The sequence below is a fragment of the Rutidosis leptorrhynchoides genome, chromosome 8 (genome assembly GCF_046630445.1).
Source record: "Rutidosis leptorrhynchoides isolate AG116_Rl617_1_P2 chromosome 8, CSIRO_AGI_Rlap_v1, whole genome shotgun sequence".
NCBI lineage: Eukaryota > Viridiplantae > Streptophyta > Magnoliopsida > Asterales > Asteraceae > Rutidosis > Rutidosis leptorrhynchoides.
The window spans coordinates 163,568,987-163,641,075 of NC_092340.1; positions in this window are offsets into that span (position 1 = coordinate 163,568,987).

Consider the following 72,089-nt stretch of genomic DNA (forward strand, 5'->3'; position numbering starts at 1 on the left):
AAGGATTAACTTTATTTGCGAACAAGTTTAGAATTAACTAAACTATGTTCTAGTGATTACAAGTTTATAACGTTGAATAAGACAACTTTTTATGTATGAATCGAATGATGTTATGAACATCATTACTACCTAAAGTTCCTTGGATAAACCTACTGGAAATGAGAAAAATGGATCTAGCTTCAAAGGATCCTTGGATGGCTTGAAAGTTCTTGAAGCAGAATCATGACACGAAAACAATTTCAAGTAAGATTTCCACTCGAAATAAGATTGTTATAGTTATAGAAATTGAATTAAAGTTTGAATATGATTATTACCTTGTATTAGAAAGATAACCTACTATAAGTAACAAAGGTTTCTTGATCTAGGATGATTACTTGGAATGGATTTAGAAAACTTGGAAGTAAACTTGCAATCTTGGAAGTATTCTTGATTTTATGAAACTAGAACTTTTAGAATTTATGAAGAACACTTAGAACTTGAAGATAGAACTTGAGAGAGATTAATTAGATGAAGAAAATTGAAGAATTAAAGTGTTTGTAGGTGTTTTTGGTCGTTGGTGTATGGATTAGATATAAAGGATATGTAATTTTGTTTTCATGTAAATATGTCATGAATGATTACTCATATTTTTGTAATTTTATGAGATATTTCATGCTATTTGCCAAATGATGGTTCCCACATGTGTTAGGTGACTTACATGGGCTGCTAAGAGCTGATCATTGGAGTGTATATACCAATAGTACATACATCTAAAAGCTGTGTATTGTACGAGTACGAATACGGGTGCATACGAGTAGAATTGTTGATGAAACTGAACGAGGATGTAATTGTAAGCTTTTTTGTTAAGTAGAAGTATTTTGATAAGTGTCTTGAAGTCTATCAAAAGTGTATGAATACATATTAAAACACTACATGTATATACATTTTAACTGAGTCGTTAAGTCATCGTTAGTCGTTACATGTAAATGTTGTTTTGAAACCTTTAGGTTAACGAACTTGTTGAATGTTGTTAACCCATTGTTTATTATAACAAATGAGATGTTAAATTGTTATATTATCATGATATTATGATATATAATATATCTTAGTATGATATATATACAGTTAAATGTCGTTACAACGATAATCGTTACATATATGTCTCGTTTCGAAATCATTAAGTTAGTAGTCTTATTTTTACATATGTATTTCATTGTTAATACACTTAATAATATATTTAATTATCATTTAACATAATTAACCAAGTGTATCAATATCTTAATATGATTCATATGTACCTAGTAAGACGTTGTTATAACGATAATCGTTATATATATCGTTTTCGAGTTTCTTAAATTAATAGTCTCATTTTTATGTATATAACTCATTGTTAAAATACCTAATGAGATACATACTTATAATAAAATCATGTTAACTATATATATAACCATATATATGTCATCGTATAGTTTTTACAAGTTTTAATGTTCGTGAATCACCGGTCAACTTGGGTGGTCAATTGTCTATATGAAACCTATTTTAATTAATCAAGTCTTAACAAGTTTGATTTCTTAACATGTTGGAAACACTTAATCATGTAAATAACAATTTCATTTAATATATATATATATATATATATATATATATATATATATATATATATATATATAAACATGGAAAAGTTCGGGTCACTACAGTACCTACCCGTTAAATAAATTTCGTCCCGAAATTTTAAGCAGTTGGAGGTGTTGACGTATCTTCTGGAAATAAATGCGGGTATTTCTTCTTCATCTAATCTTCACACTCCCAGGTGAACTCGGGTCCTCTACGAGCATTCCATCGAACCTTAACAATTGGTATCTTGTTTTGTTTAAGTCTCTTAACCTCACGATCCATTATTTCAACGGGTTCTTCAATGAATTGAAGTTTTTCATTGATTTGGATTTCGTCCAACGGAATAGTGAGATCTTCTTTAGCAAAACATTTCTTCAAATTTGAGACGTGGAAAGTGTTATGTATAGCCGCGAGTTGTTGAGGTAGCTCCAGTTGGTAAGCTACTGGTCCGACACTATCTATAATCTTGAATGGTCCAATGTACCTTGGATTTAGTTTCCCCCGTTTACCAAATCGAACAACGCCTTTCCAAGGTGAAACCTTAAGCATGACCATTTCTCCAATTTCAAACTCTATATCTTTTCTTTTACTGTCCGCGTAGCTCTTTTGTCGACTCTGGGCGGTTTTTAATCTTTGTTGAATTTGGATGATTTTCTCGGTAGTTTCTAGTATTATCTCCGGACCCGTAATCTGTCTATCCCCCACTTCACTCCAACAAATCGGAGACCTGCACTTTCTACCATAAAGTACTTCAAACGGCGCCATCTCAATGCTTGAATGGTAGCTGTTGTTGTAGGAAAATTCTGCTAACGATAGATGTCGATCCCAACTGTTTCCGAAATCAATAACACAAGCTCGTAGCATGTCTTCAAGCGTTTGTATCGTCCTTTCGCTATGCCCATCAGTTTGTAGATGATAGGCAGTTGTCATGTCTAGACGAGTTCCCAATGCTTGCTGTAATGTCTGCCAGAATCTTGAAATAAATCTGCCATCCCTATCAGAGATAATAGAGATTGGTATTCCATGTCTGGAGATGACTTCCTTCAAATACAGTCATGCTAACTTCTCCATCTTGTCATCTTTTCTTATTGGCAAGAAGTGTGCTGACTTGGTGAGACGATCAACTATTACCCAAATAGTATCATAACCACTTGCAGTCCTTGGCAATTTAGTAATGAAATCCATGGTAATGTTTTTCCATTTCCATTCCGGGATTTCAGGTTGTTGTAGTAGACCTGATGGTTTCTGATGTTTAGCTTTGACCTTAGAACACGTCAAACATTCTCCTACATATTTAGCAATATCGGCTTTCATACCTGGCTACTAAAAATGTTTCTTAAGATCCTTGTACATCTTCCCCGTCCAGGATGTATTGAGTATCTGGTTTTATGAGCTTCTCTAAGTACCATTTCTCTCATATCTCCAAATTTTGGTACCCAAATTCTTTCAGCCCTATACCGGGTTCCGTCTTCCCGAATATTAAGATGCTTCTCCGATCCTTTGGGTATTTCATCCTTTAAATTTCCCTCTTTTAAAACTCCTTGTTGCGCCTCCTTTATTTGAGTAGTAAGGTTAGTGTGAATCATTATATTCATAGATTTTACTCGAATGGGTTCTCTGTCCTTTCTGCTCAAGGCGTCGGCTACCACATTTGCCTTCCCCGGGTGGTAACGAATCTCAAAGTCGTAATCATTCAATAATTCAATCCACCTACGCTGCCTCATATTCAGTTGTTTCTGATTAAATATGTGTTGAAGACTTTTGTGGTCGGTATATATAATACTTTTGACCCCATATAAGTAGTGCCTCCAAGTCTTTAATGCAAAAACAACCGCGCCTAATTCCAAATCATGCGTCGTATAATTTTGCTCGTGAATCTTCAATTGTCTAGACGCATAAGCAATCACCTTCATCCGTTGCATTAATACACAACCGAGACCTTGCTTTGATGCGTCACAATAAATCACAAAATCATCATTCCCTTCAAGCAATGACAATATAGGTACCGTAGTTAGCTTTTTCTTCAATAATTGAAACGCCTTCTCTTGTTCATCCTTCCATTCAAATTTCTTCCCTTTATGCGTTAATGCAGTCAAGGGTTTTGCTATTTTGGAGAAATCTTGGATGAATCTTCTGTAGTAACCAGCCAATCCTAAAAATTGACGTATATGCTTCGGAGTTTTTGGGGTTTCCCATTTTTCAACTATTTCGATCTTTGCCGGGTCCACCTGGATACCTTCTTTGTTCACTATGTGACCGAGGAATTGAACTTCTTCCAACCAAAATGCACACTTTGAAAACTTAGCGTACAGTTTTTCTTTCCTCAATACTTCTAGCACTTTTCTTAAATGTTCTTCATGCTCTTGATCATTCTTTGAGTAAATAAGTATGTCATCGATGAAAACAATGACAAACTTGTCAAGATATAGCCCACACACTCGATTCATAAGGTCCATGAACACAGCTGGTGCGTTAGTCAATCCAAACGGCATAACCATAAACTCGTAATGACCATAACGCGTCCTAAAAGCAGTTTTTGGAATATCATCCTCCTTTACTCGCATTTGATGATATCCAGAACGTAAATCGATCTTCGAATAAACCGACGAGCCTTGTAGTTGATCAAATAAGTCGTCAATTCTCGGCAGTGGATAACGGTTTTTGATGGTAAGTTTGTTCAACTCTCTGTAGTCAATACATAACCTAAATGTACCATCCTTCTTCTTGACAAACAAAACAGGAGCTCCCCGTGGTGATGTGCTTGGTCGAATGAAACCACGTTCTAATAGTTCTTGCAGTTGGCTTTGCAGTTCTTTCATCTCACTGGGTGCGAGTCTATAAGGAGCACGAGCAATTGGTGCAGCTCCTGGTACAAGATCTATTTGAAATTCAACAGATCGATGTGGAGGTAGTCCCGGTAATTCTTTCGGAAATACATCGGAAAATTCTTTTGCGACGGGAACATCATTGATGCTCTTTTCTTCAGTTTGTACTTTCTCGACGTGTGCTAGAACAGCATAGCAACCTTTTCTTATTAGTTTTTGTGCCTTCAAATTACTAATAAGATGTAGCTTCATGTTGCCCTTTTCTCCGTACACCATTAAGGGTTCTCATTCTTCTCGTACAATGCGAATTGCATTTTTATAACATACGATCTCTGCTTTCACCTTCTTCAGCCAGTCCATGCCAACTATTACATCAAAACTCCCTAACTCTACTGGTATCAAATCAATCTTAAATATTTCGCTACCCAGTTTAATTTCTCGATTCCGGCATATATTATCTGCTGAAATTAATTTACCGTTTGCTAATTCGAGTAAAAATTTACTATCCAACGGCGTCAATGGACAACTTAATTTAGCACAAAAATCTCTACTCATATAGCTTCTATCCGCACCCGAATCAAATAAAACGTAAACAGATTTATTGTCAATAAGAAACGTACCCGTAACAAGCTCCGGGTCTTCCTGTGCCTCTGCCGCATTAATATTGAAAACTTTTCCGCGGCCTTGTCCATTCGTGTTCTCCTGGTTCGGGCAATTTCTAATAATGTGGCCCGGTTTTCCACATTTATTACAAACTACATTAGCATAACTTGCTCCGACACTACTTGCTCCACCATTACTCGTTCCGACACCATTTGTTCCTTTCGTTCTGTTAACCCCTAGTCCGTAGGCCTCACACTTCGCCGCGCTATGACCATTTCTTTTACACTTGTTGCAAAATTTGGTGCAGAACCCCGAGTGATACTTTTCACACCTTTGGCATAGCTGCTTCTGATTGTTGTTGTTGCGGTTGTTATTGTTGTTGGGATGATTGTTGTTGTTGTTGTTGTTGTTGTTGTTGTTGTTGTTGTTGTTGTTGTTGTTGTTGTTGTTGTTGTTGTTGTTGTTGTTGTTGTTGTTGTTGTTGTTGTTGTTGTTGTTGTTGTTGTTGTTGTTGTTGTTGTTGTTGTTGTTGTTGTTGTTGTTGTTGTTGTTGTTGCTGTTGTTGTTGTTGTTGTTGTTGTTGTTGTTGTTGTTGTTGTTGTTGTTGTTGTTGTTGGGCCGTTTGTTGTACTTGTGATTGATGTTGCGATTGTTGGGATAATTGTTGCGATTATTATTGTAATTGCTGTTGTTGTTATATTGGTGATTCTTATCACCGTTTTCCTCCCACTTTCTTTTGACTTGCTTCACATTGGCCTCTTCAGCCGTCTGTTCTTTAATTCTTTCCTCAATCTAGTTCACTAGTTTGTGAGCCATTCTACATGCCTGTTGTATGGAGGCGGGCTCGTGTGAACTTATATCTTCTTGGATTCTTTCCGGTAATCCTTTCACAAACGCGTCGATCTTCTCTTCCTCATCTTCGAATGCTCCCGGACACAATAGGCACAATTATGTGAATCGTCTTTCGTATGTGGTAATATCAAATCCTTGGGTTCGTAACCCTCTAAGTTCTGTCTTGAGCTTATTGACCTCGGTTCTGGGACGGTACTTCTCGTTCATCAAGTGATTGAATGCTGACCACGGTAGTGCGTAAGCATCATCTTGTCCCACTTGCTCTAGATAGGTATTCCACCATGTTAACGCAGAACCTGTGAAGGTATGCATAGCGTACTTCACTTTGTCCTCTTCAGTACACTTACTTATGACAAACACCGATTCCACCTTCTCGGTCCACCGTTTCAATCCGATCGGTCCTTCAGTTCCATCAAATTCCAAAGGTTTGCAGGCAGTGAATTCTTTGTAGGTGCATCCTACACGATTTCCTGTACTGCTAGATCCAAGGTTATTGTTGGTATGTAGCGTAGCCTGTACTGCGGCTATGTTTGAAGCTAGAAAAGTACATAATTCCTCTTCATTCATATTCACGGTGTGTCGAGTAGTCGGTGCCATTTCCTTCAAAATAGTCAAATGGAACAAGTTAATCATACAGAATATTAAGAGTAGTTAATAGTATTTCGTAGCATAATATGAACTCATTTATAAAAGCTTTTTCTTCATATTAGCGTTTTATAAGTTTAAATTCGGGTAGTACCTACCCGTTAAGTTCATACTTAGTAGCTAATATACAATTCAACTACTACAATTCTATATGAAAAACTGATTATAATAATATTTCGCGTTCAAACTTTTATACAATATTTTACAAACTTACAATACCGCTTATTTTACATAAAGCATGAAATATAGCACACAATAACTTTGATACAAGATAGTTGTGAAGATAATTCTAGCTAGTACACAAGTCGTTCAGCAAAGGCAATAAAGACACGTAATTCATACGTCCAGAAACAAGTCATGCATTCTGGTTTTACTAGGACTACTTCCCATCCTTGGTCTTGTGGAACATAACCGTTATGGCCATTGATAAGACAGCGTGTTGTAACATCGTCAAAGGGACGAGGGTTACGTAATGACCAACAGTCTCGTAATAACCTAAAAAAATCATTTCTTACCCCAATTACCGACTCCGTCACTTGTGGGAACGTTTTGTTTAATAGTTGTAGCCCGATGTTCTTTTTCTCACTTTGGTGAGAAGCGAACATTACTAACCCGTAAGCATAGCATGCTTCTTTATGTTGCATGTTAGCCGCTTTTTCTAAATCATAAAGTCCTATATTCGGATACATTGAGTCAAAATAATTTCTTAACCCGTTGCATAAAATAGCATTTGGGTTCCCCGCAATATATGCGTCAAAGTAAACACATCGTAACTTATGGGTTTCCCAATGTGATATCTGTAGTGACCCGAACTTTTCTATATTTATATATATATTAAATAAAATTGTTATTTACATGATTAAGTGTTTCCAACATGTTAAGCAATCAAACTTGTTAAGACTTGATTAATTGAAATAGGTTTCATATAGACAATTGACCACCCAAGTTGACCGGTGATTCACGAACGTTAAAACTTGTAAAAACTATACGATAACATATATATGGTTATATATATAGTTAACATGATTTTATTATAAGTATGTATCTCATTAGGTATTTTAACAATGAGTTATATACATAAAAATGAGACTATTAATTTAAGAAACTCGAAAACGATATATATAACGATTATCGTTATAACAATGTCTTACTAGGTACATATGAATCATATTAAGATATGGATACACTTGGTTAATTATGTTAAATGATAAGTAAATATTTTATTAAGTGTATTAACAATGAAATACATATGTAAAAATAAGACTACTAACTTAATGATTTCGAAACGAGACATATATGTAACGATTATCGTTGTAACGACATTTAACTGTATATATATCATACTAAGATATATTATATATCATAATATCATGATAATATAACAATTTAACATCTCATTTGTTATAATAAACAATGGGTTAACAACATTCAACAAGATCGTTAACCTAAAGGTTTCAAAACAACATTTACATGTAACGACTAACGATGACTTAACGACTCAGTTAAAATGTATATACATGAGGTGTTTTAATATGTATTCATACACTTTTCAAAGATACATGTAGTGTTTTAATATCTATTCATACACTTTTCAAAGACTTCAAGACACTTATCAAAATACTTCTACTTAACAAAAACGCTTACAATTACATCCTCGTTCTGTTTCATCAACAATTCTACTCGTATGCACCCGTATTCGTACTCGTACAATACACAGCTTTTAGATGTATGTACTATTGGTATATACACTCCAATGATCAGCTCTTAGCAGACCATGTGAGTCACCTAACACATGTGGGAACCATCATTTGGCAACTAGCATGAAATATCTCATAAAATTACAAAAATATGAGTAATCATTATGACTTATTTACATGAAAACAAAATTACATATCCTTTATATCTAATCCATACACCAACGACCAAAAACGCCTACAAACACTTTCATTCTTCAATTTTCTTCATCTAATTGATCTCTCTCAAGTTCTATCTTCAAGTTCTAAGTATTCTTCATAAATTCCAAAAGTTCTAGTTTCATAAAATCAAGAATACTTCCAAGATTGCAAGTTTACTTCCAAGTTTTCTAAATCCATTCCAAGTAATCATCCAAGATCAAGAAACCTTTGTTACTTATAGTAGGTTATCTTTATAATACAAGGTAATAATCATATTCAAACTTTAATTCAATTTCTATAGCTATAATAATCTTATTTCGAGTGGAAATCTTACTTGAAATTGTTTTCGTGTCATGATTCTGCTTCAAGAACTTTCAAGCCATCCAAGGATCCTTTGAAGCTAGATCTTTTTTTCTCATTTCCAGTAGGTTTATCCAAGGAACTTGAGGTAGTAATGATGTTCATAACATCATTCATACATATAAAGCTATCTTATTCGAAGGTTTAAACTTGTAATCACTAGAACATAGTTTAGTTAATTCTAAACTTGTTCGCAAATAAAAGTTAATCCTTCTAACTTGACTTTTAAAATCAACTAAACACATGTTCTATTTCTATATGATATGCTAACTTAATGATTTAAAACCTGGAAACACGAAAAACACCGTAAAACCGGATTTACGCCGTCGTAGTAACACCGCGGGCTGTTTTGGGTTAGTTAATTAAAAACTATGATAAACTTTGATTTAAAAGTTGTTATTCTGGGAAAATAATTTTTATTATGAACATGAAACTATATCCAAAAATTATGGTTAAACTCAAAGTGGAAGTATGTTTTCTAAAATGGTCATCTAGACGTCGTTCTTTCGACTGAAATGACTACCATTACAAAAACGACTTTTAACTTATTTTTCTGACTATAAACCTATACTTTTCTGTTTAGATTCATAAATTAGAGTTCAATATGAAACCATAGCAATTTGATTCACTCAAAACGGATTTAAAATGAAGAAGTTATGGGTAAAACAAGATTGGATAATTTTTCTCATTTTAGCTACGTGAAAATTGGTAACAAATCTATTCCAACCATAACTTAATTAACTTGTATTGTATATTATGTAATCTTGAGATACCATAGACACATATACAATGTTTTGACCTATCATGTCGACACATCTATATATATTTCGGAACAACCATAGACACTCTATATGTGAATGTTGGAGTTAGCTATACAGGGTTGAGGTTGATTCCAAAATATATATAGTTTGAGTTGTGATCAATACTGAGATACGTATACACTGGGTCGTGGATTGATTCAAGATAATATTTATCGATTTATTTCTGTACATATAACTGTGGACAACTAGTTGTAGGTTACTAACGAGCACAGCTGACTTAATAAACTTAAAACCATCAAAATATATTAAAAGTGTTGTAAATATATTTTGAACATACTTTGATATATATGTATATATTGTTATAGGTTCGTGAATCAACTAGTGGCCAAGTCTTACTTCCCGACGAAGTAAAAATCTGTGAAAGTGAGTTATAGTCCCACTTATAAAATCTAATATTTTTGGGATAAGAATACATGCAGGTTTTATAAATGATTTACAAAATAGACACAAGTACGTGAAACTACATTCTATGGTTGAATTATCGAAATCGAATATGCCTCTTTTTATTAAGTCTGGTAATCTAAGAATTAGGGAACATACACCCTAATTGACGCGAATCCTAAAGATAGATCTATTGGGCCTAACAAACCCCATCCAAAGTACCGGATGCTTTAGTACTTCGAAATTTATATCATATCCGAAGGGTGTCCCAGAATGATGGGGATATTCTTATATATGAATCTTGTTAATGTCGATTACCAGGTGTTCACCATATGAATGATTTTTATCTCTATGTATGGGATGTGTATTGAAATATGAAATCTTGTGGTCTATTGTTACGATTTGATATATATAGGTTAAACCTATAACTCACCAACATTTTTGTTGACGTTTAAAGCATGTTTATTCTCAGGTGAATACTAAGAGCTTCCGCTGTTGCATACTAAAATAAGGACAAGATTTGTAGTCCATGTTTGTATGATATTGTGTAAAAACTGCATTCAAGAAACTGATTTCGATGTAACATATTTGTATTGTAAACCATTATGTAATGGTCGTGTGTAAACAGGATATTTTAGATTTTCATTATTTGATAATCTACGTAAAGCTTTTTAAACCTTTATTTATAAAATAAAGGTTATGGTTTGTTTTAAAAATGAATGCAGTCTTTGAAAAACGTCTCATATAGAGGTCAAAACCTCGAAACGAAATCAATTAATATGGAACGTTTTTAATCAATAAGAACGGGACATTTCAGTTGGTATCCGAGCGTTGGTCTTAGAGAACCAGAAAATTTGCATTAGTGTGTCTTATTGAGTTTGTTAGGATGCATTAGTGAGTCTGGACTTCGACCGTGTTTTCTTTAAAAATGATTGCTTAATATTTTTGTTGGAAACTATATATTATTAACATGTATATATTATGTGATATATTAATCTCTTAACATGTTTGATATTGTGTGATAGATGTCTACCTCTAGCACAAATCCCATTGACTCACCTAATAATAACGAAGAGTCAAATATATATTGGACTAATTCACAAGTTCCCGAAGAAGAACCGGAAGAAGAATCAGAACCGGAAGAAGAATCAGAACCGGAAGAAGAATCAGAACCGGAAGAGGAGGAACCGGAGGAGGAAATAGAACCAGTGGGGGAAATAATAAAACGGTTAAGTAAAAGAAAATCCTCAACCAACCGACCAAGGTTAATTATGGTCAATGGTGTTTCCGCCAAGGAAGCAAAATATTGGGAGGATTACCAATTCTCCGATGAATCGAATTCCGACGAGAATTCCGATGATGTTATAGAAATTACCCCAACTGAATTTAAAAAGGCAAAAGAAAATAATAAGGGAAAGGGCATAAAAATAGAGAAATCTAATTCCAACCCCGATGAACTTTATATGTATCGTCAACCCCCGAAGCCCTTAAGTTGTAACAATGACCCGGGAACCTCTAAACCACCAGGTTTTTCTAAACCGTTGTGGAAAACGACAGCTCGTATAAGGGGAACATCATATATCCCTAGAAACTTGGCAAAACGAACTAAAACCGAAGAAGAAGAAACGAGCGAGTTGGAATAAGATAGTTGTATTCGTGTGGTGTAATATATGTAATATAGTGTGCTTATGCTTTATGATATATGTAAAAATTGCTTGTATTAATAAGTATTTTTTTTATGAATCTAACTCTTGTCTAATTTACAGTATAAAAACACAAAATGGATAGACAACCCAATATTTTAAGAGACCTACCCGGAGACATGATTGATGAAATCTTGTCTAGAGTCGGTCAGAATTCTTCGGCACAACTATTTACGGCGAAATCAGTTTGTAAGACATTCGAAGAACGTTCCAAGAATGTCTTGGTTTATAAGAGACTTTCGTTTGAAAGATGGGGGATATCACATTGGGAAACCCATAAGTTACGATGTGTTTACTTTGACGCATATATTGCGGGGAACCCAAATGCTATTTTACGCAACGGGTTAAGAAATTATTTTGACTCAATGTATCCAAATATAGGACTTCATGATTTAGAAAAAGCGGCTAACATACAACATAAAGAAGCATGCTATGCTTACGGGTTAGTAATGTTCGCTTCTCACCAAAGTGAGAAAAAGAACATCGGGCTACAACTATTAAACAAAACGTTCCCACAAGTGACGGAGTCGGTAATTGGGGTAAGAAATGAGGTTTTTAGGTTATTACGAGACTGTTGGTCATTACGTAACCCTCGTCCCTTTGACGACGTTACAACACGCTGTCTTATCAATGGCCATAACGGTTATGTTCCACAAGACCAAGGATGGGAAGTAGTCCTAGTAAAACCAGAATGCATGACTTGTTTCTGGACGTATGAATTACGTGTCTTTATTGCCTTTGCTGAACGACTTGTGTACTAGCTAGAATTATCTTCACAACTATTTTGTATCAAAGTTATTGTGTGCTATATTTCATGCTTTATGTAAAATAAGCGGTATTGTAAGTTTGTAAAATAATGTATAAAAGTTTGAACGCGAAATATTATTATAATCAGTTTTTCATATAGAATTGTAGTAGTTGAATTGTATATTAGCTACTAAGTTTGAACTTAACGGGTAGGTACTACCCGAATTTAAACTTATAAAACGCTAATATGAAGAAAAAGCTTTTATAAATGAGTTCATATTATGCTATGAAATACTATTAACTACTCTTAATATTCTGTATGATTAATTTGTTCCATTTGACTATTTTGAAGGAAATGGCACCGACTACTCGACACACCATGAACATGAATGAAGAGGAATTCCGTACTTTTCTAGCTTCAAACATAGCCGCAGTATAGGCTGCGCTACATACCAACAATAACCTTGGATCTAGCAGTACAGGAAATCGTGTAGGATGCACCTACAAAGAATTCACTGCCTGCAAACCTTTGGAATTTGATGGAACCGAAGGACCGATCGGATTGAAACGGTGGACTGAGAAGGTCGAATCGGTGTTTGCCATAAGTGTACTGAAGAGGACAAAGTGAAGTACGCTACGCATACTTTCACAGGTTCTGCGTTAACATGGTGGAATACCTATCTAGAGCAAGTGGGACAAGATGATGCGTAAGCACTACCGTGGTCAACATTCAAGCACTTGATGAACGAGAAGTACCGTCCCAGAACCGAGGTCAATAAGCTCAAGACAGAACTTAGAGGGTTACGAACCCAAGGATTTGATATTACCATGTACGAAAGATGATTCACAGAATTGTGCCTATTGTGTTCGGGAGCGTTCGAAGATGAGGAAGAGAAGATCGACGCGTTTGTGAAAGGATTACCGGAAAGAATCCAAGAAGATATAAGTTCACACGAGCCCTCCTCCATACAACAGGCATGTAGAATGGCTCACAAACTAGTGAACCAGATTGAGGAAAGTATTAAAGAACAGATGGCTGAAGAGGCCAATGTGAAGCAAGTCAAAAGAAAGTGGGAGGAAAACGGTGATAAGAAACACCAATACAACAACAACAGCAATTACAATAATAATCGCAACAATTATCCCAACAATCGCAACATCAATCGCAACTACAACAAATGACCCAACAACAACAACAACAACAACAACAACAACAACAACAACAACAGCAGCAACTACAACAATCATCCCAACAACAATAACAACCGCAACAACAACAACAATCAGAAGCAGCTATGCCAAAGGTGTGAAAAGTATCACTCGGGGTTCTGTACCAAATTTTGCAACAAGTGTAAAAGAAATGGTCATAGCGCGGCGAAGTGTGAGGTCTACGGACCAGGAGTTAACAGAACTAAAGGAACAAATGGTGTCAGAACGAGTAATGGCGGAGCAAGTAGTGTCGGAGCAAGTTATGCCAATGTAGTTTGTTATAAATGTGGAAAACCGGGCCACATTATTAGAAATTGCCCGAACCAGGAGAACACGAATGGACAAGGCCGCGGAAGAGTTTTCAATATTAATGCGGTAGAGGCACAGGAAGACCCGGAGCTTGTTACGGGTACGTTTCTTATTGGCAATAAATCTGCTTACGTTTTATTTGATTCGGGTGCAGATAGAAGCTATATGAGTAGAGATTTTTGTGCTAAATTAAGTTGTCCATTGACGCCGTTGGATAGTAAATTTTTACTCGAATTAGCAAACGGTAAATTAATTTCAGAAGATAATATATGCCGGAATCGAGAAATTAAACTGGGTAGCGAAATATTTAAGATTGATTTGATACTAGTAGAGTTAGGGAGTTTTGATGTAATAGTTGGCATGGACTGGCTGAAGAAGGTGAAAGCAGAGATCGTATGTTATAAAAATGCAATTCGCATTGTACGAGAAGAAGGAGAACCCTTAATGGTGTACGGAGAAAAGGGCAACATGAAGCTACATCTTATTAGTAATTTGAAGGCACAAAAACTAATAAGAAAAGGTTGCTATGCTGTTCTAGCACACGTCGAGAAAGTACAAACTGAAGAAAAGAGCATCAATGATGTTCTCGTCGCAAAAGAATTTCCCGATGTATTTCCGAAAGAATTACCGGGACTACCTCCACATCGATCTGTTGAATTTCAAATAGATCTTGTACCAGGAGCTGCACCAATAGCCCGTGCTCCTTATAGACTCGCACCCAACGAGATGAAAGAACTGCAAAGCCAACTGCAAGAACTATTAGAACGTGGTTTCATTCGACCAAGCACATAACCATGGGGAGCTCCTGTTTTGTTTGTCAAGAAGAAGGATGGTACATTTAGGTTGTGTATTGACTACAGAGAGTTGAACAAACTTACCATCAAAAACCGTTATCCACTGCCGAGAATTGACGACTTATTTGATCAACTATAAGGCTCGTCGGTTTATTCGAAGATCAATTTACGTTTTGGATATCATCAAATGCGAGTAAAGGAGGATGATATTCCAAAAACTGCTTTTAGGACGCGTTATGGTCATTACGAGTTTATGATTATGCCGTTTGGATTGACTAACGCACCAGCTGTGTTCATGGACCTTATGAACCGAGTGTGTGGGCCATATCTTGACAAGTTTGACATTGTTTTCATCGATGACATACTTATTTACTCAAAGAATGATCAAGAGCATGAAGAACATTTGAGAAAAGTGCTAGAAGTATTGAGGAAAGAAAAATTGTACGCTAAGTTTTCAAAGTGTGCATTTTGGTTGGAAGAAGTTCAATTCCTCGGTCACATAGTGAACAAAGAAGGTATCCAGGTGGACCCGACAAAGATCGAAACCGTTGAAAAGTGGGAAACCCCAAAAACTCCAAAGCATATACGTCAATTTTTAGGATTGGCTGGTTACTACAGAAGATTCATCCAAGATTTCTCCAAAATAGCAAAACCCTTGACTGCATTAACGCATAAAGGGAAGAAATTTGAATGGAAGGATGAACAAGAGAAGGCGTTTCAATTATTGAAGAAAAAGCTAACTACGGCACCTATATTGTCATTGCCTGAAGGGAATGATGATTTTGTGATTTATTGTGACGCATCAAAGCAAGGTCTCGGTTGTGTATTAATGCAACGGATGAAGGTGATTGCTTATGCGTCTAGACAATTGAAGATTCACGAGCAAAATTATACGATTCATGATTTGGAATTAGGCGCGGTTGTTTTTGCATTAAAGACTTGGAGGCACTACTTATATGGGGTCAAAAGTATTATATATACTGACCACAAAAGTCTTCAACACATATTTAATCAGAAACAACTGAATATGAGGCAGCGTAGGTGGATTGAATTGTTGAATGATTACGACTTTGAGATTCGTTACCACCCGGGAAAGGCAAATGTGGTAGCCGACGCCTTGAGCAGAAAGGACAGAGAACCCATTCGAGTAAAATCTATGAATATAATGATTCACACTAACCTTACTACTCAAATAAAGGAGGCGCAACAAGGAGTTTTAAAAGAGGGAAATTTAAAGAATGAAATACCCAAAGGATCGGAGAAGCATCTTAATATTCGGGAAGACGGAACCCGGTATAGGGCTGAAAGAATTTGGGTACCAAAATTTGGAGATATGAGAGAAATGGTACTTAGAGAAGCTCATAAAACCAGATACTCAATACATCCTGGAACGGGGAAGATGTACAAGGATCTTAAGAAACATTTTTGGTGGCCAGGTATAAAAGCCGATATTGCTAAATATGTAGGAGAATGTTTGACGTGTTCTAAGGTCAAAGCTGAAGATCAGAAGCCATCAGGTCTACTACAACAACCTGAAATCCCGGAATGGAAATGGGAAAACATTACCATGGATTTCATTACTAAATTGCCAAGGACTGCAAGTGGTTATGATACTATTTGGGTAATAGTTGATCGTCTCACCAAGTCAGCACACTTCCTGCCAATAAGAGAAGATGACAAGATGGAGAACTTAGCATGACTGTATTTGAAGGAAGTCGTCTCCAGACATGGAATACCAATCTCTATTATCTCTGATAGGGATGGCAGATTTATTTCAAGATTCTGGCAGACATTACAGCAAGCATTGGGAACTCGTCTAGACATGAGTACTGCCTATCATCTACAAACTGATGGGCAGAGCGAAAGGACGATACAAACGCTTGAAGACATGCTACGAGCTTGTGTTATTGATTTCGGAAACAGTTGGGATCGACATCTACCGTTAGCATAATTTTCCTACAACAACAGCTACCATTCAAGCATTGAGATGGCGCCGTTTGACGCACTTTATGGTAGAAAGTGCAGGTCTCCGATTTGTTGGAGTGAAGTGGGGGATAGACAGATTACGGGTCCGGAGATAATACAAGAAACTACCGAGAAAATCATCCAAATTCAACAAAGATTGAAAACCGCCCAGAGTCGACAAAAGAGCTACGCGAACAGTAAAAGAAAAGATATAGAGTTTGAAATTGGAGAAATGGTCATGCTTAAGGTTTCACCTTGGAAAGGCGTTGTTCGATTTGGTAAACGGGGGAAACTAAATCCAAGGTACATTGGACCATTCAAGATTATAGATCGTGTCGGACCAGTAGCTTACCAACTGAAGCTACCTCAACAACTCACGGCTGTACATAACACTTTCCACGTCTCAAATTTGAAGAAATGTTTTGCTAAAGAAGATCTCACTATTCCGTTGGACGAAATCCAAATCAATGAAAAACTTCAATTCATTGAAGAACCCGTCGAAATAATGGATCGTGAGGTTAAGAGACTTAAACAAAACAAGATACCGATTGTTAAGGTTCGATGGAATGCTCGTAGAGGACCCGAGTTCACCTGGGAGCATGAAGATCAGATGAAGAAGAAATACCCGCATTTATTTCCAGAAGATACGTCAACACCTCCAACTGCTTAAAATTTCGGGACGAAATTTATTTAACGGGTAGGTACTGTAGTGACCCGAACTTTTCCATGTTTATATATATATTAAATGAAATTGTTATTTACATGATTAAGTGTTTCCAACATGTTAAGCAATCAAACTTGTTATGACTTGATTAATTGAAATAGGTTTCATATAGACAATTGACCACCCAAGTTGACCGGTGATTCACGAACGTTAAAACTTGTAAAAACTATACGATAACATATATATGGTTATATATATAGTTAACATGATTTTATTATAAGTATGTATCTCATTAGGTATTTTAACAATGAGTTATATACATAAAAATGAGACTATTAATTTAAGAAACTCGAAAACGATATATATAACGATTATCGTTATAACAATGTCTTACTAGGTACATATGAATCATATTAAGATATGGATACACTTGGTTAATTATGTTAAATGATAAGTAAATATATTATTAAGTGTATTAACAATGAAATACATATGTAAAAATAAGACTACTAACTTAATGATTTCGAAACGAGACATATATGTAACGATTATCGTTGTAACGACATTTAACTGTATATATATCATACTAAGATATATTATATATCATAATATCATGATAATATAACAATTTAACATCTCATTTGTTATAATAAACAATGGGTTAACAACATTCAACAAGATCGTTAACCTAAAGGTTTCAAAACAACATTTACATGTAACGACTAACGATGACTTAACGACTCAGTTAAAATGTATATACATGTAGTGTTTTAATATGTATTCATACACTTTTGAAAGACTTCAAGACACTTATCAAAATACTTCTACTTAACAAAAATGCTTACAATTACATCCTCGTTCAGTTTCATCAACAATTCTACTCGTATGCACCCGTATTCGTACTCGTACAATACACAGCTTTTAGATGTATGTACTATTGGTATATACACTCCAATGATCAGCTCTTAGCAGCCCATGTGAGTCATCTAACACATGTGGAAACCATCATTTGGCAACTAGCATGAAATATCTCATAAAATTACAAAAATATGAGTAATCATTCATGACTTATTTACATGAAAACAAAATTACATATCCTTTATATCTATTCCATACACCAACGACCAAAAACACCTACAAACACTTTCATTCTTCAATTTTATTCATCTAATTGATCTCTCTCAAGTTCTATCTTCAAGTTCTAAGTGTTCTTCATAAATTCCAAAAGTTCTAGTTTCATAAAATCAAGAATACTTCCAAGATTGCAAGTTTACTTCCAAGTTTTCTAAATCCATTCCAAGTAATCATCCAAGATCAAGAAACCTTTGTTACTTATAGTAGGTTATCTTTCTAATACAAGGTAATAATCATATTCAAACTTTAATTCAATTTCTATAGCTATAACAATCTTATTTCGAGTGGAAATCTTACTTGAAATTGTTTTCGTGTCATGATTCTGCTTCAAGAACTTTCAAGCCATCCAAGGATCCTTTGAAGCTAGATCTATTTTTCTCATTTCCAGTAGGTTTATTCAAGGAACTTGAGGTAGTAATGATGATCATAACATCATTCGATTCATACATATAAAGCTATCTTATTCGAAGGTTTAAACTTGTAATCACTAGAACATAGTTTAGTTAATTCTAAACTTGTTCGCAAATAAAAGTTAATCCTTCTAACTTGACTTTTAAAATCAACTAAACACATGTTCTATATCTATATGATATGCTAACTTAAAGATTTAAAACCTGGAAACACGAAAAACACCGTAAAACCAGATTTACGCCGTCGTAGTAACACCGCGGGCTGTTTTTGGGTTAGTTAATTAAAAACTTTGATAAACTTTGATTTAAAAGTTGTTATTCTGGGAAAATTATTTTTATTATGAACATGAAACTATATCCAAAAATTATGGTTAAACTCAAAGTGGAAGTATGTTTTCTAAAATGGTCATCTAGACGTCGTTCTTTCGACTGAAATGACTACTATTATAAAAATGACTTGTAACTTATTTTTCTGACTATAAACCTATAATTTTTCTGTTTAGATTCATAAAATAGAGTTCAATATGAAACCATAGCAATTTGATTCACTCAAAACGGATTTAAAATGAAGAAGTTATGGGTAAAACAAGATTGGATAAATTTTCTCATTTTAGCTACGTGAAAATTGGTAACAAATCTATTCCAACCATAACTTAATCAACTTGTATTGTATATTATGTAATCTTGAGATACCATAGACACGTATACAATGTTTCGACCTATCATGTCGACACATCTATATATATTTCGGAACAACCTTAGACACTCTATATGTGAATGTTGGAGTTAGCTATACAAGGTTGAGGTTGATTCCAAAATATAATTAGTTTGAGTTGTGATCAATACTGAGATACGTATACACTGGGTCATGGATTGATTCAAGATAATATTTATCGATTTATTTATGTACATCTAACTGTGGATAACTAGTTGTAGGTTACTAACGAGCACAGCTGACTTAATAAACTTAAAACATCAAAATATATTAAAAGTGTTGTAAATATATTTTGAACATACTTTGATATATATGTATATATTGTTATAGGTTCGTGAATCAACCAGTGGCCAAGTCTTACTTCCCGACGAAGTAAAAATATGTGAAAGTGAGTTATAGTCCCACTTATAAAATCTAATATTTTTGGGATGAGAATACATGCAGGTTTTATAAATGATTTACAAAATAGACACAAGTACGTGAAACTACATTCTATGGTTGAATTATCGAAATCGAATATGCCCCTTTTTATTAAGTCTGGTAATCTAAGAATTAGGGAACAGACACCCTAATTGACGCGAATCTTAAAGATAGATCTATTGGGCCTAACAAACCCCATCCAAAGTACCGGATGCTTTAGTACTTCGAAATTTATATCATATCCGAAGGGTGTCCCGGAATGATGGGGATATTCTTATATATGCATCTTGTTAATGTCGATTACCAGGTGTTCACCATATGAATGATTTTTATCTCTATGTATGGGATGTGTATTGAAATATGAAATCTTGTGGTCTATTGTTACGATTTGATATATATAGGTTAAACCTATAACTCACCAACATTTTTGTTGACGTTTAAAGCATGTTTATTCTCAGGTGAATACTAAGAGCTTCCGCTGTTGCATACTAAAATAAGGACAAGATTTGGAGTCCATGTTTGTATGATATTGTGTAAAAACTGCATTCAAGAAACTGATTTCGATGTAACATATTTGTATTGTAAACCATTATGTAATGGTCGTGTGTAAACATGATATTTTAGATTATCATTATTTGATAATCTACGTAAAGCTTTTTAAACCTTTATTTATGAAATAAAGGTTATGGTTTGTTTTAAAAATGAATGCAGTTTTTGAAAAACGTCTCATATAGAGGTCAAAACCTCGCAACGAAATCAATTAATATGGAACGTTTTTAATCAATAAGAACGGGACATTTCAATATCCCCCATCTTTCAAACGAAAGTCTCTTATAAACCAAGACATTCTTGGAACGTTCTTCGAATATCTTACAAACTGATTTCGCCGTAAAAAGTTGTGCCGAAGAATTCTGACCGACTCTAGATAAGATTTCATCAATCATGTCTCCGGGTAGGTCTCTTAAAATATTGGGTTGTCTATCCATTTTGTGTTTTTATACTGTAAAATAGACAAGAGTTAGATTCATAAAAAAAATACTTATTACTACAAGCAATTTTTACATATATCATAAAGCATAAGCACACTATATTACATATATTACACCACACGAATATAACTATCTTATTCCGACTCGCTCGTTTCTTCTTCTTCGGTTTTGGTTCGTTTTGCCAAGTTTCTAGGGATATATGATGTTCCCCTAATACGAGCTGTCGTTTTCCACAACGGTTTAGAAAAACCTGGTGGTTTAGAGGTTCCCGGGTCATTGTTACAACTTAAGGGCTTCGGGGGTTGACGATACATATAAAGTTCATCGGGGTTGGAATTAGATTTCTCTATTTTTATACCCTTTCCCTTATTATTTTCTTTTGCCTTTTTAAATTCAGTTGGGGTAATTTCTATAACATCATCGGAATTTTCGTCGGAATCCGATTCATAGGAGAATTGGTAATCCTCCCAATATTTTGCTTCCTTGGCGGAAACACCATTGACCATAATTAACCTTGGTCGGTTGGTTGAGGATTTTCTTTTACTTAACCGTTTTATTATTTCCCCCACCGGTTCTATTTCCTCCTCCGGTTCCTCCTCTTCCGGTTCTGATTCTTCTTCCGGTTCTGATTCTTCTTCCGGTTCTTCTTCGGGAACTTGTGAATCAGTCCAATATATATTCGACTCTTCGTTATTATTAGGTGAGTCAATGGGATTTGTGCTAGAGGTAGACATCTATCACACAATATCAAACATGTTAAGAGATTAATATATCACATAATATATACATGTTAATAATATATAGTTTCCAACAAAAATGTTAAGCAATCATTTTTAAAGAAAACACGGTCGAAGTCCAGACTCACTAATGCATCCTAACAAACTCGATAAGACACACTAATGCAAATTTTCTGGTTCTCTAAGACCAACGCTCTGATACCAACTGAAATGTCCCGTTCTTATTGATTAAAAACGTTCCATATTAATTGATTTCGTTGCAAGGTTTTGACCTCTATATGAGACGTTTTTCAAAGACTGCATTCATTTTTAAAACAAACCATAACCTTTATTTCATAAATAAAGGTTTAAAAAGCTTTACGTAGATTATCAAATAATGATAATCTAAAATATCCTGTTTACACACGACCATTACATAATGGTTTACAATACAAATATGTTACATCGAAATCAGTTTCTTGAATGCAGTTTTTACACAATATCATACAAACATGGACGCCAAATCTTGTCCTTATTTTAGTATGCAACAGCGGAAGCTCTTAGTATTCACCTGAGAATAAACATGCTTTAAACGTCAACAAAAATGTTGGTGAGTTATAGGTTTAACCTATATATATCAAATCGTAACAATAGACCACAAGATTTCATATTTCAATACACATCCCATACATAGAGATAAAAATCATTCATATGGTGAACACCTGGTAACCGACATTAACAAGATGCATATATAAGAATATCCCCATCATTCCGGGACACCCTTCGGATATGATATAAATTTTGAAGTACTAAAGCATCCGGTACTTTGGATGAGGTTTGTTAGGCCCAATAGATCTATCTTTAGGATTCGCGTAAATTAGGGTGTATGTTCTCTAATTCTTAGATTACCAGACTTAATAAAAAGGGGCATATTCGATTTCGATAATTCAACCATAGAATGTAGTTTCACGTACTTGTGTCTATTTTGTAAATCATTTATAAAACCTGCATGTATTCTCATCCCAAAAATATTAGATTTTAAAAGTGGGACTATAACTCACTTTCACAGATTTTTACTTCGTCGGGAAGTAAGACTTGGCCACTGGTTGATTCACGAACCTATAACAATATATACATATATATCAAAGTATGTTAAAAATATATTTACAACACTTTTAATATATTTTGATGTTTTAAGTTTATTAAGTCAGCTGTCCTCGTTAGTAACCTACAACTAGTTGTCCACAGTTAGATGTACAGAAATAAATCGATAAATATTATCTTGAATCAATCCACGACCCAGTGTATACGTATCTCAGTATTGATCACAACTCAAACTATATATATTTTGGAATCAACCTCAACCCTGTATAGCTAACTCCAACATTCACATATAGAGTGTCTATGGTTGTTCCGAAATATATATAGATGTGTCGACATGATAGGTCGAAACATTGTATACGTGTCTATGGTATCTCAAGATTACATAATATACAATACAAGTTGATTAAGTTATGGTTGGAATAGATTTGTTACCAATTTTCACGTAGCTAAAATGAGAAAAATTATCCAATCTTGTTTTACCTATAACTTCTTCATTTTAAATCCGTTTTGAGTGAATCAAATTGCTATGGTTTCATATTGAACTCTATTTTATGAATATAAACTGAAAAACATAGGTTTATAGTCAGAAAAATAAGTTACAAGTCATTTTTGTAAAGGTAGTCATTTCAGTCGAAAGAACGACGTCAAGATGACCATTTTAGAAAACATACTTCCACTTTGAGTTTAACCATAATTTTTGGATATAGTTTCATGTTCATAATAAAAATCATTTTCCCATAATAACAACTTTTAAATCAAATTTTATCATAGTTTTTAATTAACTAACCCAAAACAGCCCGCGGTGTTACTTCGACGGCGTAAATCCGGTTTTACGGTGTTTTCCGTGTTTTTGGGTTTTAAATCATTAAGTTAGCATATCATATAGATATAGAACATGTGTTTAGTTGATTTTAAAGTTCTAGTTAGAAGGATTAACTTTATTTGCGAACAAGTTTAGAATTAACTAAACTATGTTCTAGTGATTACAAGTTTATAACGTTGAATAAGACAGCTTTTTATGTATGAATCGAATGATGTTATGAACATCATTACTACCTCAAGTTCCTTGGATAAACCTACTAGAAATGAGAAAAATGGATCTAGCTTCAAAGGATCCTTGGATGGCTTGAAAGTTCTTGAAGCAGAATCATGACACGAAAATAATTTCAAGTAAGATTTCCGCTCGAAATAAGATTGTTATAGTTATAGAAATTGAATTAAAGTTTGAATATGATTATTAACTTGTATTAGAAAGATAACCTACTGTAAGTAACAAAGGTTTCTTGATCTTGGATGATTACTTGGAATGGATTTAGAAAACTTGGAAGTAAACTTGCAATCTTGGAAGTATTCTTGATTTTATGAAACTAGAACTTTTGGAATTTATGAAGAACACTTAGAACTTGAAGATAGAACTTGAGAGAGATCAATTAGATGAAGAAAATTGAAGAATGAAAGTGTTTGTAGGTGTTTTTGTTCGTTGGTGTATGGATTAGATATAAAGGATATGTAATTTTGTTTTCATGTAAATAAGTCATGAATGATTACTCATATTTTTGTAATTTTATGAGATATTTCATGCTAGTTGCCAAATGATGGTTCCCACATGTGTTAGGTGACTCACATGGGCTGCTAAGAGCTAATCATTGGAGTGTATATACCAATAGTACATACATCTAAAAGCTGTGTATTTTACGAATACGAATACGGGTGCATACGAGTAGAATTGTTGATGAAACTGAACGAGGATGTAATTGTAAGCATTTTTGTTAAGTAGAAGTATTTTGATAAGTGTCTTGAAGTCTATCAAAAGTGTATGAATACATATTAAAACACTACATGTATATACATTTTAACTGAGTCGTTAAGTCATCGTTAGTCGTTACATGTAAATGTTGTTTTGAAACCTTTAGGTTAACGATCTTGTTGAATGTTGTTAACCCATTGTTTATTATAACAAATGAGATGTTAAATTATTATATTATCATGATATTATGATATATAATATATCTTAGTATGATATATATACAGTTAAATGTCGGTACAACGATAATCGTTACATATATGTCTCGTTTCGAAATCATTAAGTTAGTAGTCTTATTTTTACATATGTATTTCATTGTTAATACACTTAATAATATATTTACTTATCATTTAACATAATTAACCAAGTGTATCAATATCTTAATATGATTCATATGTACCTAGTAAGACGTTGTTATAACGATAATCGTTATATATATTGTTTTCGAGTTTCTTAAATTAATAGTCTCATTTTTTATGTATATAACTCATTGTTAAAATACCTAATGAGATACATACTTATAATAAAATCATGTTAACTATATATATAACCATATATATGTCATCGTATAGTTTTTACAAGTTTTAACGTTCGTGAATCACCGGTCAACTTGGGTGGTCAATTGTCTATATGAAACCTATTTCAATTAATCAAGTCTTAACAAGTTTGATTTCTTAACATATTGGAAACACTTAATCATGTAAATAACAATTTCATTTAATATATATATAAATATGGAAAAGTTCGGGTCACTACAAATTGGACCTATTACACAAGTCCATCAAACCCACCTATATGTGAAGTGGGCTCTATAAACGAGAACCAGTTCACCCGACCCACACCCATCCTACACATACATATGCACATAGGATATTAGCACTCACCTTATCGTCTTGATGAATGCAACCGAACAACTCCGCAACACGTCAATGGAAAGTACCTATTCCATTATCACAATACAAACAACACAATTAGGGTGGACTTACAAACCAACCCAATTGACACTTAGTGCAATTTCGACCCAAATGCACTCCCAAGCACAAACCGTGCCCAAACTAACCAATAATCACTAACACAAGTGAAAATGGTCCTAATACATCAATTGGACCTGAACACAAGTGTTAAACACTTGTCTTACCCAAATTGACACATAACCCTAATTTTGACCCATTTCAAAATTGTTCAACCAAATACCCCCAAAAGGGTTCCAACACTTCCATAATCACTAAATCTAGTGATTAAACCCAAAATCAAAGCCTAAACATGGCCAAAACGTCAACCAACAACCCGCCAAGTGACCACAATAACTAGTCACCATAAACCCACTTCATCATCTAAAAGGGTTTCACAACTAATCAAGCTCAAATCTTAACTTGAATATCAAATCTAACAAATAAAATTCGGAGTTTGAACTTACCAATACTACCACAACTTAGCCGTGAACGAGGTGAACAACTTTAAAACCCGAGCTTTGGAGAGAATACAACTCTTCTTCTCCAAATCAAGCTCTCTCTCTCTCTCTCTCTAAATTTAAAGACCCTTCCTAATCTATAAGAACGAATACAATAACATATGATTACATTGCGAGGTATTTGACCTCTATATGATACATTTTACAAACACTGCATTCGTTTTAAAAGATAAACTTTCATTACATCGAAAATTGACAGGCATGCATACCATTTCATAATATCCCACCTATAAATGACCTAATTTGTCATTTTCTTAATAATAATCTCTATTGTTCTCAATGACTTGAATGCAACGTCTTTTGAAATATGCCATGAATGACTCCAAGAAATATCTTTAAAATGAGCAAATGTACAGCGGAAGATTTCTTTAATACCTGAGAATAAACATGCTTTAAAGTGTTAACCAAAGGTTGGTGAGTTTATTAGTTTATCATAATCGATCATTTTCATCATTTTAATAGACCACAAGATTTTCATTTTCATTTCTCATAAATATACGTTTCATGCATAGAGACAAAAATCATTCATATGGATTGAACACCTGGTAACCGACATTAACAAGATGCATATAAGAATATCCCCTATCATTCTGGGACATCCATCGGACATGATAAAACAACATCGAAGTACTAAAGCATCCGGTACTTTGGATGGGGTTTGTTAGGCCCAATATATCTATCTTTAGGATTCGCGTCAATTAGTAGATCGGTTTACTAATTCTTAGGCTACTAAGCAAAAAGGGGCATATTCGGCTTCGATCATTCAACCATATAATGTAGTTTCAATTACTTGTTGTGACGACCCGTCCTAATCCACCTGGACAAAGTCATCAACATTTGGTCCCATTGCGATGATCGACTCCAAGTAATGTCCTTAACATGAGCAAATGCACAGCGGAAGACTTAATTCGTACCTGAGAATAACATGTTTTAAAACGTCAACATAAAGTTGGTGAGATATATAGGTTTGATGCTAGCAGCGTTATAACTATAGACCACAAGATTTCATATATATAATCGTTTTAATGAAAATATTCTAAGTTGTTGAGCACTTGATAACCATACTTAACATTTAATCAACGTCGCATATTCCCTTTATTATGAAATCTTACTACACCGTACCAAGTGTAGTCACCGAAACGAAGTACTGTGCAACCGTTGAATACTGGTCGTCCAGTCCGGTTGGGGTTGTCAGGCCCGATAGATCTATCAACAGGATTCGCGTTTACAATACCGCTTGTAAATAGTAGTTACCAAGTTATAGGGAGATATGCAGTGGTACAACTCAACGTAGAATGTAATTTTAGTCACTTGTGTCCATAACGTAAATCATAAAATGCATGTATTCTGATCCCAAAATATTTAAAGTTTAAAAAGGGACTATATACTCACCATACTGTATTTTGTAGTAAAAATACATATAACATCATTTAACATGTGCAAGGTTGGACTTCGATTCACGAACCTATATCATTTGTATATTTATTAATACATATAATTGTAATCAAACGAGCCGTTATATATTATTATTATTGATATGATTTTTATATCAATACTTAGATATCTTACTATTTAACTAAATAACTCCATTTTATATAAAAAAAATATTAATATAACTAAGTTATATATATTAAACATCTTTTTATATGAAAATCATTTGTTTGTGAAGTTAATAATTTTGGTGTTACTAATATTAATAATAATAATGATACTTAGTTGAATTATAATAACTATAATAACAACAATTATAATAATTTTAACGATTCCTCTTAATTAAAATTTTAATCATTTTATTACTACTAATGACATTATTGATAATACTCACGTTTATAATAATAATTCTAATATTTATAATGATACTAAGTTTAATATTAATCAATATAAAATTTAATTTCATTAGGTTAATAATAATAATAACAATAATCCTAAATAATAATACTTACTAATGATAATAATATTAGTAAAAATGTTAATATTAATTATAATTACTATAATTGTAATAATCATAATAAGTGATAAATAACAATGATATAAATTTTAAGGTTAATAATAATAACAATAATAATAATAAAAATTTTGATAGAAAGACTACCTCAAAAGAAGCCTTCAAAAAAAAATAATAATGTCACGAACGGGACTCGAACCCGAGACCACTCGCTAACCCGACACACCATCTAACCAACTGAGCTAGCACACTTTTCTGTTAGTATTCGGATTCCAATTAAATATAACTCGTATTATCTGGTGTTCCCTTTTTCTTCTTCTCCCTCATTTTATAAATTGATCAGAACCTATTTAATCTTAATATTAAATATAAAATTTGTTTTAGAATTTAAATATAACACTAAAATGAATTGAGTTGAATTCGGAAAAGAAAAAAAATATAAATAAACAAACACAGCAGAAGCTGTACGACGAAGAACAAAAAAATAAAAAAAATAAACTCAAGATCAACTTCGATTCTTTTGAATGTTTTAGGCTATACTTATAACACGAAAAAGTTTTCAAATCGTTGCTAGAAACTGTCTGAATCATCAATTGAACCAGAAACATAAACTAGGATTCGAATTTCTTGATGAACACTTGAGTTGACTTTTTGAAAACTTTAGTTTGACTCGAGAATTAGAATTCGTTAGGAAGAATTGGAAATTAAGGCTTTGCAGACAGTTTCATTAGACAATTCCTAATATAATTGCAATATAAGATTTTGAAAATTTGTCCGAAATCAATTTATTTGGAAATGAAAGTAAGAGCAGAGGTCCTGTTTTTATTTTCTTTTAAATATATTTCGTTTAGTTCAATTGAAATCAGAAGAAGATATATATAAACGATTTCCTGTTCTTTAATTGTGATAGAAAACGATTTGTTAACAAACCCCGACACAAACAAGAATTTAAAATGGATCCGTGATTAATTTTTGACTCTTTTATGCAAAAGCACGTACAATTATATAAAAAAAAAATACTGAATTATGTATATATAACAGTATATGTATACGTATAACACAGTTGTTGTGCAAATCTGTACATACAGAATTATACTTATCAGTATTTATATTTATATATGGTATGTATATCATAATTGTATATATCTTATATTTATATATTTATTTTATAGATTGTAATCAGTTTTATTATTAATAATTATAATTATCATATTAATACTCTCACTATTATGTATAATAGTAATACAAATAATAATATCAGTAATAATAATAATATTACTAATAAAAATGATAATATTTATTATAAAATATATAACACTATTATTATTTATAACAATAATACTAATTATACTAATATTAAAATAATAATAACTTTTATTATTTTCATAATAATAATAATAGTAATAATAATAATAATAATAATAATAATAATAATAATAATAATAATAATAATAATAATAATAATAATAATAATAATAATAAGATTGATATAACTACTTATGTTTATTAACCCCATGTATATAGATATATATATGTATATATATATATATATATATATATATATATATATATATATATATATATATATATATATGTATATATATATATATATATATTGAATTGATAATATTAAAAATTCTGAAATTAGTAATAATGATAAAAGTAATATAATAACTATATTTTAACTTGTAATAATATTATATATTACTAATTATGTAACACTTATTATTATATGATAACATATTTAATATTTGTATATATATTATAGATATATTAGAACATATATGTAATATAAACTGTGTACAGGATTCATATATATATTTATATATTTATTTTTATATGCTTATTTATATCTAGATACAAATAGTCGTTCGTGAATCGTCGGAAATAGTCGAAGGGTAATTGCATATACGAATCAGTTCAAAATTTTTGAGACTCAACATTACAGACTTTGATTATCGTGTCAAAAATAATGAATCGTGTCGAGAATTTGGTTTAAAATTAGTCGAAATTTTCTGACTCGTGACACTTATGTCTATTTCGTCAAACATTTATAAAAGCGCATGTATTCTCAGTCCCAAAAATATATATTGCAAAAGCATTTAAAAAGGGAGTAATGAAATTCACCATACTGTATTTCGTAGTAAAATACATATAACGTCATTGAACAAGTGCAAGGTTGGCCTCGGATTCACGAACCTAAATTTATTATATATATATATATATATATATATATATATATATATATATATATATATAGGTTGGTCAATATTTGTCTAACAAATTAGGTCAAGTCATAGTGTACCACAATCCTAATGCTCAAGACTAATATGCAAAGGTCAACAAAAGTCAATTTGACTCAAAATGATTTCCAAAATCTATACATGATTATCATATAACATAAATATCGTCGTTTTATATATTTTTATTATTTTTAACAGGTTCTATGAAAGTAAATAATAAAAGTCATTTGTTAATAAAAAATTTATATTTAAAATTTATATATGATAAAAATATACTTTTATATATCTTAAGTAATAAAATTTATAAAGTTCATTTAATATAACGAAAGGTATTATTAATGTAAATATATTACGTGTAATAAAATATCTTTGTATTACATATTTATTTGATAGAATAATATCGTTAATAACAATAATAATTAGAAGTTGTATTATTTTGTAATAATAGTTATTATTATTCTGCTAATAAAATATCTATATTTATATTTACTAAAAAAGATATTAAAATGATAATTTTTTTTATTAATTATAGTACCAAGCTGATAATAATAATGATATTTTATAATAACAATGATATTTCTATTAAAAATGATAATTTTAGTAAAAATGATAGTTTTAATATTAATAATACTTTTAATAATAATACAATGATAAAAATAATAAGAACGATAATTTTATCTAATTCAATATCTTACAATATTTTAATTTCATCATGATACTCATACTCATTATTTCCAAATTGATTTCTTTAATATCTTTTAGTCGTCTTTTATATCGCATTCATAATAATGATAATAATATTAGTCATAATAGTTAGATGATACTAATATCAATTTTTAATGACAATAATTCTAATAATAATAATTATTATAATAACATTAATGATAATACTAATAACTATTTTAATGATAATAATAATAAAAATAATAATAATAATGATAATATTAATAATAATAATAATAATAATAACAATAAAAATTCTTTTAATAATTATACTTATATTAAAAATGATAATAATAATAATAATAATAATAATAATAATAATAATAATAATAATAATAATAATAATAATAATAATAATAATAATAATGATAATAATAATAATAATTAGATAAAAATTAGAACGACAATAATAACAACGAAAATAATAATCATTTTTAATAATAATACAAAAATTCAATTGACTATAACTTCTAATCCGTTCATCGAAACCATTCGATATCTAAATGAAAAGTTCTTAATTTTTCACTAGCTTTCCAACGACATGCATATCTTATACCTTATCTCAACCGCATATGTAACTAATTCAGGATTCAACATAACCTATCTAATGGCAATATCAAAAGTACAAGCATGCATAATCCTAAATACTCGAGCACTAGTCAGGGATACACTATTAGTATGTAAAAATTAAATTATGAGTACTCACGTATCAATATTGAGATTCAATATTGCAGGAAAAGTACATAGACGCAACGGAGATGATAAACACTAGATTGACCTCGCGAGCATACCCATGAACCATACCCATCACCTCCATAGCTATAACCCATAATTTCCTTAGCCCTATCCCACTCGAAAACTCATTTTGAAATCACGCGAGCAGAACCTCGTCGCAGTATTTTATGTATAATACATAATAATATCACTTCTACTAATACTAATAATAATAATAAGATTAATATTAATAATCTTAATATTAATAATAATAATAATAAATATATAATATACAGAGAGTAGAGATTTAGAGATGTATGGATTCGGGTACTAGGCGATCGAGCTTTTATGTATGTTTTGGCCAACCACACCCCATGCGATCGCATGGGGTTTGTTATTTATATGAACAACAAGCTAACAATATCAACAATGTAAGTTCACCAACAATGATATGAACAACGCCGGGCTAGCTACATTACAACAATACGACGATATATATATATATAACAATAAAGCGTAAAACGCCCAAGGTTAACCCCATAACCCAATACCAAAAGAAGATTGGCCAAACTACACGAGCCTTAGTAAATCCGCATTCACACGAGACTAATATCTTCAATACCACAACAACATCGAGGTTGGTCGAACTACACGAGCCTTAGCAAATCCGCATCCACACGAGACTACTACCTCAATAAGATGACCGAAACTACATGCGTCATCGTGAATCTGCATCCACACGTGATTCACTTCCCATATCAAAACCCACGATCCTGGGATTATGAAATCCACATCAACGGGGTTATCCAAATCACAACTTAATACCAACCCTTCGCCATTGGGGTTATATAATCCACATCACAAGCACATGTGATAACGTACACACAAAGTGTGCACCTCGCCAAAGGTGATCAACCAAAACGCACAACCGTGCCAATTGGACCTATTACACAAGTCCATCAAACCCACCTATATGTGAAGTGGGCTCTATAACCGAGAACCACTTCACCCGACCCGCACCTATCCTACACATACATATGCATATAGGATATTAACAATCACTTTATCGTATTGATGAATGAAACCGAACAATTTCGCAACACGTCAATGGAAAGTACCTATTCTATTATCACAATACAAACAACACAATTAGGGTGGACTTAGAAACCAACCCAATTGACACTTAGTGCAATTTCGACCCAAATGCACTCCCAAGCACAAACCGTGCCCAAACTAACCAATAATCACTAACACAAGTGAAAATGGTCCTAATACACCAATTGGACCCGAACACAAGTGTTAAACACTTGTCTTACCCAAATTGACACATAACCCTAATTTTAACCCATTTCAAAATTGATCAACCAAATACCCCCAAAAGGGTTCCAACACTTCCATAATCACTAAACCTAGTGATTAAACCCAATATCAAAGCCTAAACATGGACAAAACGTCAAGCAACACAAAACCCGCCAAGTGACCACAATAACTAGTCACCATAAACCCACTTCATCATCTAAAAGGGTTTAACAACTAATCAAGCTCAAACCCTAACTTGAATATCAAATCTAACAAATGAAAGTCAGAGTTTGAACTTACCAATACTATCACAACGTAGCTGTGAACGAGGTGAACAACTTTAAAACTCGAGCTTTGGTGAGAATCCAACTCTTCTTCTCCAAATCAAGCTCTCTCTCTCTCTCTCTCTCTAAACCCTTTCTCTCTCTCTAGATGCAAGTGTGTGAGTGAAAAGAGGTGAAATGAGGATAAGATAGCCAATGGATCAGTTTTGTGGCTCATAAACCGACCCTCAAGTGAAAAGACCAACATACCCCTTTTAAAATCTCAATATTACACAGCTAGCCCATCAGACCATTTGGACGGCGTCCCAAATCTTGGACGGCGTCCCACTCTTCTTTACTGGACGGCGTCCCCCAAATTGGATGGCGTTTCATATAACTGAACAAGACTGAAATTGAAATAGGGTCTTACAACAGTTGAATATTATTATGGTTTTTAGGTGTTGGATTCAATATCAATGAGATTTTTACAGGCATGGAATGAAAAATGTATGAAACAAAAATGTGGCAAACTGCTTTGCCTTCTTAGAGATTAGAGTTGTTACTTTGGAGACGTGTTTCAAATCTTTTCCATGCCTTAGAACATACATGATTGGTTGATAGCTACTGCTTCCTGTACGGACAAAGAAAACTGACATACTTTACATTGAATATACTACGTTAGCGAAAGATTAGTCGAGGTACATTCTTCTTTTTGTTTGTATATTGATAATGATGATGGACATGAAGCGGTTTTTGTGATGGCCCCGTCAAAACACTTAACGGCTCCTTCACTTGGTCCCACAGCTTGATCGAACTTAAATGAATTTAACAAATGACATTGCATTCTTTTATTTCAAAAGTTTCCCAAAAAGGAAAGCATACCAAAATATGTAGTTTAAAAGTAACCCAACATATTAATAATCCAAAGTTGACACAAAACATTGTCAACAACCCACAAGTATTAATTAATCAAAAACCGAATGCAAGCCAAAGTTTCATAAATTGTTTCATTAAAATCTGCCCAAATGCATGCAGACTCTTCTAAACACAGTGGAAGCATCACATAAACTCAAGTACCTGTGAAAACATGCGAGTAAACTGTCAACAGAAAGGTTGAGTGAATTATAGGTTTAAATAATTAAATAAACTTTAGACCACAAGATTTAAAAAAAAATGTTAGAAAACATTAAACATTATTCCATTATCAATGAGCCACCTGGTAACCACTTAACCCTTTATTTACCCTTGCCAAACACAATAAAAATATACACTGGACAGTGTATCTACAACAAAATACGAAGTACTAAACATTCCGATTAAAAATTGCTAGCGCGACTAGCTCGAAATGGGGTTGTCAAACTCGATAGATCTATCCGTAGGATTCGCGTTCACCGGTAGAAACCAATGATTACAGTTACCAGACTAGGGAATATTTTTGTCCAACTCACAATGAATAATTTAAATTTAATTGTCACTTGTGTCTAAACGTGAAATAAAATGCATGTAATCACATCCCAAAAATATACTTTGAAAAGTATGTAAAAATGGGACTATAACTCACCTTAATAGTAACGAAGTAACCAACACAAATAAGCGAACAGCAATGAAGTACAGTGATCAGGAATGATCACAACGCCGACCTATAAATAAAGCAGGTCGATATAAATAACTAACTTAGGTCAAGTCTTAGTATGATAGCTATTGTACATGTTGCAAGTAGACATAGAACAATACTCAATATGCATTGGTTTGATTGGAACAGCTTACGGACACACACTTTCTATTTTTAGAAAGTTTCTATTTTTTGCAGGTTTCCATTTTTGGAAAGTTTCTATTTTTGGAAAGTTTCCAAATTTAGAAAGTTGCTATTTTAGGAAAGTTATAAGTTAGGAAAGTTTCCTTAATTAGAAAGTCAACAAAAGTCAACTGAAAGTTAAAGTCAACCGAAAGTCAACTCAAAAGTCAACCTTGGTCAAACGTAGTCAACGTTAATTTTAAAAGTGTAAGTTATAATGTTTATTAAAGTTAAATATGTCTAATTGTGTCATAACATAAGTTTAATTAAATTAAAATGAATTATTAAAGTTAATATAAGTTTAAATGATATATTTAATATAACATAAGTATTTAATTAATTAATTAAATATTAGTCATAATATAAGTATTATTAATTAATAATAAATTTTAAATCATATCATAAGTATTATTAATTAATAATGAATTATTAATCATATCATAAGTTTCTAATTATAATTATTAAATCACAAGTATTTAATAATTAAATTATAAATAAATAATAACTAAGCCTTATAATAATTAGATAATTAATTAATCCTTATTATAAGTCTTATAATAGTAATCTCATAATATAAGTTTAATACTTATCATAAGTATTTTCCATTAATAATAAAAGTATTATTAATCATATGTTTAATTAAAATGTTTATTAAAAGATAAGTATTAATTAAATGATATAATAAATATATATCATAAGTCTTAAATAATAATAATTAATTTTTTTATCATAAGTAATTAAATGATAATGAAGTCCATTATTTATATCATAAGTTTAATTATTAGTCATAAGTTTTAAATCAAAAGTTCATCGGGTCGTATCCTGATCCCCGGGTGTCGGTTTTCGGCGAACCTTACATATATCTCCGCCTAAGCAAACCACCCGACACTTTGGTACACTCAAGAACACCCCAAAAACAGTCCAAAAGTCGTGATGTACAGCCATTACACTACTTGGAACTTCAATTCACTTAAAATCATGTTTTAGACATAACGGGTGATTCGTGGCTCGGATCGAGATGACCCGAACATGAAAGTTCATCCCACCATCAGTCCTAACACACTAACACACCCTAAAGTCACCAAATATGGTCACAAAGTCGGACCAAACCTGGTTCATCCCAATATCACAATTCAATCTTAACAAAATACCACTTTGATCATATCTAGGGCTCCGGGAATCGAAACGACATGAATCCGGAGTCTAAAATTAATGTCTTGATGAGAGGAACTCATCTAGATACTTTATTTTAACTTTTATAACAGTCACGATATCAGGAATACACAAAATAGCTGCTGTCCCAATTTTATCAAACCGAAAACATGTGTTTATGAGTAATTCTATGCATACAAACACCATTACAACAACAAGTAATCATCATACTATTAATATATAATCAAAATACAGAAAAATAATGAAAAATCAAAAGTTCTAGGGTTAGGGTTTATACCCTAATCAAGAATCAATGGATGTTATCGCGTAGAGGATGACGAGTAGAACACGATTATGCAAACCAAATGATGATCCAAGCAATAAAAATTGATGATGATGATGTTGGTATGTGTGGTTGGTGATGGCAAGAGGGAGAGGGAGAGAGGAGAGCACCAAAAATAATTTAGGTTTTGATATTTTGCAAAATAATACACAAAATGAGAAACAAGGGAGTGTTACTCCCTCCCTTGGTGGCTTCAGCCGATTTGGATGGGGTGGGCCCCACTTGTGGGACATCTTGCTAATGTGATTAAATCCTAGTGGCCCGAAAGCCCGAACGAATCCCGAAACGCGAAAACACTCTTACGCGATTAAAATTTTGGAGAGATAACAAACGCGCGACGAAAAATAAATATAAATACTCTTTATAATAATATGACTTTAAAATATCATATTTAAAAATAATTAGGATTTAAATATCCCAAAAACTCGAGCGTTGGTTTGAAAACCGAAAAGATTCGCCGGATAGAAATCCGCGACACGTAGAAACGTATAATTCAAAATATGAATACAAATATTCACATAACACATAATAATTAATATATATTATTACAAAAATAATAATATAGGTCATATAAATGACGTAGCACGAATAACAGTTAACGATCATTAAATAATTAACGGTAAAAGATAACGGAAAAAGTAGGGTCGTGACAGTACCTTCCCGTTACGGAAATTTCGTCCCGAAATTTAAGCAGGTGTAGGGGTTGACTCATCATCTTGGAACAAATGCGGGTACTTCTGCTTCATTTGATATTTACGCTCCCAAGTGAACTCGGGACCGCGTCTGGCATTCCATCTAACCCGGACAATAGGAATTCGGCTCTGCTTAAGAGTCTTAACTTCTCGATCCATAATTTCAATATGTTCCTCAATAAAGTGAAGTTGTTTATCAACATGAAGTTCTTCCAAAGGAATAGTTTTGTCGGCCTCGGCCAAACACTTCTTTAAATTCGATACATGAAAAACATCGTGAACAGCACTGAGTTCTTGTGGCAACTTCAAACGATAAGCCGCCGGTCCAACTCTCTCAATGATCTCAAACGGTCCAACAAAACGAAGACTTAACTTTCCCCTTTTACCAAAACAGATCACACCCTTCCAAGGTGAAACCTTTAACATGACACGATCACCAACTTGAAATTCTACATCTTTCCTTCCCCTATCGGCATAACTCTTTTGCCGACTTCTAGCGGTTCTCAATCTTTCCTTAATCTGTACAATCTTCTCGGTACTCTCGTGAATAATTTCTGGACATGTGAGTTGAGCATCCCCAACCTCATTCCAACATACAGGAGACCTACACTTCCTACCGTATAGAGCTTCAAACGGTGCGGCTTGAATACTTGCGTGATAACTGTTGTTATAAGAAAACTCGGCTAGCGGCAAATATTTATCCCACCCATTACCAAAATCGATAACACACGCTCGTAACATATCTTCCAACGTCTGAATGGTCCTTTCGCTCTGATCATCCGTTTGAGGATGATAAGCGGTGCTCATATCTAACCTAGTTCCCAAGGCTTCCTGTACAGATCGCCAAAACCTCGATACAAATCGACTGTCTCGGTCTGAGATAATGGATACAGGAACACCATGCCTATAAACAATCTCCTTCAAGTACAAACATGTAAGCTTCTCCATTGAATCTGTTTCCCTAATCGGCAAAAAGTGAGCTGACTTAGTGAGTCGATCTACAATAACCCAAATAGTGTCATAGCCACCCACAACTCTCGGTAACTTAGTAATAAAATCCATCGTAATTCCTTCCCACTTCCACTCGGGAATCTTTGGTTGCACCAACAGTCCAGACAGTTTTTGATGTTCAGCTTTAACCTTAGCACAGGTCAAACACTTAGCCACATACGTAGCCACATCACCTTTCAAATTAGGATACCAATACAGCTCTTTAAGATCATGATACATCTTTCCTGAACCAGGATGAATAGAGTACCTAGACTTATGAGCCTCATCCAAAACCAGTTGTCACAGTTCACCAAACTTCGGAACCCAAAGACGTCTTGTAAAGTATCTAGTACCATCTGCTCGAATCTCAAATTTCTTAGCCATACCTCTTACGTTCTCTTTCACAAAATTCTCTTCCTTTAAGGCTTCTTGTTATGCCTCAAGAATCTGCCTTGCGAGGTTTGTTCTAATTGTCATATTCAAGGCCCTAAACCTGTGAGGTTCAGCCCTTTCTTTATGACTCAACGCATCCGCCACAACATTGGCCTTACCCGGATGATATAAAAGTTCACAATCGTAATCATTCAACGTCTCAATCCATCTTCATTGTCTCATGTTCAACTGTTTCTGATCGAGGATATGTTGAAGACTTTTGTGATCTGTGTACACAGTACTCTTGACCCCATACAAATAATGTCTCCAAATCTTAAGCGCAAAAACAACGGCCCCCAACTCTAAATCATGAGTTGTATAGTTCTGTTCGTGAATCTTCAACTGACGTGACGCGTACGCAATAACTTTCTTTCGTTGCATCAAAACACAACTAAAGCCTTGACGCGAAGCATCACAATAGACAACAAAATCATCATTACCCTCAGGTAGTGACAATATCGGAGTGGTAGTCAACTTCTTCTTTAAAATCTGAAAAGCAGTCTCTTGTTCATCCTTCCACTAGTACTTCTTCCCTTTATGCGTTAAAGCAATCAGAGGTTTTGCAATACGAGAGAAATCTTGAATGAACCTTCTATAGTAACCTGCTAATCATAGGAACTGACGAATCTGAGTAGGAGTTTTCGGAGTTTCCCACCTTTCAATCGCCTCAATCTTAGCAGGATCAACTTGTATCCCTTGTTTACTAACAATATTTTCAAGGAATTGAACTTCTCGTAACCAGAATGCACACTTAGAGAACTTAGCGTACAACTCTTCTTTTCTCAACAGATCAAGCACTAACCTCAAATGTTTCTCGTGCTCTTCATCACTCTTCTAATAAATAAGGATGTCATCGATGAACACAATAACGAACTTGTCCAGATAGGGTCTACACACACGGTTCATGAGGTCCATGAACACAGCAGGTGCATTTGTCAATCTGAACGGCATAACAAGAAACTCAAAGTGACCGTAACGGGTGCGAAAAGCAGTTTTTGAAACATCAGATTCTTTAACACGCAACTGATGATAGCCTAAACGAAGATCAATTTTTGAATAAACGGATGAACCCTGAAGCTAATCGAACATATCATCAATTCTCGGAAGAGGATAACGGTTTTTAATAGTGAGCTTGTTCAACTTACGATAATCAATGCACAAACGAAAAGAACCATCCTTCTTCTTAACAAACAGAACAGGAGCTCCCCAAGGGGATGAACTAGGGCGAATAAAACCTTTGTCTAATAACTCACAGAGTTAACTGGACAATTCTTAAAGTTCGGAAAACGCAAGACGATAAGGAGCACGTGCTACAGGAGCAGCACCGGGAACAAGATCAATTTGAAATTCTAGGCGGAAGGCCAGGTAAATCTTCGGGAAATACCTCAGGAAAATCTCTAACAATATGAACATCACCAACGCTCTTCGTTTCTTTATCGGAATCAACAACATGGGCCAGAATAGAATGACAGCCTTTGCGAAGATGTTTAAGAACTTTCAAACAGCTAATAAGATTTAACTGTCTGCATTTCTTATCTCCAAAAACCATCAGCGGCTCTTCAACCACATTAGTAATACGAATAGCTTTATCATAACACACAATCTCAGCACAATTCGCAGATAACTAATCCATCCCAATAACAATGTCAAAACTACCAAGTTCAATCGGTACCAAATCTATCTCGAAATCTCTGCCAGCCAAATTAATGTTACATTTATGATGCACAGTCTTAGCAGTGAGCACTTTACCATTAGCTATTTCAACAACATAAGTATTGTCTAAAGGAGTTAACGGTGTTTTGATTTTTGGACTTAATTTACTCGACACAAAACTCAAATCAGCCCCTGAATCAAATAGTACATAAACTGATAAATCATTGATCGAGAACGTACCAGTAACAAGTTTAGGATCTTCCTCAGCATCCCTAGTGTTAATGTTGAACGCTCTTCCTCGTGCAGTCTCTGCAGTCTTCTTGTTGGGACAGGCATCACGGAAATGCCCTGGCTTCCCACACTCGTAACAAACTCTCGGATTACCACCATTATTCGACTTTCCATTACCATTACCATTCCCACCTCTATTACCAGCATTATTACCATTATTACCACCTGCAGCAGGAGCAGCAGAACCCGGCAGAAGCACCGTACAATCCTTAGCAATGTGTCCCTGTTTGGAAAACCTCTTGCAAGTCACGGTACAGAGACCATCATGAGCCTTGTAACAACGAGGACACACACGCTGACTGCGGTTAGTTGAACCAGAAGTATCCTGCTTTTTCTGCTGACCTTGGCTTTGATTGCAGTTATTATCCCACTTTCTCTTCCCATTATCGGCTTTCTTAACAGTCTCTTCACTGGGTTCGGTTACAGCAGCCTTGCTTCTTCTCAAAATCTTATCATTTAACTTATGAGCCATATACATCGCGGCCTCAATAGTCTGGGGCTCACTAGACTCGACCCCATGCTCGATTTTCCCAGACAACCCATCAATGTAAGCTTTAATCTTAAGATTCTCATCGGCATAAACATTAGGGCACAACAAAGTCAACTCAAAGAATCTCTGCTCGTAGGCATCTAATTCGGTGCCCTTCATTTTCAAGTTTTTAAGTTCAACCTCTAACTTCTTAAGCTCACCCCCAGGACGGTAGCGGGTGATCATTCTTTCCTTGAAATTATTCCAAGTTAAACCATAAGCCACATCATTTCCTAAAATGTTAACCAAGTTGTTCCACCAGGTCAATGCACTATCCTTCAAAGTGCAGCTAGCAAAACTAACCTTGTCCTCCTCTCGGACTCGACTAACCTTGAAAATAGACTCGATTTTCTCGAACCAACGGGTAAGTCCTATAGGTCCTTCCGTACCACTGAATTCCTATGGACGACTCGCCATAAACGTTTTGTGGGAGTACCCCACCTGATTGTTGTTCGCATTAGCATTAGCATTTGCATTTGCATTTGCATTTGCTGCCATAGCAGCAGCTATCCCTTTGGTAATAAGATGTTGCATACGGGCTTCGTTGGACTCTCTAGGAGGCATGATCTTCAAAACAGAATAACACAACCGTTAGTACTAAGAATAATACCAGTGTTATAAAGGAATAGATCGAACACGAAAAGATTAACCATTAAAATAATAGTCAGTAAACACTATGAGTAATAACATGACAGTTATGATTGTTATAGAAATAACCACCACATGCATACATATTTTATGATAACATCATACAACATACATAGCACCTACATACATGATCTACATTACGCATAATATAACATGCCAAGAGTCACAACATCAGAAATAAAATGTGATAATGATAATAGATGTCATAAAAATAACCATCAATACATAATGAAAAACATCCCATAACAAAACCTTAATAAAATCCTTGACAAAACGCCGTACATAACCCAAAAATGTATGTATGAAAGGACATTAAGTCTTATGAAATAAGTAATCAATCATGAATCATCATATCACATCTGGTTAGAGCGGGTGTGATAAGCTGGGCCAGCATGAGTCTCGGCTGGAGTCTCATACTTCCGCAACTTTCCTTTCACTTCTTCCAACTCAGCCTTCAAACCACGAACTGTGCTCTCGAGAGCCTCGAACTTAGCATCAACTTCACGGTTACGCTTACGATTCTCGAACCCAACATTGTTCTTGAAGCTAACAAACGAATCCATACTAGCTCGAATCTGGTCCATCATCTCGTTATGTGGCAAAGTACGCATACAATCACTAAGAGCATTAATACGCATCACTTCATTGTAAGCCCTGTTCATGTGAGTAAGGGTGGAAAAGTAGTAGTGAACAGGATCATCGATCCTAGGTTGACCAGCACGACGTCTAGCAACAGACGAAGGAGCAGGAGCAGCAACGGAGTTATCGCTCGAAGTCGACATCTGCAAATAGTAAAACCGCAAGCCACATACTAAAAGATATAAATGCTTATGATATAACTTATACGAAATGAAATGCATAATAATGCTATAGCAAAAGGGTCGGGCTGTAGACTAGACTCTAATGCACCCTAAGAACCACAGGTTGACCACATTAAGACCGCCTAGTTCCCTACAACCAGAGCTCTGATACCAACTGTGATGGCCCCGTCAAAACACTTAACGGCTCTGTCACTTGGTCCCACAGCTTGATCGAACTTAAATGAATTTAACAAACGACATTGCATTCTTTTATTTCAAAAGTTTCCCAAAAAGGAAAGCATACCAAAATATGTAGCTTAAAAGTAACCCAACATATTAATAATCCAAAGTTGACACAAAACATTGTCAACAACCCACAAGTATTAATTATTCAAAAACCGAATGCAAGCCAAAGTTTCATAAATTGTTTCATTAAAATCTGCCCAAATGCATGCAGACTCTTCTAAACACAGTGGAAGCATCACATAAACTCAAATACCTGTGAAAACATGCGAGTAAACTATCAACACAAAGGTTGAGTGAATTACAGGTTTAAATAATTAAATAAACTTTAGACCACAAGATTTAAAAAAAAAATGTTAGAAAACATTAAACATTATTCCATTATCAATGAGCCACCTGGTAACCACTTAACCCTTTATTTACCCTTGCCAAACACATTAAAAATATACACTGGACAGTGTATCTATAACAAAATATGAAGTACTAAACATTCCGATTATAAATTGCTAGCGCGACTAGCTCGAAATGGGGTTGTCAAACCCGATAGATCTATCCGTAGGATTCGCGTTCACCGGTAGAAACCAATGATTACAGTTACCAGACTAGGGAATATTTTTGTCCAACTCACAATGAATAATTTAAATTTAATTGTCACTTGTGTCTAAACGTGAAATAAAATGCATGTAATCACATCCCAAAAATATACTTTGAAAAGTATGTAAAAACGGGACTATAACTCACCTTAATAGTAACGAAGTAACCAACACAAATAAGTGAACAGCAATGAAGTACAGTGATCAGGAATGATCACAACGCCGACCTATAAATAAAGCAGGTCGATATAAATAACTAACTTAGGTCAAGTCTTAGTGTGATATCTATTGTACATGTTGCAAGTAGACATAGAACAATACTCAATATGCATTGGTTTGATTGGAACAGCTTACAGACACACACTTTTTATTTTTAAAAAGTTTCTATTTTTGGCAGGTTTCCATTTTTGGAAAGTTTCTATTTTTGGGAAGTTTCCAAATTTAGAAAGTTGCTATTTTAGGAAAGTTATAAGTTAGGAAAGTTTCCTTAATTAGAAAGTCAACAAAAGTCAACTGAAAGTCAAAGTCAACTGAAAGTCAAAGTCAACCGAAAGTCAACCTTAGTCAAATGTAGTCAACGTTAATTTTAAAAGTGTAAGTTATAATGTTTATTAAAGTTAAATATGTCTAATTATGTCATAACATAAGTTTAATTAAATTAAAATGAATTATTAAAGTTAATATAAGTTTAAATGATATATTTAATATAACATAAGTATTTAATTAATTAACTAAATATTAGTCATAATATAAGTATTATTAATTAATAATAAATTTTAAATCATATCATAAGTATTATTAATTAATAATGAATTATTAATCATATCATAAGTTTCTAATTATAATTATTAAATCATAAGTATTTAATAATTAAATTATAAATAAATAATAACTAAGCCTTATAATAATTAGATAATTAATTAATCCTTATTATAAGTCTTATAATAATAATCTCATAATATATGTTTAATACTTATCATAAGTATTTTCCATTAATAATAAAAGTATTATTAATCATATGTTTAATTAAAATGTTTATTAAATCATAAGTATTAATTAAATGATATAATAAATATATATCATAAGTCTTAAATAATAATAATTACTTTTTTTATCATATGTAATTAAATGATAATGAATTCCATTATTTATATCATAAGTTTAATTATTAGTCATAAGTTTTAAATCAAAAGTTCATCGGGTCGTATCCTGAGCCCCGGGTGTCGGTTTTCGGCGAGCCTTAGATATATCTCTGCCTAAGCAAACCACCTGACACTTTGGTACACTCAAGAACACCCCAAGAATAGTCCACAAGTCGTGATGTACAGCCATTACACTACTTGGAACTGCAATTCACTTAAAATCGTGTTTTAGACATAATGGGTGATTCGTGGCACGGTTCGAGATGACCCGAACATGAAAGTTCGTCCCACCATTAGTCCTAACACACTAACACACCCTAAAGTCACCAAATATCTTCACAAAGTCAGACCAAACCTGGTTCATACCAATATCACAATTCAATCTTAACAAAATACCACTTTGATCATATCTAGGGCTCCGAGAATCGAAACGACATGAATCCGGAGTCTAAAATTAATGTCTTGATGAGAGGAACTCATCTAGATACTTTATTTTAACTTTTATAACAGTCAAAATATCAGAAATACAAGAAATAGCTGCTGTCCCAATTTTATCAAACCGAAAACATGTGTTTATGAGTAATTCTATGCATACAAACACCATTACAACAACAAGTAATTATCATACTGATGTTATGCGAGGTGTATATAAAATAGCTTATATTTTACAAGGAAATACTATTAAATACGATACAATTTTACTCAAGATATTTATTTATTTATTGAATGGATATACTTAAACCTTGCTACAACACTTATATGCAGTGTACCTAATCGTACAGTAGTGTAGTTTTTAGTAAATCCGGTTCGTTCTACAGGGAAAATCTTTTAATCAAAGATTAACGCTATATTAGTTTTATTTTATAAAAATACAAATATATATATAAGTAATATTATTATTATAAAGGGGGTTTTTACCGTTTAATGACCGGTTTGTCAATTTTAAAACTTTAGTCGCAGTTAAAACAAAATGTAAAATATTAAATAAATAAAAGACTTAATTTAAAGCGTAAAGTAAATAACGATTGCGATAAATAAAAGTGCAATAAAATAAACTTGCGATAATTAAAAAGTACGATAATTAAAAGTGCAATTAAATACAATAACAATAAATAAAAGTGCTATAATTAGAAGTGCAATTAAATATAAAATAAAGGAAATTAAATATGAAATAAAAGAATTATGCTTATTTAAACTTCCGTAATCATGATGTTTGACGTGTTGATTTTAGTTTTATGGCCATGGGTTAATTGTCCTTTGTCCTGGATTATTTAATATGTCCGTCTAGTTTTTGTCCATAACAGTCCATCAGTCATAAATATAAAGTGCGAGTGTCCTCGTCAAATTATCCTTATACCCGAAGTTAAATATTCCAACTAATTGGGGACTTAAACTGTAACAAGATTTTAATACTTTGTTTAATAATTACACCAGGATGTCGACTGAATGTAACCCAAGGTTTTAATACTTTGTTATCAATTATGCCAAGTGTCCTTGTACATAATTTCACCCCTTTTTTCCTAATTCTAGTGGCTATTAATCCATTCCCGTGTCCGGTTAAATGAACGATTATTCGTACATATAAATACCCCGCCCATCGTGTCCGATCGAGTGTATATGGTTATTTATAGGGACGTTCAATTGTAAATCTTTATATTAAAATTAACAAACTATCATTTAGTTAAACAAATATAAAGCCCATTAATAGCCCATAGTCTAATTTCCACAAGTGTCATTCTTTTGTCCAAACCCCAATTATGATACAAAGCCCAATTACCCAATTTTAGTAATTAGCCCAACATCATGATTACTTCGTTTTAAACAAGCATAATAATAACTTAGCTACGAGACATTAAATTAAAAAGGTTGAACATAACTTACAATGATTAAAAATAGTGTAGCGTTACCCGGACAGAATTTCGACTTACATCCTTACAACATTCGCTAACACACCCTTATTATTAGGATTTAAAATTAAAATTAAAATATAAATTATATATAAATATACTACGTTTGAGTGAAGAAGAAAAAGATGTGTTTTTGTGGTGCACCAAAGCTCGATTTTTATAGGCATGTGGGCTGGAACTGTGCACCATGCGATCGCATGGATTTATGCCTTCCAGGCCATGCGATCGCATGGCCAGCTGGGGAGACTCAAAAGTCTTTGTTTTTTTATGCCGACGGTTTTTAAATATAATATAATATATATATTAATTTTAAGAATTAATTATATATTATATTATATTCATGTGCATAGTTGACTTGAAATTTTTAGTCCGTTGCGTCGAGCGTTGAGAGTTGACTCTGGTCCCGGTTCCGGATTTTCGAACGTCCTTGCGAATAATTTAATATCTTGTACTTTGCGTTTTGAATCTTGTACTCTTGTAATTTTGAGACGTTTCTTATCAATAATTGGAACCTTATTGATTGTATTTTGTACTTTTGAGCTTTTTGGTCGTTTGCGTCTTCAATTCGTCGAATCTGTCTTTTGTCTTCACCTTTTATTATTTAAACGAATATCACTTGTAAATAGAACAATTGCAACTAAAAGCTTGTCTTTCTTGAGGAATAATGCTATGAAATATATGTTCGTTTTTAGCATTATCAAATATTCCCACACTTGAGCGTTGCTTGTCCTCAAGCAATATTGTCTTGAAATACTAGAATCACTTCTTTATTCTTCACACTTTGTACATCAGTGATTTCAATACGGCGGTATAAACAATGGTAGTAACGATGTGGTTTACAGTCTCACATGACTTATGAAAATTTAGATCCTTTAGGAAATTGGATCTTTATGAAAACATTTGATTTTTTTGAAAATTAAATCTAGCTTTTACCCTAGATAAGTTTTCCGAAATAACCCTTCACCGGTGTTTGCAAAATATTTTTGTGGGTTTGGTGGGTTTCAGATTTGAAAATTTTAGCTCAAAACTTGCGGTTTTGTGTCACCCACTTGCTAACCTTGTATTGGGAAAGCAACACGTCCAGTTTACTTGCTCCGTATATTACCTTTTGATAAACTACCGTCCGGTTGTAAAGGAAAGCGTTGAACAAGCAACTGTTAAGGCAATGTCCCCTGACATGCTTTTAATTATGGTCTATAACGTGTCGAACGCAATTACTATCCTTGGTAGGAGCAATAGTAAAGATCATCCTATGATTTTTCGGTCTGGCAGAAGGTCCTGTCTTTGACCATGCTATGCAACCACCGTTCTTACGGTTGACACCCGATTTGGTTCAGGTGACCTAATGAATTCCAATGAATTCTCAGGATTTTACGTTCAATGGTAATGAACGCATTAAAAATGGGTTTTCAGAAAATAAATCGGTTTGTAATTTTGATCAAAATATTTTCTCGTTCAAGCCCGAGTTTAGATATCATTGAATTTCATGAGTTTGAATTCTCAATCTTTAAGGTCAATCTCAAGGATTGAGTAATATCAGTCTTAAAATCTGATTTTTAATCTTTAAGGAGATTATCCTTTCTGGGGATCTGATTCATTAGTCTTATCAAGCTAATTTGCACGGTGCCCCCCCCCATTGTACGAGATAAATCCTTCTCATGGTTAGGATAAATCTGACCACTTGGCGACCCTGTTTTATGCTGAGGTCCGTGGATTTCCTGCTGATTTTAGAGATGACTTTTCTAGATTTTTCATCAACCTACAGCTGGTCTGGACGACAACTTCATGACCTAAATCAAGAAGCGCGTTTCTTTTTTGAAAGACTTTACTTCCTTTTAACGATGGAATTGATTCATCGTGTAGATCCATCTCTTCTTTTCTTTCATCGGGTAAAACAGTTTAGTTTAGTCCGAAGCAAAAGTGTCTTCAATTATTTGTTACAGAAATATGTGACATATGTTTAAGATAACTTGGTAATTTTTCCCACACTTGGCTTTTATTTTCCTTTTTATTGTCCTCTATTCCATTTTAAATGAATTTTAACATTTTGGTTTGTTTCTCAATTTATGTCCTTTCCGAGGTAACAATAATTTCGGTGTTAACACCTAGTTTTATCGTTCATAAATATGTATAAACGTGATTTTGAGTTCATTTAATTGAAAATTTCGAAAAATTTTACTAGAATTGGGTAGTCAGTATATAAGACTAGGGCTGTTCTTTATTATCAGAGAGCACTAGATTCTAATACAACTACTACTTTACTAATATTTCTAATGGTAACCAAGTGTTTAAAGTAAAAAAATTTAAAAATCCAAAAGAATTTAACCCCTTCCCACACTTAAGATCTTGCAATGCCCTCATTTGCAAGAAATCAGTAACAATTTAAATTATTGAGGGTGATTAGCGTAGAAAAATGATTAAATTTTACCAAAGTTTCCAAACATATTGGCGTTTGTTTGCTGAATGATAAATGGTGCATATCATTTGTTCATTCCGTCTGTTGTTACATCACATTTATTTGTCATCTTGTCGTCAAAATTAGTAGCTTTTGCTGAACTTAATGCTAGTCTTTGAAAATGCGCTGTTTTACCCTGTTTTGTACAATTTACAATATACATACATACAAATATAAACATTCATGGCAATTTGAAATGGGACTTAATATCCCACTTTCAAATCCTAAATGTGAAATATTAGTACACAATAATAATAAAAATGATAAAGATTACATAATTATATTCAATAACATAAGTTTAAACATGAATAAGTAAAAAGATAAAAACATAAAAATCATATAAATAACCAAATGGAACCAAATCAGTCTGGATAGGGGTTCCAGTTCATCTCATCAGGTGGGATCCATTGTTGGTTATAGGTGTTCTGATAGGCTTGGTTATTGAAATGTCCCGTTCTTATTGATTAAAAACGTTCCATATTAATTGATTTCGAAGCGAGGTTTTGACCTCTATATGAGACGTTTTTCAAAGACTGCATTCATTTTAAAACAAACCATAACCTTTATTTCATCAATAAAGGTTTAAAAAGCTTTATGTAGATTATCAAATAATGATAATCTAAAATATCCTGTTTACACACGACCATTACATAATGGTTTACAATACAAATATGTTACAACAAAATAAGTTTCTTGAATGCAGTTTTTACACAATATCATACAAGCATGGACTCCAAATCTCGTCCTTATTTAAGTATGCGACAGCGGAAGCTCTTAATAATCACCTGAGAATAAACATGCTTAAAACGTCAACAAAAATGTTGGTGAGTTATAGGTTTAACCTATATATATCAAATCATAATAATAGACCACAAGATTTCATATTTCAATACACATCCCATACATAGAGATAAAAATCATTCATATGGTGAACACCTGGTAACCGACATTAACAAGATGCATATATAAGAATATCCCCATCATTCCGGGACACCCTTCGGATATGATATAAATTTCGAAGTACTAAAGCATCCGGTACTTTGGATGGGGTTTGTTAGGCCCAATAGATCTATCTTTAGGATTCGCGTCAATTAGGGTGTCTGTTCCCTAATTCTTAGATTACCAGACTTAATAAAAAAGGGCATATTCGATTTCGATAATTCAACCATATAATGTAGTTTCACGTACTTGTGTCTATTTTGTAAATCATTTATAAAACCTGCATGTATTCTCATCCCAAAAATATTAGATTTTAAAAGTGGGACTATAACTCACTTTCACATATTTTTACTTCGTCGGGAAGTAAGACTTGGCCACTGGTTGATTCACGAACCTATAACAATATATACATATATATCAAAGTATGTTCAAAATATATTTACAACACTTTTAATATATTTTGATGTTTTAAGTTTATTAAGTCAGCTCTCCTCATTAGTAACCTACAACTAGTTGTCCACAGTTAGATGTACAGAAATAAATCGATAAATATTATCTTGAATCAATCCACGACCCAGTGTATACGTATCTCAGTATTGATCACAACTCAAACTATATATATTTTGGTATCAACATCAACCCTGTATAGCTAACTCCAACATTCACATATAGAGTGTGTATGGTTGTTCCGAAATATATATAGATGTGTCGACATGATAGGTCGAAACATTGTATACGTGTCTATGGTATCTCAAGATTACATAATATACAATACAAGTTGATTAAGTTATGGTTGGAATAGATTTGTTACCAATTTTCACGTTGCTAAAATGAGAAAAATTATCCAATCTTGTTTTACCCATAACTTCTTCATTTTAAATCCGTTTTGAGTGAATCAAATTGCTATGGTTTCATATTGAACTCTATTTTATGAATCTAAACAGAAAAATTATAGGTTTATAGTCGGAAAAATAAGTTACAAGTCGTTTTTGTAAAGGTAGTCATTTCAGTCGAAAGAACGACGTCTAGATGACCATTTTAGAAAACATACTTCCACTTTGAGTTTAACCATAATTTTTGGATATAGTTTCATGTTCATAATAAAAATCATTTTCTCAGAATAACAACTTTTAAATCAAAGTTTATCATAGTTTTTAATTAACTAACCCAAAACAGCCCGCGGTGTTACTACGACGGCGTAAATCCGGTTTTACGGTGTTTTTCGTGTTTCCAGGTTTTAAATCATTAAGTTAGCATATCATATAGATATAGAACATGTGTTTAGTTGATTTTAAAAGTCAAGTTAGAAGGATTAACTTTTGTTTGCGAACAAGTTTAGAATTAACTAAACTATGTTCTAGTGATTACAAGTTTAAGCCTTCGAATAAGATAGCTTTATATGTATGAATCGAATGATGTTATGAACATCATTACTACCTTAATTTCCTTGGATAAACCTACTGGAAAAGAGAAAAATGGATCTAGCTTCAACGGATCCTTGGATGGCTCGAAGTTCTTGAAGCAGAATCATGACACGAAAACAAGTTCAAGTAAGATCATCACTTGAAATAAGATTGTTATAGTTATAGAAATTGAACCAAAGTTTTAATATGATTATTACCTTGTATTAGAATGATAACCTACTGTAAGAAACAAAGATTTCTTGAGGTTGGATGATCACCTTACAAGATTGGAAGTGAGCTAGCAAACTTGAAAGTATTCTTGATTTTATGTAACTAGAACTTGTAGAATATATGAAGAACACTTAGAACTTGAAGATAGAACTTGAGAGAGATCAATTAGATGAAGAAAATTGAAGAATGAAAGTGTTTGTAGGTGTTTTTGGTCGTTGGTGTATGGATTAGATATAAAGGATATGTAATTTTGTTTTCATGTAAATAAGTCATGAATGATTACTCATATTTTTGTAATTTTATGAGATATTTCATGCTAGTTGCCAAATGATGGTTCCCACATGTGTTAGGTGACTCACATGGGCTACTAAGAGCTGATCATTGGAGTGTATATACCAATAGTACATACATCTAAAAGCTGTGTATTGTACGAGTACGAATACGGGTGCATACGAGTAGAATTGTTGATGAAACTGAACGAGGATGTAATTGTAAGCATTTTTGTTAAGTAGAAGTATTTTGATAAGTGTATTGAAGTCTTTCAAAAGTGTATAAATACATATTAAAACACTACATGTATATACATTTTAACTGAGTCGTTAAGTCATCGTTAGTCGTTACATGTAAGTGTTGTTTTGAAACCTTTAGGTTAACGATCTTGTTAAATGTTGTTAACCCAATGGTTATAATATCAAATGAGATTTTAAATTATTATATTATCATTATATTATCATGTATGAATATCTCTTAATATGATATATATACATTAAATGTCTTTACAACGATAATCGTTACAAATATGTCTCGTTTAAAAATCATTAAGTTAGTAGTCTTGTTTTTATATATGTAGTTCATTGTTAATATACTTAATGATATGTTTACTTATCATAGTATCATGTTAACTATATATATATATATATATATATATATATATATATATATATATATATATATATATATATATATATATATATCCATATATATGTCATCATATAGTTTTTACAAGTTTTAACGTTCGTAAATCACCGGTCAACTTGGGTGGTCAATTGTCTATATGAAACATATTTCAATTAATCAAGTCTTAACAAGTTTGGTTGCTTAACATGTTGGAAACATTTAATCATGTAAATATCAATCTCAATTAATATATATAAACATGGAAAAGTTCGGGTCACTACAGTTATAGTCATACCGGTTAAAGGGTGGTCGGATATCGGGGCTGTGTGGCGGAAAATGAGCAGGTCGAGTAGGTACATAGTTATTTGGTACCTGATATGATAGCTGGCTCATGATTTGGTGCTGATGAACTACCCAGCTATCGTGTTGGCGTCGCCTATAATCCTCGTATACTCGTTCGGAGTTCCACTGCTCGTACATACTATGTCTGGCCACGTTCGTCATTGCTTCCTCATCTATACGAACGTGGACGTCAAGAATAGCATCTCGAAAGACATCCCTAATGTCTTCCGCCTCCTCCATTTCCTCGTCTGAGCCTCTCTCTACCTGAGGATGAGATCCCTCATAGGGTACTGCCTGGTTACGTCTACTTTTCAATACCTTAGCACCCACATAAACTTTCAATCCTAAGGGCTCAACCTGTTCTCTACAAAGCTGTAATGGACCCCCTTGGTTCCTATCAACACCTAAATACTCTCCAATGAGAGTAACAAAAATACCTCCTCCTATTATACTCCCGTCCTGCATTCCCTCTACCATTTTAGATAAATAAAAAGCAACACAGTAAGGGATATTGATAAAGCTTCTAGGATCCCGAATACACTTTAGGTAGAATAAATCATGTAAGGTAATTTTTTCTTTATTGTGACCTCTCTGTGTAATTGAGTTAGCCAAAAATCTATGAATAATACGAAGCTCGGCTCTGTCAATATGTGTATAGGAGTGTCCTCCTGCTCGTGTAAAAACATCAAAATGTGACATACGCCTCCAAATGGCGTCAGCGTCAAAGTTACTATCTACCCTTTCACCATAATGAATCAAATTTGTACAATCGGGTAATAGCAACTCACCAGGAGTATATATCTGTAAGGCCCTGGCCATGTCCAGCATGGACATTCTGTACATCCTACCGCCAAGGATAAACCTAAGAAATCTTCTATCATCTATTCTAACTATATTTGTATCAAGTGATACAGTACTCATCAACTCAACACACCATTCCTTATAAACAGGTCTACGAATGGTGAAGAGACGTTCCTAATCTGTAAAAGAAGAACTGCCATACCTTTGAACCAAAAGCTGTCTAACACGGTCAGCTAGATGGACCGTTTCCAAAGGGGCCCAATCGATTACCCTTGGCACCTCTACATTTTTTGTTACCAATTTGAATTTGTTCCTTTGATATGTCTCATAATCTCTCCATCTCCTATCAAATCTTAGATTAGGATGCAGAGTATGCTCAGGAATCGTTGGGAATTCTACTGGCAGCCTCATTGGGAATACTATGAATTCATCAACAAACTGTACCGGATCATAATAAGGTACGTGTTGATCAGGCTGTTGTTGTTGTTCCTGTTGTGGTTGTTGTTCGTGTTGCATTTCTGTTTCTGGTTCTGGTGCTGGTGTTGGTCATCTAGATGATGATGCTCCTGAACCTCCAGTATCGGCTTTCTGCAAAACACATTAAACACAAAATTTGTGCATCCAAATATGCATTAGTGTTAGCAAAATAACAACTTAAAACAATCACTATAACATGTTAAATCAAAATTAAACTTATACACATTTTTACAATTTTTCACAATTCTACACTTTTCAAATAAGCACATATGAAAATGTATACAAAATTCATAAGCATTTAACTCAAATAACATGTCAAAATAGTCATTACTAATAATTAAACAAGTCTCAAATGGAAAATATATTAAATTAATCAAGTTCATGAATTTTGGACTTAAAAAGTCCACTTTAATCTCTAAAAATCATGTTTAGGATCAATGTTTGGATCATTTAACTATCTAAACATGTTACACTACTCAATTTAGCAATAATTCATGACAAAAATCGGCCATAACCTGTTTATATCAAAAAGCCCCAAATTGCTCAAGAACACAAACCCTAGATTTGTAAAAATTTTGAAGTTTTTGGCTTCAAATCATGTTAAATAGCATCAATCTAGGTTATACATGCATAAAATACTAACAATTTAACACTAATTACACTAGAAATTAACAAAATTGCATTAGCTAAAAAATTAGAATTTATCACAAAAACTAGCAAATTTATGAGTTTAGGGGTGTAATTTTTACCATTTTGCTGAAGAAAGAGAATCTAGGCATGATTAGAGCAAGAAAAATGATTAATTACGGTGAAAAATGGCGAATTTTAGAGAGGATTTTGGGGTTGGTTCGTGTAAATGTGTGTGTTTGTGTTGAAGAACAGACTCGCTGTCTGTTTTGATCTGGCCAGAAATTTGCCTCCATGCGATCGCATGGAGGTATAGGGTGATTCCCATGCGATCGCATGGGTACCCGGCTACAGTGTTTTGCCCTTTTTTTTTTCTTTTTTTTTAAATAAAACCTTATACTTTATAAAACTTATAATTAATTAAATTTTAAAAATTTATTTTCCTTTAGGAGCGAGGGTGTTTCGGATCGATGTCCTAGTTTGTCCCTTGACAAAATTTTTAAAATTTGTTAAATCAAAGCGCGGTTTTAAAAGTAAAGATTTTTGGGTTTTTTTAATGTTTTTGGCATACTTTAATTCAATAAGATTAAAAATAATGATAATAAAAGTTCTCGTCCCTCCCTAAGGTAAAGCAATTTCGGTTCAACGACCTAGTCTTCAACTCACGACGAATTTTAAAAAACATATTTTTAACTTAGCGAAATAAAGTAAATTTTTGTTTTTAAATTCACACCAAACTTAAATTGAAAATGCATAAAATTAAAAATTCACACCAAACTTAAATTTAAAATGCATAAAATTAAAAATTCACACCAAACTTAATAAAAAATTTATATTATAAATTCACACCAAACTTATATTATATTTTTGTTTTTATACATACAAACTTATATTAAAAAGATTAATTTTTCAAATATTTACAATTTTAAATATATTAATTTTAAAAAGTTTACAATATTATTTTAATTTTTATATATTAATTTTAAAACATGGTAAAAATAAAATTAAAAATCTTTTTGGCTTTTATCCCACTTTAATCAATCAAATATTATCAAAAATATACGCCCCTCTTTTCGGTAAAGTAATTTCGGTTCCATGACCTAATTTAACTCATGACGAATTTTTAAAATATTTTGGGTTGATTGATTAAAGATATTTATACCTTAAGAATAAACGTTAAATTTCGCAGTGATGTAATAAATTTTTGAATGATATCAATAATTTCGGTCGCCAAACCTAATTTTATTCAATACCAATTTAATACTTTATAGCGAACAAATTAGCGTTTATTATCAAAAGGTTAAAAATAAAAATAAAAAATAAAAACTGTACAGACTTACCTGTGAGATAGTATTCTTAGTGATACGATCTATCCCATTCATAAGATAGTCAGTTTAATTGATTTTCCATGGCTACATAGGCGTAACCTCGAGCATTCAGTGTTTTTTCTTCTAAACATATGAACGGTCCGTCTCTGCATAAAGTAACAAATTCGGTGTTTGAATAGGTTTGATTATTTGAACATTTACCTCCATGTGACCATTTTCCGCATTTGTGACATCTTTCAAGGTGTCGTGCTCTTCTTTTCGCTGCGGATTTTGATTTTCCTTTACCAAATTGTAACTTATTATCTTCGCATCTGGATTCTTTTCTTACTCCGTCCAATCTTTCTCTGATTACTGATACTAGTTCACTCGGAAGTGTGTCATTATTACGTTTAGTGATCAAAGCGTGTAGCATTAGACCATGGTTTAGTTCACAGGAAGTCTTCATTTCCTAAATAAAAATAAAAATTCAGAATGGAGGGAGAAGACTAGTTCTTTAGGGTCTGCTAGAGAAAGACCATTCGGGTTCCATTTTCGAGAACTACACGAAAACAGACAATCTAACTCTAACAGAAATACATAAAATCCTTAAAAGACTTGATTCTCCCCACACTTAGTTAGCTGTGGTATCGAAATTGTGATTAACTTCGTTGTCGACTTCCATCGGACTATCTATGTAATGTTTAACTCTGTGACCATTAACTTTAAATTCAATTCCATTTGAATTTATTAATTCTATCGTTCCGTATGGGAAAACTCTTTTGACTATGAATGGTCCAGACCATCTCGATTTCAATTTTCCAGGAAATAGCTTGAATCGTGAATTGAAAAGAAGAACTCTGTCTCCTTCTTTAAATTCTTTTGAACTTCTGATTCTTTTATCATGCCATTACTTCGTTCTTTCCTTATAGATTAACGAATTTTCGTATGCTTCATGTCTTAATTCTTCTAATTCGTTTAATTGACTTAATCGTAGACGTCCGGCTTCATGTAAATCAAGATTACATGTCTTCAAAGCCCAAAATGCTTTGTGTTCAATTTCTACTGGAAGATGACATGCTTTTCCGTAGACGAGTTTAAAAGGTGTGGTTCCAATTGGAGTTTTGTAGGCTGTTCTAAAAGCCCAGAGTGCATCCTCCAATTTAATGGACCATTCCTTCTGATTTGATCCTACAGTTTTTTCTAGAATACGTTTTAAAGCTCGGTTGGTAATTTTAACTTGTCCACTTGTTTGTGGATGATATGTGGTGGAGATTTTATGAGTTACTCCATATCTTTTGAGAACTTTATCAAGTTGATTATTACAGAAATGAGTACCCCGATCACTTATTAAAGCTTTCGGTGTTCCAAACCTTGCAAAAAGACGTTTTAAAAAGTTGACTACAACTCGTGCATCATTAGTTGGAAGAGCTTGTGCTTCCGCCCATTTAGATACATAATCAATGGCTATGAGAATATAGAGATTATTATGAGATTTTGGAAATGGACCCATAAAGTCAATACCCCAAATGTCAAATACTTCACATACTTGAATGACATTTTGTGGCATTTCATCACGTTGACTTATTTTTCCGGCCCTTTGACAAGCATCACAGGATTTGCAAAGAAGGTGTGCGTCTTTGTAAATTGTAGGCCAATAGAATCCAGCATCATAAACTTTTCTTGCTGTTAGTTGAGGCCCATAGTGCCCTCCTGTTGGTCCTGTGTGACAATGGTTTAAAATTTTACTAGCTTCATCTCCAAATACACATCGGCGTATTATTCCATCGGGACAACTTTTAAACAAATGTGGATCTTCCCAGAAATAGTGTTTTATATCACTGAAGAATTTCTTTCGTTTTTGGTACGATAATCCTTTTTCAAGGAATCCACATACTAAATAGTTTGCATAGTCTGCAAACCATGAAATTTCATTATAATCTATCTTCAATAGATATTCATCAGGAAAGTTGTCTTGTATGGCCGATTCATTTAGAACTTCTAATTCGGGATTTTCAAGTCGAGACAGATGATCAGCGGCGAGATTTTCTGCTCCTCTTTTATCTCGGATTTCAATATCGAACTCTTGTAAGAGTAAGATCCAACGGATTAATCTTGGTTTGGCATCTTGTTTCGAAAATAGGTATCTAAGAGCAGAATGGTTGGTATAGACCACCGTTTTTGCTAGAACGAGATATGAACGAAATTTGTCAAAAGCAAAGACAATAGCAAGGAGTTCTTTTTCAGTAGTTATATAGTTCGTTTGTGCTCCTTGTAACGTCTCACTAGCATAATATATAGGTTGAAATTGTTTTTCAATCCTTTGTCCTAAAACGGCTCCCATTGCAAAATCACTTGCATCGCACATTAGTTCAAACGGTAGATTCCAATTTGGTGTTATCATGATCGGCGCATTAGTGAGTTTCTCTTTAAGAATATTAAAAGATTTGATGCATTTATCTGAAAAGATGAATGGAGCATCCTTTTCTAGGAGTTTATTCATAGGAGTGGCAATTTTAGAAAAATCTTTTATGAAACGTCGGTAAAAACCGGCATGCCCTAGAAAACTCCTAACTCCTCTAACATTGGTGGGATGTGGAAGTTTAGCAATTACATCTACTTTAGCTCTATCCACTTTAATTCCTTCTTTTGAAATTTTATGTCCAAGTACGATGCCTTCTTTAACCATGAAATGGCATTTCTCCCAATTAAGAACTAGATTTGATTGTTCGCATCTAATAAGCATTCGTTCAAGATTAGCTAGACATGATTCAAAAGTATCAAAAAGTCATCCATGAAAACTTCCATGCATTCTTCTATCATGTCGTGAAAAATCGCCATCATGCACCTTTGAAAGGTTGCAGGGGCGTTGCAAAGTCCAAATGGCATGCGTTTGTAAGCAAAAGTACCATAAGGTCATGTGAATGTGGTTTTCTCTTGGTCTTCGGGTGCTATTGGAATTTGAAAATATCCGAAAAATCCATCAAGAAAACAATAGTAACTGTTTTCGGCTAATCTTTCCAACATTTGATCAATAAAAGGTAAGGGAAAGTGATCTTTTCTGGTGGCGTCATTTAATTTTTTATAATCAATACATACACGCCATCCTGTTACAGTCCTAGTAGGAATAAGCTCATTTTTTTCATTTGTAATGACAGTCATGCCACCCTTCTTAGGCACGCATTGAACTGGGCTTACCCATGGACTATCAGAGATTGGATAAATTAAACCTGCATCTAGCAGTTTAATAATTTCTTTTTTAACTACATCTTGCATATTCGGATTTAGTCTTCGTTGGTGTTGCACATACGTTTTATGACCTTCTTCCATAAGGATTTTATGTGTGCAATACGAAGGACTTATTCCTTTAATATCATGAATCTTCCATGCAATGGCTGGTTTATGAGATTTCAACACAGAAATGAGTTGTGATTTTTCATTTTCAGTAAGAGAAGACGATATTATTACAGGTAATTCAGATTCACCATGTAAATAAGCGTATTCCAAATGGTTTGGAAGTGGCTTTAATTCTAATGTCGGTGGTTTTTCTATCGATGATTTATATCGATATCTGTCTTCTTCTTTTAGCATTTGAATTTCTTCTGTTGTTGGTTCATATCCATTAGCTATTAGTGTAGCTAACATTTCAGCTTCATCAATTGGTTCATTACCTTCTCTTAAAGAACATTCTCCTGTTCCTTGTAATTCTGGAAATTCTTCTAACAATTCTGCATGTGAATCTATAGTTTGAATATAATAACATGTATCATCTGCAGATTGCGGTTGTTGCATTGCTCTATCAACTGAAAAGGTAACACTCTCGTCCTCTATACTTAGTGTCAATTTCTTACCGAACACGTCTATCATTGCTTTAGCCGTGTTTAAGAATGGTCTTCCTAATATGAGAGGAACTTGAGAATCTTCTTCCATGTCCAGAACAACAAAATCTACTGGAAATACTAAAGTACTAACTTTAACTAGCATGTTCTCCATTATCCCTCTAGGATATTTTATTGATCGATCGGCTAGTTGTATACTTATTCTGGTTGGTTTCAATTCTCCAAGGTCTAGTTTAGTGTATAGTGAATACGACATTAAATTTATACTAGCACCTAAGTCTGCCAATGCTTCTATTGAACTAAGACTACCCAGAAAACATGGAATTGTGAAACTTCCTGGATCAGATAGTTTTTCTGGTATCTTATTCAACAGCACTGCTGAACAATTAGCATTCATAGTAACGGCCGAGAGTTCTTCCATTTTCTTTCTATTTGAGATTAGATCTTTCAAGAATTTAGCATATCTAGGCATTCCTGAAATCACATCAATAAAAGGAAGATTTACATTTATCTGTTTAAACATATCCAAGAATTTGGATTGCTCGGCTTCAAGTTTCTCTTTCTTCATTTTACTCGAGTAAGGAAGTGGTGGTTGGTATGGTTTAACATAAGGTTTATCCTTAGCTGTGTTATCTTCATTAACCTTTTCAACTACCGGTTCTTTTTCCTTATCTTGATCAGGTTGTGGTTCTTGTGGAGTAGGAATAGCTTCATCAGAAGTTACAGGTATTTCAGGTGGTTTAAGTGTTGTACCACTTCTTGTGGTAATGGCTTTAGCTGTTTCATTCCGGGGGTTAGCATTTGTATCACTAGGTAAACTTCCCGGTTTTCTTTCACCTATTAACCTTGCTAGGTTACTTACTTCTTGTTCCAAGTTTTGAATAGAAGCTTGTTGATTTCTAAATGCTTGAGCATTTTGTTCATTAGTTTGTTTTTGAGATGTGAACAACTGCGTTTGAGTTTCAACTAGCTTCGTCATCATATCTTCTAAATTCGGCTTTTTTATCATCGGTTTGTGGTGGTTTGTTTTGAAAATTAGGTCTTTGCTGATTGTAAGTATTATTGGGTACTTGTTGATTGCTAGGACCTTGTTGGTTGTTGTATGGAATATTTCGATTATAATTCTGGTTTTGATTGTAGATCGGTCTTGGCGGTTGATAATTATTCTGATAATTATTTCCAGACCTTTGGTTTAGATATGAAACATTCTCTCTTTGTTCCATTGTTAATTCAATACGGAGACAATCTTTTGTCAAATGTGGTCCTCCACACTGCTCACAACTAATTCGTATTGAGTGGATATCTTTAGTCATCTTTTCCATTCGTCTCTCGACAGCATCTATCTTTGCGGAAATGGAATCTAAGTCATGGCTAGAATCGGCTCTAGCAGCTTTAGATGATCTAACGATATCTTTTTCTTGGTGCCACTCATGTGAGTGGGAAGCAGTGTTATCAATAATTTTGTAAGCATCAGTTTCGGTTTTCTTCATAATAGAACCACCAGCTGCTATATCGATGTCTTTCCTTGTAGTGATGTCGCATCCTTGGTAGAATATTTGTACTATTTGACAGGTGTCTAAACCATGTTGCGGACATCCTCTTAATAACTTTCCAAATCTTGTCCACACCTCATATAGAGTTTCATTCGGCTTCTGTGTGAACGTAACAATTTCTCCTTGAAGTCTTACGGCTTTAGATGCCGGAAAGAATTGTTTAAGAAATTTTTCAACTAAAACGTCCCATGTATCAATCACCCCTTCAGGTAACGATTCCAACCAATCTTTGGCTTCTCCCTTTAAAGTCCAGGGAAATAACATGAGATATATCTGTTCATCCTCCACTTCTTGGATTTTAAATAGAGTGCAGATCCTATTAAAGGTACGAAGATGTTCATTTGGATCTTCCTTCGGCGCACCACTAAATTGACATTGATTAGTCACCATGTGTAGAATTTGTCCTTTGATTTCATAATCTGACGCATTAATGTCTGGATGAGTAATTGCGTGACCTTGGCCAGTGCGTTTAGCTCTCATTCGGTCTTCCATACTTAAAGGTTCCGGATTTTCCATAATTGAATTTTTTGAATCGGAATCACTAGAGGATTCTGATTTAATGGTTCGTTCCTCAACAATCTCTGTTTGAATGATTGGTGGTTCCGGAGGAAAATTTAATGGTTCAGGATCTATGAATCATCCCTGAATATTCTCCGGATTCTCAATTGTGAGGTCGGGTTCAAAAAATGGATTATCGGAAATTTGAACTGGAGTACTTGGTTGACTGGATGACGATTCTAAAGAAAAATCAACGACGGTAATATTAGCTAGATGTCTTGATCGAGTTACAGGTGGTGAACGTACAAAAGGTGGTGAACGTCTTGCTCGGTGCATTCACTGAATATCCTATTAGTTTTTTTAAAAGGAAAGAAAAATTATATAAGTTATCCAATTAATAGACTTTTCTGATTTTGCCCACGTTTCGAATAGCCAAAAGATGCAGCAGAGGGGCAGGATTCGTTTGGTCTCAATATAATTGAGAACTGTTTGGCTCCAATAACCCGGTCCACGTACAAATCCAACTATTACTACGAACCAGAAAATTTTGATGTCTATCAATTTAACCACTTAAAATAAATTTTCGTAATTTTAAGAAGTATAGATAAGAAGTAGAAAAAAAATCTATGTCCTAAAACTAGAATAGCGAGAAATAAGAAAGAAAAAGAGTGCGTCGAAAAATGTCGAAAAAGAAAAGATCGAAAAAATAAAAGGCGTCGAAAAATAAGAAAGAAAAAGAGTGACTTAAAAATACTTGACTAACCCAACCTTATTACTATCACTAACTTAAAATTATAATCGCAAATTGAGATTACTAATTGGAATGATAATTGATACATAGGTAAAAGACGTCTAAAAATATTAAAGCTTACAAGTAAAACTGTATCCCAAATGGCAATATCTTAAAAAGGAACTAAAACTTAAAAAGGCGTCACAAAATTCTAAAGCACCTAAATCTTAGTCTAAAGAAAAAGCACTTAAGGGATTTTACGGCAAAGCCTAAAAATCTAGAAATAAAAATAACTATGGCAAAAACTATGTCTAAAAACTAAATACGAGCGAAAAATACAAATATTACACTAAAACAATTAAAAAGGGACAAAATATAAAAATATACTAAAAGTTGTAAAAAGGACAATTTTTATAAAAATATTATTTTTATATTATTTATTTTATAAAACTATTAATTTTATAAACTAATTAAACTAATTATACTAAATAATACAAATAATAAAATAACTAAACTAAATAAAAAAAAACCCTAATTAGGGTTTAAGAAAAATAATAATAATTATTATCTGTAATAAATGCTGGCTGCAGTCAACTGTGGCGTGTCAGACGAGCTCATGCGATCGCATGAGTTCTAAGCAACCAGGCCATGCGATCGCATGGGCTAGGGTTTCGGGCCTCAGAGTGGGCTGCTACAGTATCGGACTTCGAGTTTTAATATATATATTTTTTTTTGCTGTATAATATATTTATAAAATATATTTATAAATTAAATAAAACTTATATTTTTACAAACTAAAAATAGAAATAAAGAAACTTTATAAAACTTAAATATTTACCAAACTCTTAAAAATATTTATATTTTTGTTTTTCTTTTTATATTTTTGAATATTTAAAACGTATTTCTACAAAAGCGTATTTTTTTATAAAAGTAAACTAAAAAGAAAAATCTTTTTTTATATATATTAGCGTTGCGCTTCCGGCTTTTAAGCTAGATTGTCCCCGGCAGCGGCGCCAAAAATACTTGATGTTATGCGAGGTGTATATAAAATAGCTTATATTTTACAAGGAAATACTATTAAATACGATACAATTTTACTCAAGATATTTATTTATTTATTGAATGGATATACTTAAAACTTGCTACAACACTTATAGGCAGTGTACCTAATCGTACAGTAGTGTAGTTTTTAGTAAGTCCGGTTCGTTCCACAGGGAAAATCTTTTAATCAAAGCTTAACGCTATATTAGTTTTATTTTATAAAAATACAAATATATATATAAGTAATATTATTATTATAAAGGGGGGTTTTTACCGTTTAATGACCGGTTTGTCGATTTTAAAACTTTAGTCGCAGTTAAAACAAAATGTAAAATATTAAATAAATAAAAGACTTAATTTAAAGCGTAAAGTAAATAACGATTGCGATAAATAAAAGTGCGATAAAATAAACTTGCGATAATTAAAAAGTACGATAATTAAAAGTGCAATTAAATACAATAACAATAAATAAAAGTGCTATAATTAGAAGTGCAATTAAATATAAAATAAAGGAAATTAAATATGAAATAAAAGAATTATGCTTATTTAAACTTCCGTAATCATGATGTTTGACGTGTTGATTTTAGTTTTATGCCCATGGGTTAATTGTCCTTTGTCCTGGATTATTTAATATGTCCATCTGGTTTTTGTCCATAACAGTCCATCAGTCATAAATATAAAGTGCGAGTGTCCTCGTCAAATTATCCTTATACCCGAAGTTAAATATTCCAACTAATTGGGGACTTAAACTGTAACAAGATTTTAATACTTTGTTTAATAATTACACCAGGATGTCGACTGAATGTAACCCAAGGTTTTAATACTTTGTTATCAATTATGCCAAGTGTCCTTGTACATAATTTCACCCCTGTTTTAATAATTCTAGTGAGTATTAATCCATTCCCGTGTCCGGTTAAATGAACGATTATTCGTACATATAAATACCCCGCCCATCGTGTTCGATCGAGTGTATATGGTTATTTATAGGGACGTTCAATTGTAAATCTTTATATTAAAATTAACAAACTATCATTTAGTTAAACAAATATAAAGCCCATTAATAGCCCATAGTCTAATTTCCACAAGTGTCGTTCTTTTGTCCAAACCCCAATTATGGTACAAAGCCCAATTACCCAATTTTAGTAATTAGCCCAACATCATGATTACTTCGTTTTAAATAAGCATAATAATAACTTAGCTACGAGACATTAAATTAAAAAGGTTGAACATAACTTACAATGATTAAAAATAGCGTAGCGTTACCCGGACAGAATTTCGACTTACACCCTTACAACATTCGCTAACACACCCTTATTATTAGGATTTAAAATTAAAATTAAAATATAAATTATATATACATATACTACGTTTGAGTGAAGAAGAAAAAGATGTGTTTTTGTGGTGCACCAAAGCTCGATTTTTATAGGCATGTGGGCTGGAACTGTGCACCATGCGATCGCATGGATTTATGCCTTCCAGGCAATGCGATCGCATGGCCAGCTGGGGAGACTCAAAAGTCTTTGTTTTTTTATGCCGACGGTTTTTAAATATAATATAATATATATATTAATTTTAAGAATTAATTATATATTATATTATATTCATGTGCATAGTTGACTTGAAATTTTTAGTCCGTTGCGTCGAGCGTTGAGAGTTGACTCTGGTCCCGGTTCCGGATTTTCGAACGTCCTTGCGAATAATTTAATATCTTGTACTTTGCGTTTTGAATCTTGTACTCTTGTAATTTTGAGACGTTTCTTATCAATAATTGGAACCTTATTGATTGTATTTTGTACCTTTGAGCTTTTTGGTCGTTTGCGTCTTCAATTCGTCGAATCTGTCTTTTGTCTTCACCTTTTATTATTTAAACGAATATCACTTGTAAATAGAACAATTGCAACTAAAAGCTTGTCTTTCTTGAGGAATAATGCTATGAAATATATGTTCGTTTTTAGCATTATCACATACTATTAATATATAATCAAAATACAGAAAATAATGAAAAATCAAGAGTTCTAGGGTTAGGGTTTATACCCTAATCAAGAATCAATGGATGTTATCGTGTAGAGAATGACGAGTAGAACACGATTATGCAAACCAAATGATGATCCAAGAAATAAAAATTGATGATGATGATGATGTTGGTGTGTGTGGTTGGCGACGGCAAGAGGGAGAGGGAGAGAGGAGAGCACCAAAAATAATTTAGGTTTTGATATTTTACAAAATAATACACAAAATGAGAAACAAAGGAGTGTTACTCCCTCCCTTGGTGGCTTCGGCTGATTTGGATGGGGTGGGCCCCACTTATGGGCCATCTTGCTAATGTGATTAAATCCTAGTGGCCTGAAAGCCCGAACGAATCTCGAAACGCGAAAACACTCTTACGCGATTAAAATTTCGGAGACATAACAAACGCGCGACGAAAAATAAATATAAATACTCTTTATGATAATATGACTTTAAAATATCATATTTAAAAATAATTAGGATTTAAATATCCCAAAAACTCGACTGTTGGTTTGAAAACCGAAAAGATTCGCCGGATAGAAATCCGCGACACGTAGAAACGTATAATTCAAAATATGAATACAAATATTCACATAGCACATAATAATTAATATATATATTATTACAAAAATAATAATATAGGTCATAGAAATGACGTAGCACGAATAACAGTTAACAGTCGTTAAATAATTAACGGTAAAAGATAACAGAAAAAGTAGGGTCGTGACAGTTTTGCTTGTGGCTGAAAAGGATGATCCTAAACCTACTAAAGCAGTTCAGCGTAACTGGTCTTTATCTTTTATTTCTGAACTAGCTTACTCTCTTGACATTTAGAATTAAAAAATTTATGGGTCTGATCCTTTTAAAGCCAAATTGATCTATATGATGTATTACTTTTTATATAGTATACTATCGTGAGTGGCTAAAAGTGGTTTTACTTTTGTGATGCCCCGTACAAAACCATCGTGTACGAATCATCAACAATAGGATCATTACAAGGTCAAATACTATATGATGTTTCAAAATAAGTTTGCATTCATGAATAAAGGTGACGTTTTAACCAACGTCAAATGTTTAACATCCGAAAGTATATGCTTCTACGAATAGTAAGCAAAAATAATAGTACGTGACCCATAGGTCGTTACAAATACATTGTTTCAAAAATAACATTGTTTGAATGCAAATTAAACGTTTCATGTGGTGACATCTCTAATAAGCGCAGCGGGTGTCTACAAAGCATGACTAGTACAGCGAAAGCAATCAAACCTTAAGCACCTGAGAAAAACATACTTAAAAACGTCAACACAAAGGTTGGTGAGCTATAGTTTAAGTATAACAGTAATGTAAGGTAGGCCACGAGATTTCAGTATTTCAAAATAGTATGAAAAATATATGTATAACCGTGGGCACTTGGTAACTAACTTAACATAAATAACACCCCCTAAAAGTACACTTGGCGAGTGCGTAACTTTACGAAGTATTAAACACCCATTAAATGCTAGTGCTACTAGCCCGAGTGGGGATGTCAAACCCTATGGATCCATATCTAAGATTCGCGTTCACCGGTTCAAAGAGCCGTTGTATAACTCACACATATATAAAGTTTAAGTACTCATGCCTAGTATGTAAATCGTAAAATGCGCAAGTATTCTCAGTCCCAAAATAGTTAAAGTAAAAAGGGATGCTATAACTCACAGTGGAAATTAGTAAAAGTCGATACGCGGGAATAGTAAGCAAGTAGTTGGTCCGAAAGGTCCTCAACCTAAGTCAAAAGTTACTAAGTCAGTAAATCGTTCCCAAAGGTTTAAAATTATGTAAATTGGGTCTTAAGTACCATCATCATTCATCATTAAACAAAAAGTGTAAAGTAAGTTTTAAGTCAAGACTAGGGTTTAAAACAAAGGCTGAATTCGTTCAGTAGCCACGACCTCTATACAAACTTAAATGAGGTGATACCAGTGGCCATGGCTCCGTATATGAGTCCCCTAGAGGTTGACCATTTTCTAGAACCAAACTCATCTTCGTTTGACCGTGGTGACGGTTTAAGTGCGAGTAGGTCAGAAATTTCAGCACAACGTTAATAGGGTGTAGTGACTTTCGGGAGGCCATAGATCCTAAACCGTAACTCAGATTAAGACGAGGTCTAAATGGAAAATTATCTACTCGAACCGAAATAACTGAAAATCAAATTTACAGTAGACCAGGTAGTCTGATCAGTTCCATAAACAGTAAGTAAAGGTGTTCCAGTGGGTTCTTGGTGCTTGATGCTCATCGCGGTTCTCATCCTTGATGCGTATAGCTTCAAGTGTACAACTCGTTGATAGGTTTGCATCATCTTAACCAAGGTTTGACCATCATAACACTAGTGTAAGTCTAAGATATGTAGCACAACTCACTTAAGAGTTGTATGTAGTTTGATGAACCAAAGTTACATCAAGATCTTAGATCCGACACATACATGAGTTCTACTAGTAATATTAAGCTACAAACTTGAAAGTAAACTAAATAATCAAGATCTTAAGTTGTAGAATTTAGATCTTAGCTAGATCTTAAAGATCCTAGACTAGAAAGTCTAGATCTAGTGTTCTTAAGTTAGATCCTAAGTTACAAAACTTGGATCTACACTTTAATGAAACTATAAGTTATGAAACTTAAATTTCAACTTGTAAAATGTATGTAAGCTTGTAAGCTCTTATTTACAACAAAATTAGAAGACCATAAGTTATATAAACTTAGATCCAATACAAATGTATGAAGTTATAACAAGAAAGTTATACTTCCATGTTCTTGAACTTATAAAGTTAACTTTTAGTTTCAAGAAATATGAGATCAAGATTAACTAGTAATACTTGACCAATTTAACAACATCACAACCTTAAAGTACATAAAATGAAGAGATAAACTAATTCTACAAGTAATAAGTTCATGGTTGTTCATACTTAGTAAGATTCAAGCCAAGGCTTTGATCTTTAAGAAAGTAAACCTCAAGTTTACTAACATGAACACAAGTATGATTATAAAACTCATGAACCTAAATCTTTAGACATTTTAAGTGTAGAACCATAAGTTATAGAACTTAGATCCTTGTTCTTGGTTCTTCATCAAACAAAGATGAAAGTAACCAAGATTACATGAAGATACAAGTTAAAAAACTTGATCTTTAACAACAACAAACAACAAATAAGTAAACAACCAACAAAGAACAAGTAATGATGATGATTTTGGTTCAGTTTTAGAACAAGAAAAAGGAGAAGAAAAGTCTTGAAAGAACTCACAATTTGAGAGAAAACTTGAGAGAAAAATGGAAGTATTTTGTGTGTGTGAGAAATGAAATGAAAACTAGTGAATGAGTAATAAAGAAATTTGAAAATGAAACTCCTCCCTCACATGCTTAGGCCGACGGTTTTGGTGTCAAAGAGGAAAGGTCAAATGCAATCTTTCAAGTATGGGGAGATGGTGTTAGCTTAGAATGGTAATAAAGCTAAATGACATGGGAATAAGGTGTAAGTATACATGTAACAAGTCTTTCTAACTAAGCTAATTAATCTAGTTTTATCTTAAAGAAATACTTGCATAATAATGGGCTAATTAGTCCATTAAGAAAGTAGGGTGGGCTTCCAAGTCCATTAACATGAGTCCATTAATAAAAGCCCAAGTCTAAGTAACAAATTAAATAAATAAGCCCAAGTAATTAACTACTAACATTAGTTAATTAAAAATGATTAATAATAATTAACCATGAACGTAAATAATATTCCAAATATTATTCGTGAAAAGTACGTGTGTCACAAAGACAAGTCGGGCATGTAAAGTCAAACACGGCAACGAGTAAATGTGTAAAAATACATTTAATAAAGCGCAAGTATTAATAATAAATATTAATAATTATACGTTGGAAAATCCAGGGTCGTTACATTACCCACCTGTTAAAGAAAATTTCGTCCCGAAATATTAAGCTGAGGTAGATGGAGGAGTCGGGAAAAGGTGAGGATACTTCTGCATCATTTGATTCTCTCGTTCCCAGGTAAACTCTGGTCCTCGTTTGGCATTCCCTCGTACTCGGACGATCGGAATCTTGTTGTGTTTCAAAGTTTTGACCTCACGGTCCATAATTTCGATAGGCTCTTCCACGAAGTGGAGTTTGTCGTCAATCGTAAGTTTCTCCAATGGTATGACATGTTCCGGTTCAGCAAGACACTTCTTCAAATTCGATACATGAAAAGTGGGATGAACGAAGCTCAATTGAGTTGGAAGATCCAAACGGTAAGCAACGGGTCCAACACGCTCCAAGATTTCAAAAGGACCAATGTATCGCGGATTGAGCTTCCCACGTTTTCCAAAACAGATTACACCATTCCAAGGTGCGACCTTCAACATTACGCAGTCACCTATGTTGAATTCAAAGTCCTTACATTTAAGGTCGGCATAACTCTTTTGACGATCACGGGTCGTCTTAAGTCTCGCTAGAATTTGGACAATCTTCTCAGTTGTTTCATGGACTATCTCGGGTCCAGTGATTTACGTTTCGCCTACCTCGGCCTAACAAATAGGAGATCAGCACTTGCGGTCATACAACGCTTTAAAAGGTGCGACATTAATACTCGAATGATAACTGTTGTTGTAAGAGAATTCGGCTAGCGGCAAATGCCTTTCCCAAGCCTTTCCAAAATCAATGACACATGCACGCAACATGTCCTCCAAAGTCTAAATCGTGCGTTAGCTTTGCCCGTCGGTCTGTGGGTGATACGCAGCACTCATGTCGAGACGAGTCCCCAAGGCTTCTTGCAAAGAACGCCAAAATCTTGAAGCAAAACGGGGATCGCGATCTGAGATGATCGATAATGTCACACCATGATGAGATACAACCTCTTTTATGTATAGTTGAGTGAGTCTCTCCATCGTATCCGTTTCCTTCATGGCTAAAAAGTGTGCAGATTTGGTAAGACGGTCAACGATAACCCAGATGGTATCGTATCCGCCCACCGTCTTTGGTAGCTTTGTAATGAAATCCATTGTTATCCTTTCCCACTTCCATTGCGGGATTTTCGGTTGCTGAAGTAATCCAGAGGGCCTCTGATGTTCGACCTTAACTTTCGAGCAAGTCAAACACTCACCAACATAAGTTGCAACATCCTTCTTAAGATTAGGCCACCAATACTGTTCCTTGAGATCGTGGTATATTTTACAGGCTCCTGGATGAATTGAATATCTCGACTTGTGGGCTTCATCTAGTATAAGGCTCCGTAGATCTCCATAACGGGGTACCCAAATTCTTCCGGCATAGCATCGGAGTCCAGTCTCCTTAACTTCAAATCGAGAAACGAGAATGTTCAAGTATTCATGAGATATATTCTCTTCCTTGAGATCCTCATCTTGGGCTGCTCGGATCTGGCTATTGAGGTTCGAATGAATGGTGATGTTCAGTGCCCGAACACGAAGAGGTGCCATCCTCTCCTTTCGGCTCAAAGCATCATCTACAACATTAGCCTTGCCAGGGTGATAACGAAGTTCACAATCATAGTCGTTCAGCGTCTCTATCCATCGACGCTGTCTCATATTCAGTTGCTTCTGATCAAAGATGTGTTGGAGGCTTTTATGATAGATGAAAATAGTGCTCTTTGTTCCAAAAAGGTAGTGTCTCCACAGCTTTAATGCAAAGACAACGACTCCAAGCTCGAGATCGTGAGTAGTATAATTTCGCTCGTGAATCTTCAGTTGACGAGAGGCATAAGCGATAACTTTTGTTCGTTGTATCAGTACATAACCAAAACCACTTTTCAAAACATCGCAATAAATGACGAAATCGTCACTGCCTTCAGGAAGTGATAAGATAGGTGCGGTGGTTAACTTCTTCTTCAAGGTTTGAAATGCTGATTCCTGTTTGGGTTCCCAAATGAACTTCTTCCCTTTGTGAGTTAGCGCGGTTAAAGGACGCGCAATCAGAGAGAAACCTTCAATAAATCTTCGGTAATAACCGACGAGACCTAAAAATTGGCGAATGTGCGTCTGAGTAGTGAGGGTTTCCCATTTGCTGATAGCTTCAATCTTCACGGGATCAACTTTGATACCCTGATCACTCACAACGTGACCCAAAAATTGGACTTCCTTCAACCAAAACTCACACTTGGAGAATTTTGCATAAAGTTGCTCTTGTCTCAAGAGTTCCAACACTAGACGAAGATGTTGCTCATGTTCTTCTTCGCTTTTGGAGTAGATGAGGATATCATCTATGAAGACAATAACGAACTTATCCAGGTATGGCTTGCATACACGATTCATGAGATCCATGAACACAGCAGGTGGGTTGGTTAAACCGAATGGCATCACGAGAAACTCATAATGACCATAACGAGTTCTGAATGCAGTCTTCATCACATCGCTCTCTTTCACCCTTAACTGGTGATAACCGGATCGCAAAT